The sequence below is a fragment of the Hakea prostrata genome, chromosome 4, assembly GCF_041222555.1.
Source record: "Hakea prostrata isolate BN-2017 chromosome 4, UWA_Hpros_2, whole genome shotgun sequence".
In the NCBI taxonomy this organism is placed as follows: Eukaryota; Viridiplantae; Streptophyta; class Magnoliopsida; order Proteales; family Proteaceae; genus Hakea; species Hakea prostrata.
The window spans coordinates 34130480-34202568 of record NC_142603.1 but is presented as its reverse complement, the minus strand read 5'-3'; the positions used below and the strand labels follow the sequence as shown (position 1 = coordinate 34202568).

The following is a 72089-nucleotide window of genomic DNA, read 5'->3' as shown; positions in this document are numbered from 1 at the left end:
AAGCCCTAGCAGATCTACCCAATCAGTTCGTAACGATCAGTTAATTTAACGAGTTGCAGAAACAAATCTTATACCTGAACGAACTAATTAGGGCAAACATCTGTCAACAAGTAACTACGCTAGGAACTGGCCAATAGGTTAATCCCATTAACCTTGAAGGAAATAGGGATGGTCGGACATCAAAGCAAAAAGATGCACAAGCACATCTACCCAACCAATCTTAATGACCATCATAGAGAAACCAAGAGAAAGGAAAAGAGAGGGTTGGTGAGAAACCTCGACCATCACGCGAGGTAGCTTCCAAGGACCCTCCTCTAGATGACAGTTATGAAGATCGAGAAAGTAGTTCTCATCCAACTGAGTACCTCCAAGGAGGGGATATTAATGAAGTTCCAGACAAAGACATTGATTACATAAACAAACGGTTTGAGGGACTTGATGAGAAACTGAAAAAGCTGAAAGATTCGGGCAAGGATGCCCTATATTATGTTTTGAAAGAAGACCCTTTTCTTAGAGCTATTTCTAAAGCCGAGATGCCTAAGCATTTCAAGTGTCTGACCTTCAATATGTTTGACGAAACAAAGTGCCCAAGACACCACATCATGCACTGTAAGTCAATTATGTCCTCATATAGACATAGTGAAGTAGCCATGTGTAGAATCTTTCCAGCCTCATTAACTGGATCCACATCTGAATGGTTTTTAGGACTAAAAAATGGATCAATTGAGAATTTCTTTCAGTTGGGTCGAGTTTTCTTGTTACACTTCCAAAGCGATGTAAGTACAAAGAAAAGAGAGGTCCCCCTATTCTCAATCAAACAGGGTCATACGGAGTCAGTCTGGGACTCTCTTTGGAAATTTAACAATTTAACAATTTAACCATTTAGTTTTAGAATTTATATGAGAGGATAGCCTTTCATGCACTTTATCAAGGACTTAGCCATGAAGGACTACTTGAATGTCTCTTGCTAGATATGCCTGAGACATACGCGAACTTGCTCTAACGATGCCATAAACAAGGCTAAGATATCGAAACCATTGAATCCATGAAGAAGGACCCGACCATAGAAACAAAAGCAAATAAAGATAAACTCCAATCAAAATAGGAACTTGAGTATAGTTCTGAGCAAGGGTGGATGGCCAGAGCCCAAAACACAACTGGAGGGAATGTACAATCCCCTGAATACTAGCCAATTAGAGATTCTGATGCAAATTAAGGCTTAAGGCTTACTCAAATGGCCAAGCAAGCTTCAACCTCGACCAGAGGACCATGACAAAAGTAAGTACTGTGAATTTCATAAAGATTATGGTCATTGGATTAATGATTGTAGGCAGTTAAAAACGGAGATTGAAAAATTAATCTCCCAAGGACAATTGAAGAAATATCTTCGAATAAAGCAAAAAGCTCCTTAACCAGTAGATGGAGATAGAAATAAGAGCTAGGTCGACCAGCAGAGAAAGGCATCGAAGCCCTAGTAGAGGTCAACCAAGGAATAGAGGTGACACTCAAAGAAAATGATCACCAATTTATACTATGCTCGGTGGTCCAACTGAAGAGTCAGACAGACAGGCGAAGAGGAAGGCACGATACATAGGCAATGCTGAATTGGAGAAGCCAAATACTAGGGTTACTTCAAAACCCATTACTTTCTCTTCAAAGGACATGCAAAATGTCAAAACTCCTCACGACGATGCTCTAGTGATTAAAGTAATCCTGGCTGGCACAGGATTACAAAGAGTTTTGGTCGACGCTAGATCATCAATAGATATACTATCTTTGGATGCTTTCAGAAAGCTCAAGTTAGACAAAAGATGCTCATCCCATGTAATGCTTAGCTATATGGTTTCAAGGGATCCTTAACTCAAGTAGAGGTTGCAAACAGGCTAGACCTCAGGGTAGGAGAACACCCATCGGATAAGGTCATCCAATCAACCTTCATGGTTGTTAGGGACCTGTCAGCTTACAATGTGTTATTCTAGGTAGACCAACCCTCCGTGCCCAAGAAGTTGTAGTCTCAACATTACATATGAAAATGAAATTCCTGACCATGAATGGAGTCGAAAAATGCAGTGTCGATCAGAAATCAAGTCGGCAATGCTATGCCAACTATATGAAGAAAAGAGCTAAAACAAGTAGCTCAACCATGGCCGCAAAAGTAAGAGATGATCAAGACAAATGGCAATACAAAGAATAGAACTAGTTGAAAAATTGGAAAGGATACAACTTAGTTCCAAAAAACTAGATCGAGGAACAATGATTAGTGTTGAGCGAGAGGCAGATTTCAAAGTCAGATTAACTGTAATCTCAGAGGTTCTCTTATATATGATGAGATATGATCTATGACGAACTATATGCTTAATTGTATGCATAATTATTCTTTTAATTTGCTGTAATAGTATGATGTATTGATTCATAATTGAATATATATATTGTGGATCATGTTTAGATGTATTTCAATTATTGTATGATGTTGAATGACTGATTATGTAATGATGAGTTATGATACGTTACAACTATGGTGGAGGGTCTCCATACCGGGTATCCATTGCTTGGGATATCAGGGGCTATGGTATGGGATGCTGCCTACTATGCCACCAACACTATCATGGTTGCTGGATGACATACCTAGGAATCTAGATTGCATGGCTAGGAACCCGTACATGCTACTACCCTTTCGGTAGGGGAATTGAAGTCAAATGACTTGTGATAACGGTGATGTGACTCTATCTCATCCTACAACGGTAGCTAGTCCGTGCGGAGATTCAGCAATCCACTGTTGATCATGCATTGGTAGGGTTGCATGTGTTGGGGTTTAGGCTCATGGACATCCAAGGAGCGGCCGGGAGTCATGAGGGGTCATGAGAGCATCCACCCCAACAATATGTGGATGAAAATAGGGTTAGGGAATGGTCCAATAGTGGTAGCCAGTCCGTGAGGGTTCTCATTCAGGTAGAGAAGGATATTGAACCGAGTTGGTTGGTGTCATAGGGGAAGTATTTGGACTACATGTAGTATGTCATTGTATGACCTTGCATTAGATTAGAAACCTAGACATGCGCTAGTACTCATGCCCATGGTCGTGGTGAGAGAGTGTGGACCTAAACCCCAGCCATGATTGATTAACAAGGACTAAACCCCTTGCTCGGGATCCCAACAAAGGTAACCAGTCCGTGAGGGATCAGAGTGATTAGACCTACACAAAGGAGGGCTGGCGTTATATCTTAAAGCATGTCTGCCATATAGAGACTTGCATACTTAGATTCTAGCTGCATCCATATATTTGCATATCATTCTTTATATATATGCTTACCTTGATACACTGCCGATATGTATGTGAGATGTGTTTCCTTATTGAGTTCGTTAGAACTCATTCCTCTTTGTATGTTACATTTTATTATACAAATGGGTATATTGGATCAGGAGAAGTTCCGTATGACTGGAGCGACTCCTGTGAAGAAGTCTTGGAGGTGCTAGTGGGAGATCAAGATGTATGTCATGAAGCCACCTACAGATGCATGGAGTGCGCTTATAGCACCCATTGATGGCTGGAGGAGGCAGATAGCTCGGCATTTTGAGAAGTCTTTGGAGCAAAGCTGGATAGCTCCCTACATTGCTATATTCGAAGAAAAGACCATTGCCCTTGAGAGATCTAAAAGAATCAAACTGAATTAGTTTAACTTTTTCTTCCGTTGAACTCAATCAATTTTGGAACTTAACACTTTATTTCATTTCTTTGATTTATCCTTTGGAGTATTTGGACTCCTGTAATACCTTTCATTTGAATTATTTTAATTTACTCTTGCTCTTGGTTATTATTGCTTGTATTTATTATTATTGATGGTAAACCGTGGATCTTGTGACATATCACACCCACGGGTTGTCGGGCGGGACCGATACCGACAGGTGGGGTATGACAGAGGTGGTATCAAAGCCACAGGTTTATGAAGTCGATGATAGTTAAATATAAGTAATGGATGAACAATCTGAGTCATAGATCCAGAAGTGAATCACAATACTAGAAGTGAATAATAGGTACAACCTTTTGCTAGAAAGTGAAACAGTAAAGTAAATGAATTTTTATTTTTGCATAAGTTACCTTAAATAAAGTGAAATATATTCATATTTAATAACCATCAAGAAGTGCATAAGAAACAATAAGTGAAAATGCAACAAGCATAGCTGAATATTTCATTACTAAGATAATTTCTACATAAGTTGAAGTGTGACTCATGCTTTACAAGTCAAAATGAATAGGAAATGAACAAGTGGTATCCAGATATAGGCGCTCCAGCTCCAAAATGAGATTAATCTAGGTACACACCATCATCATACTGGAAATCTTTACTGTTATGTTCGTAACAGCCAATATCTTGCATGCAATACGAGTCACTAACCGTGGCCTTGTAGTCCTGGCTCTCGCCGTCATCAATACCTGCAACAAGGTCTAAGAAACATTGTCCCCAAAGGGTGAGCTCAACAGAACTCAACAAGTAGTTCAATCACAATAAACAACTACAAACAATTCAGAACAATCATAATGCAAATGATATGAGACAATGATGCAAATATGCTTCTAACTCTATATATGCTAGTCTCTAGTGGCAGACACACATTAAGATATAACACCATACTCCTCTGGGCGATCTGTGAAATCCAGCCCAAACCTAGCTAGGACACCCTATCTGTTTTGGGTAAAGAAATGTTAGTTTAATGTTACACCTTGAAGTTAGACCTTGATTTCAGTGTTCTATCTCCTTCTTCTCTCTTTTCTTCTTCTTACTGTTCTATCTTGATGTTTTGATTGTGGAGAAGGTGTTACACTACTATAACTACCTATTCTCTAATCTCCTTATGTCTTAGAGTGAACCCCCAATCACTCTATGCATTCCTTGAAACCACATGGTGAATCTTATCAATTCTTCATTTGTTTTGATTGAGTTTTGGACAGCATGACCATTCTACTGTAGCTTATTTTCTAATTAATGTTTAACATGTTTGATCTTAGCCTTTACTGCCGTTCTAATGAATTTTATCTCTTTGAATCAATTTCCTTTTCTTTCTAGCCATTATAGCCTTCTAAGTTGATCATCGATATAAGTATTTTAGTAACTTTCTATTTTTGATTCCTCTCATTCTAGGATTAGTATTCTTTTTATTTTCTATTTAATTATTATTGCCTCTGATATGTTTTTGATATTCCATTAGAGTGAAGCCTTGTGCTCTCTAATTCTTCCCTTGAATCCATGGTGAGTTTGCTATAAAAACCATGTTGTTCCCAATTTAGAAACTCATGTTCCCAAATTATAAAGTATTGATTTTTGACCATAGATGATGTCCATTCATGCTAGATAGTCTTGGTATGTTTGTGTGAGGTTCCCTTTCAAATTTCGGATCAATCGGACTTCAAACGAGAAGTTATGACCAAAACAATGCCTTTTGGCCTTGCTGTCCCCATTGGTCGACTGATTGGTCGATTGGGGTCAATAGACCAATCAATTGACCAATGAGATCTATTTTTCTGAATTAGGTCTTGGCTGCCCTATTTAAGTGCATGCTCGAGTTCTTTTTGCCTCCTCTGCCTCCTAAACCTCTGGAACGAACCAAAGCTCTCCCCAAGTCATCTCCTTTACACCTTTGGTGGTTTTCTTGTTGGATCTTCATCATTTCTGTTGCTCTTGCATCACAAGGTATGTGATCACCCTCCTCTCTTCTCCATCTTTAGTTTTCTTTAGTTTTTCTTTTCTTTTCTGACTGAGAACAGTGGGGTTGATGTTGCATTTCTGTTGCAACCATCACTCCACTCATTTCTCTGTTTTTCCTAAGGATTTAAGGCTTGATGGATGATGTTAATCAAGATCATCACTTGCTTTTGAAGGAAACCATGTTTTTATCTTCTTTTACATTTTTGATTCAAAGTTCTTCAATCTTAGATCTGTTTTTCTAGAAGTTCTGTACATGTTTTCCATGATTTCTCTATTAGATTAGTAATCTATCATTCTTTAGTTTCCCCTCCATGAATTTGCCATGATTTCTCCAAAAACCCTGATTGATACATTTATGGTAAGTTTTGTTTCCTTATTTGTATCTTTAGGTTTTGATCTACGATAGTGTTAGACTTGCTCTTTAGCACTAGAATACTATCATTGTATTTTTCCTTCTTGTTTGGTGGCGATTCGAATCACAAAATTCGGATTTCGAATAAGAAATCTCTGCTTTTTCTGTCACTGACTCTGTTGGTCGACTGATTGGTCGACTGGGTCAGTAGACCAATCAATCGACGAATGAGGACAATAGCTTCATATTTGGTCTGTTTTGGATGATTTGATCTTCTACCTTCTAGACTACTTTCCTAATAAGGTATGTATACTTGTTTAGGATCTTCTTGCCAAGTTTAGAAAGATTCTCCTTGATTCTTGGGATTCCCTTCAAGTTATATAAGGTAAGGATGGTTACTTCTATAATTACATAGATTGTGTGATCTTGGTTCCATATTAGAATCTTTCGGATTTGTTACCATAATTAGATTCTGTTATGGATATTCTACTGATGCACTTACTTCAATTATAGTAGCATTACTTGTATTCTTTAGTTTATGAATGTCTTTTATTGTCAATTGTATATGAGATGGATCATGTTATTGTATACTTTCTATATGAGGAATTATTAGAATTGTGTATGATATGATTGATTGGTGATTGTGACTAATTAGGTATGGTTTGGGATTGAAAGGTGACATTTCTGTCCTTGGACATCGGAGGGAATAGTATGGGATATTCTCCGAAGATGCCCATCGACACTTTCCTGAATTATTGATTTCATACCTAGGACTGTCTAGTGTTTGGCTAGGATGTCCCAGTTATATCAGACCCTAGTCGGAAGGGTATTGAGACCAAATGACCCGTGGTAGCAATGGGGATTCATGGGTGCTCAAGACCGATAACCAATCAGTGAGAGGCTGTCACATCCACCCAGCCGGTACCCCATTTGGAATACCGGGAATGTGATCCACAGTCCAAGGATCAAGATTCGTAGGTCCATGCCTCCCACATACACAATGACATAATCATGAACAAAGATAATCAAAGTAAAAACAATTAATATTAAGTATCATGAATAAGATAAGATTAAATAAATCAGAGTGCGGAAGACAGATAATAGTAAAGTGTGAACATAATCATAAAGGTGAGAGAAGGTATGATAACCACTCTCTCAGAGCAGTGGAAAAGAAGTGTGATAACGTTAATTACATGTCCAAGTATTTGAAAGATAAATCCAACAAGTTAATTACAGGCCCAAATACTCCAAAAATACACCAGGGGAATGGGGCACTAAGCTAGGGTTTCCTCTACTCTAATAATAGTCTCATCAATGGTACGAATGAAGTAAACCCAGTTTTGCCGCTCCCTCACAACCGTGGGGCTAACCCTGGTGTGGATAGTAACCCTCCTCGGCACCAACACTCGGATCTTCACAGATGCCACTACCCGAAGGGTAGTATGTGGAATCATAGTCCGTCTCGAAGGGGGTGCCATCATAGTCTTCGGTACCTGTAGGATAATCTAAAAACATTTGTACAAAAGGAATGAGTACGAAGAACTCAGCAAGGTAGTTATTCCATAATTAGAAATCATACACATACAGAACATACATAATGCAATGTGATATGGAACATATGATGCAGTATGATTCTAACTCTATGAATGCTAGTCTCTAGGGTAGACATGCTTTAAGTCATAGCACCATACTTCTTTGGAGTGGTCAGTCACTCCCCCTCAATCATACAAGATATCTTGGGTTTGCCAGGGAAGTTCGATAAAGTCATCTAAAAAACCGTGGTAAAGGAATAGGTCACCACTCTCTCACATCACCATTTGGTATAAGTACTGGCGCATGTCGCAGTAAAGCCTAGCCCAATGCAAGTCATCTACTCAGTCGGTCAAGTCAGATCTAGATATGTCCATTCCTCGCCCCCGGCGATCCTTTTCGGTATCCTTCACACTAGAGTCAGCGAAATCCCGGATTTCGGACTCATCAACCCTATTGGTCATCCACAAATAGTAAACGGGAAGCTCTCATGTCCTCTCACGGATTGGTTACCGGTCTTGAGCACCCGTGAGCCCAAGTCTAGCCATTTGCAACCCTACCAATAAATGGCCCCTTTCGGGTATCCGTAGCATGGTTTATGTCCCCTACCGGATGGTTACCGGCCTAGAGTGCCCATCCAACCATACACTACCACTGGTTGTTCGGTCTCAATGCCCTTCCGATTCGGGTCTGACACGACAATGATAAACCTAGCAAGCCAACTAGACAGTCCTATGTATGTCATCCAATAACCCGGGAAAGTGTCTATAGGCACCATCGGAGAACATCATATACTATTCCCTCCGATGCCTAAGGATAGAAGCGTCAATAGAACACTCCCCAATCCCAAGTCATACGTAAGCAATCACATATTCAAGTTCATCATCTTTCATGCATCCAATGCATCTTATCATAAAATTTAAATCATGATATTGAAATGAATCATCATAAACATAAGTAAACAAGAATAGTAAGGTAACATGACAAGAGTATAAAGATGTCATTACTACTGTTCTAACACATATATAACAATCTTATAAATATTTAAAAGTAATCAAAAGGTTCTATTCATAAACAAGAACATAAATCATAAGTTGGTGATCTATATGTTTATGGAGATAACCATCCTAACCTTGGGTTGAATTGATGATGAATTGAGAGTACCAAGAAATAGTCCAAAATAATTGTTAAAGCCCTAAACAAACATCAATAATAAGTTAGAGAAGAAATTAGGAAGATTGGATATTAATTGGATCAAAACTGGCCAAGATTGCTGTCAGCAACAACTTTGGTCGATGGTATTGACCAAAAGGATTGAACAAAATTTCCTTCGGGACAGAATGATGGATTTTGGGTGTTTTCATCCGAAATTGGTTTTTCGGTGTTCGGATCAATCTGAAACTTGGAGGAATACTTAACAACAGTAGTAGGACACTATAAGTCAAGAAATTTACCCAATCCAATGGTCCAAACAAAAAGCCCCAAATTGAGCTAACAAGTTCAAGTGACAAACATCATGGCATGAGTTGGGATTGATTGCATTGTCATGGAAATGGCATGTAATAGCTAGGGGAACTAATAGAATTTCGATTGGAATCATATAGAAGTGATAAACATGAACATAGCATGCCCTACAACTCAGTTTGGTATAAAATGACATGATGTTAATAGAAAAATTAAGGAATACATATGCTAAGAATGAGGTGGAGGCATAGCATCAATGGATGGCTAAGAAGATCATAGGTTAATCATGTGTAGACACTTGGAGTGGTGGTTGCAAGGTTGCAGCACCATTTCCAATGTTTCAGCAGCAAGAAAGGAATAGAAAAGAATAGAAAATGGTAGGATAGAGAGTGGAATGGTGATTCATACCTTAGTGTGGAAGATGTAGACAAGAATCAATAGTAAACAATGAGTTTTTGATGAAGTGCCCTTCACATTAGCCAAGGAGATGCCTTGGGAAGCTCTCCCCACGATTTCAGGTGAGAAAATGATTGCACAAGGGCTCAAGGCTCGAGGTCATAATAAATAGAATAAGAATATTCCATGGAATCATTAACTTGGCAGACTGGGAAACTTTGGTCGATGGTTTTGGTCGATGGCATCGACCAAAAGGATCGACCAAAATGTTTCTCAGCAGAAAAAACAGGTTTAGTTCAACAACTTCAAGTAGGGATTTGAAAGGCTATACAAGGTCAATTTGAGTGATATTTTCTTCCACAATTAAATCAAGAAGTCTAGTTTCGGGGAATACTTTCGGATTGTGCACAGGAGGTCATTAGGTACATCAACTAGATTAATCTTCTCCGATGCGCAGACTTTTCTTAAACACTGATAATGCATTTAAGCAAGAGGTATCATCATCAATGTCCATAGGCTCGGTCTCCGAATCATGATCATCAATTAGAATGGTCCATAGGTCTCTTCTACCACCGCTTCGGGTCTTCGGACCTGAATACAACAGTAGATCCGGGTTAGGGTCAGGGTTAGAATAGGGCTGGATATTACATTCTTCCCCCCTTAAAAGAAATTTCGTCCTCGAAATTGAAAGCGTACCTGTGCTTCTAAAAAGATTAGGAAACTTCTCCTTCATGTCATCTTCTTTCTCCCATGAAGCTTCTTCGGGGGTATGGTTCTTCCATCGAATCTTCACCAAAGGGATAGTGCGATTCCGCAACTGCTTGTCCTTTCTATCTAGGATCTCGGCTGGTCCTTCATCGTAAGAAAGATCAGCACTAAGTCCTTCGGGTGCTTGCTGTAGTATGTGCTCCGGGTTCTCTATGTACTTTCGAAGCATTGAAACATGGAACACATTGTGAACTCCAGCAAGAGATAGAGGTAAGGCCAAGCGGTATGCTACAGGTCCAACCTTCTCCAAAATCTCAAAAGGTCCAATGAAGCGGGGGCTAAGCTTTCTTTTCACATTGAATCTCGTCACCCCTTTCATAAGTGATACTTTAAGGAAAACTTTCTCTCCGATTGGAAATTCTAAGTCGGTTATTCTCTTGTCGGCATAAGATTTCTGTCTAGATTGAACAAACATGATCCTTTCCCGAATCATATCAACCATATCACTTGTAGCTTCTATCATTTCTGGACCTAAGACTTTTCTTTCACTAGTCTCAGTCCAATACAAAGGCGTTCTACAAGTGTTACCATACAAAGCCTTAAACGGAGCCATGCCTATTGTTGTTTGATAACTGTTGTTATAGGCAAACTCAACTAAGGCTAAGTGTTCATCCCAAATTTCACCCCTGGTTGTTGAGATGATGATTATATGAGAGAGTGGGCCTACTCAAAGGATGTTGGTATGCATTTTAAAGTGTGTTTACCTAAATAAGACTAGCATGGTTAGCATCTTAGTCGGCATATTAGGACATCTTATCATTCTGCATTTATTCTCCCCTCACGAGTTCACTGGATTGGGATTCACTCCTTTATCAGGAGCTTTCTTCAGATGATATTGCAAGTTGTGATGGACCTATTGAGTTTGAAGCTCATCCTCAGAAGGAGGCATAGGATATGGGACCACAAAGTCTTTGAGAAAGGTTTGCTGGGATTCTGGGAATCCCCTAACTGGTTTTTGTCTATTATATTCCCCTCTTCTTTTTTGTGATGATTTTAGTGAGGTCCTTTCTAAGGGTGATGAGTTTGGTGGTTAGTTCAGACCCTCCCCATCACTAAGTCATTTTTCGTCCAGTGTGATGTGGCTTCTCTTTGTTTAACTCTTTGTTCTTGGTGCTTAGCTTACACGGTCAAACAGGCAAAAACCCCAAACCCTATTATCGAAGAGTTCCATTGGCAGCTAGTGAACTAATTCAAATTCTAAGCTAACTGCTCAAAATGGGATATGCTGGTCGTCAGATTAGCTCATAGTGGATGAAACATGCAATGACTTTCCCATTGCTTAGCAAATGAGAAGCTTTAACCATTCTCATTACCCTTTTAATTCGTCTATGACTACTGAAATCAAAGAGTAAATTCTTCTGCTGTTACAATCACTAACAATAGTTCATTCGCAACAGACCGTCTACAGCACTCAAAACTAACCCTAGAGTTTCAATTCACATTGTATGTTAGGGAACCACTAGACTAAGTCCAACAAGTCAAAGAGGTTTCATTGACCACGCTTTGACAAATATCCTCTTCACTTGGTATAAAGTCTAGATTTCTGCAACCATTCTAGCAAAACCCATATTGCGAAGGGTGCCAACTATCATGCCTCCGCAGTTGCAAAGACGGACAGGAAATTAAGCAACTTCTTGCTCTTATCTACCTTTTGCATGTCCATGGACACATCCTACTCTTAATTCTCCATAGATCTTCAGATGGCTTCATTTGATATTGATCAACATTTAGTTTGTTCTACAACCATGGCTTTTTTGGAAAGATGCTGCTTTTTAGCAGGAAAATTCACTCGTTCAGAGGCACTTGGATGCTTCATTGGTATTTTGATCCTCATCTCATCTATACTTCAGATACTCTTGAAACAAAGTGCTACAGGCCAACCCAATATGAACGGCCATTGCTGTTGTGTATAGGCAATGTGGAGGGTGATGTTATGCACCATTCATACCAGACCTGCATGCATGGAGCCACCAGATGTCTATCAGTGATCTATCAAACATTCTTTTCCCCGCGTGCATTTTGTTTCAAGACTGAACATAGAAACATATTACAAGAACAAAGATGCAATCAAGATCTGAAAACCCAGTGAACAAATAGTGAATAGGCATTACCTTGGTGGAGCCGCAGCATCGCCAGAAGTGAGTTTCTAAAGGAGAACCAGAGCTTACACAGACAGGTGTCCTCAAAGGAAAAAATATAGCAAACCTAACCAAAGAACCAAAAAAAATAAAGAGTGAACAAACATACCATCCTATCAACATCTAACATGAAATATGGAGTCAAGGAGCGCATCATTATGTGCATCCTGCTGTCATAACATAAATGTAGCTCAAATTCAATTGTTCAATTAGTGGACCACCTCTTTAATGGAAGGAACAAAGTGAGACTGGCCACCCCTAACCTTCCAATCTATATTTCAAAAAATGAGAACCTTGAAAAGAAATGCTCCATTGAGGGAAAAGCTTCCTTGAGGAGCTTAGAAGTGACATAATCACATTTGTCAATCTCAATAAATTTTGGCTTGCTATGTTTCACCAACTAGTGGAGGTTGTTTTGTGCAATCTCAACCAGACAATTAGGGATGGGAATACAAAAAACAAACATGCATCTGAATTTATCCTCCAGAAGGAAAAAAAAGAAGGGGGGGGGGGGGGGGAGGATACATACCAACTAAACATGTTTGGTGTTGCCGTTGATGGTTCAATACCAAGATGTACATCCTTGTAAAGTGTTGCATCAAAATAGCCAGCGAATCCTATGACAAAAGGCATGACAAAAATGTGAAGTTAGATTTGATGAAAGCAGACCAAAAGATATCCATCTTCAGACAGTATAACATCATATAGGTAAACAAATCATGAAGAATGAGCAACAAGAAGACCAAGTGAGATTATCTTTATGTTTATGGATATCATTGTTCACTATACTTGGTAGTTGGTTGGTACTTCATAGTTAAAGTTTGGTAATATGCAAGGGTAGGTTCAATAGAATTGACTACAAATTCATCAGCCACCGATTTGTTATGGTCAGAACCAAGAGCCAGGTGCTCCACAGATGTGCCGTTGGATGGGTAGAGAGACCCTCCGAATTGATAGCACTACTGCATGAGTGAGGCCACATCAAACAATTCTTTCCATTAAGGTTAACAGACTTAATTTGAAAACAAAAAAAATTTGTGGTCACAAGAGGATAAATGCGGAAGATGCTAATGACATGGCAACTGATACTCTGAAAATAATTAAAAAAAAAAAAAAAAAAAAGTAAAACCATGACACAAACAGTGTGAAGAGTAAAAATATCACTGCATAAGCTTCAACAAAAAAGGAATAAATTCATAAATGGGTAGGAAAGTTGTGGGAGGAAAAGTACTGACCACCAAGGGACAGAAAAAATCAGAAGAACCTGCTAGGTGGTGAAAGGTCTAAGGAGAGCCCAAAAAGAAGGGACTGGAAGCGGGGACAATGGGCGGTGGACAGCTGGTACGAAGAGAGAGGGAGACTGTGGGGTGGTCAGCGAAAAAAATGAAGGGACAGAAGGCAGAAAAGAAAGGGTGGTGGTGGCTGGGTTAGCATAAGAAGGGAAAGGGAAGCAGAGGGAATTGTCAGAGGCTGGGTCAATGGCTTCAGACATTCCTCGAGAATAAATTAAATAAACCAAAAAAAAAAAAAATCCTTCTTGGGCGTGGCTACAACTCTTGTATGAATGAATGCACTTGAAGCCTCCAAGCTCCAAGCACTCCTTGAGTTTTACAGTTCAACCTTCTTGGTCAAAGGCGTTCTGGTTTTTTGGGAGACAGAATGCTATAACTAAGCACATTAATGTAGCCCAATAAAGCTTTAAAATGTGCTCAAAAGAGTTTTGAAGACATTATTTATAGCCAAAAGATTGGGTTTGAATTGGGTCCCAATGGATAGAAAACAATAATATTTTTCTCACAATCAACCAGTACACCTCGATGGTTGACCTGCTAAATCTGCCATTTGGAAAAAGCAGTTTGGAAACCAACATAGACTAACTGTCGTCCAGTACATCAATCGTTGGCCTGGCAATCAACCAGACGGCTTTCACTACGGCTTCTATAACAGTGCAGTCGTGCTTGAGCACTTGACTTGTACTTGCATGCGAATTGGTCCAATATTGTCTTCCATATTGTGAGTGCTTTGATTTGGATCTTGGTATACCTTCCAGTCTGCTTTAGTGCAACATACGCCCACAGATTTTGCATTTCCTCTTGTACTGTCTATGCTTATCTTAATCATAAGCGTATACGTTAGATCCTTTTTATGTGTTTGTGATAATCAAAACCTTATGAGAGTAGTTGGGTCATTTCCCTAACAAGAAGTCTATAAATTGTTTTTGTTCAGTTTCCTTAGTTAAGCAGTTTGGAAACCACCGAAAGTTTCTATCTTGCGAGTTGCATTTAAAAAAAAAATTATAGGTAGTTTACACTAGAATTTAGCTGTCTAATGAAGACGGTTCAGCTTCCTTCACCTTTAGGTTTCATGGTGATTGTAGGTAGGTCCCCTAGTGCTGATTCTAGCCCTGCAGGTCAGGTCGGGAGCCCTAATCATGTCCTTCTTTTCCATTATGTGTATTGTTTCTTTTATTTCCCACGGTTATAAATTAGTTTCAGTTCATTTGGTTGACTGGTTTCTTTCAATTTGGCTTATCCCTATATTTGAGATCCTATCATAAGCAATTTTCCAGGTAGCACATACTAATTCGAGGTTAACTTTTACCCTGAAAGGAAAAAAGAAATCAAGGTTAACACAGCATTACCTATCTCCTGCATACCCTGTTTCTCTTCAGCATCCAGATCTGCTATCCCTACCGCAGACACTGAAGAAGGCTCTCTGGCTCTCTACTATCTGACTCTAGAGATCAATCAAATAACTTCTATATTCTGTCAACAGGAAAATAACTTAAGATCTGTTTAACCATGGTTCACTAGATTTTTGTTCACGCCTGCACGGATATCGTCTGCACAGGCCCAGAATGGTGACATGTGTCATTAGAGAGACCTTATGGTTGGGAGGTATGGTTTACTTGGTAAATCGATTTCTTAGGTTTAGAAACTTCTCTAACTTGCAAAAACTCACCCCGTCTGAATTAAAATTTACAGAAAAGGTCTCCTTAACTGTATTGCTGAAAAACAAGTTGAGAAAAACCCCAAAACATCTTCTTCAATTTAGATAGAGCACAATTGAAAAAATGAACTAACCTTAGATCGTAAAGTTTGCCAGGAATGAGAAGTTCGGATTGAGTATTTTATACAGCAAATTACACAGCACCCACTATATTTGGGGTGAAACTAATGACCACCCTTCTATTGTCTCATAAATTACATGGCACCTAATGCATAATTACAAGTTAACCACAGTTAAATTTGTTGTTAAATGATGAGTAAATTATTTAAATACCCTTTGGGCAGTATACCTTTCAGTATCTAACCCTTAGATGGGTGAAGGGATCCTCCCTTTACCCATCTTCCACTTCTCTCTTTCTCTCCAACCCAAAGAGGGAAACCACACTCTCCCTGCCAGCGACGACCCCCCACCTAACCCCTTCCCCCAGCTAACTGATCTAAAATGCTTAGCTTGTCACCAAAGAAAAAGGAGAATTAAAGATCAGAAAGATCTGATAAATAAAATGAATCCTATAGAGATGAAAATTTCAGATTGTAACCTTTGAAGGTGGCATCGATCTAAGAAAATCTGCAGCAGTCTTCGGATGCCTACAATCTAAAAGAAAAAAATTTGTCACGAGCAAGAAAAAGCAAGACTTCAGCTTTTCAAATCTGCGAACTGCTCAATGATCTTAGGATTAGAAGCTCGATACTCCTCAATCTCCTGCTTCAACCCAGCTTCTCTCCTGTCCTTCCTTCTAGAATCCATTCTTTTATCAATACTCTCCCACACAGAATCAGAATCTGAAGATCGGACCAAGAAAACAATCTGAATTTGACTACACGAAACCCTAATCTCGGAAATGAGTGAACAAACCTGAAATGGCAGATCAGATGACTTCGTTCTCCGAGTCGGCTCTCTGAGTGTTTCTTTGCATTCGCTCGAAATGAAAGATCAAAGTATATAGAGCAAGCTCTGAGATTAGGGTAGAGATTTGCAGAGAGTTCATTCAAGAGCAGAAATCGTCGAAAGAGTGAAGAAGACGAGGTGATGTGTGCAAGCATATTCTGAAAATGAGAATCCTGATATTGGTGATTACACATTGAGGAATAAGAAGAGGCAATTTGAGAGCAAGGGGTGGGCTGGTGTTGCTGGCGGGGAGGGAGTCTGGTCGTTGGCAGTTGTAGGCAGTTTCTGATGGTGGAGAGCAGTTTCCAGCATAGGAAGAAGATGGGTGAAGGGAACCTAGGGGTTGGGTCTGGCATCAAAGGGCATTTAGGTAATTTCATAACTCATTTTAACAGCAAACTTAAAGGTGGGTAACTTGTAATTTGCATGTGGGTGCCATGTAATTTATGAGACAATAGTGGTGCTCACTAGTTTCACCCCAAATATAGTGGGTGCCGTGTAATTTGCTCAATTTTATATGATTTTACTTGTATTTTTCAGTTCAGATGAAGTGAACATGAAAACTGAGGCTAATCATAAATCGTAATGTTTGCCTAGAGAATATCTGATTGAGCATTTATTTTTCTCGTTTCAATTCACTACTTACAAACCAATTTTAGTTCTTCTGTTTTGAACTTTGTTTAGGATTTTATGGCCAACAAGATGAACACAATCATCCATTGGTCCCGTATAAGTCAATATTGGAATGAAAGATAAGAGTTTCTTCTTTACCTTGTGCTTTCCTTAAGACATAGGAGGTAATGAAGGTAGACTTCATAGAAATTAGATTCACTTGCCATCGCCAGAGAAGATGTAGATGAATGACAGCTAGGGTTTGCTCAATTCTTTTTTCATCAATACAGTGAAATAGACCTTTTCAAACATTCTAATTAGACGGGGAGGGATTTTGTAATTCAAAAAGTTTCTAAATATAAGTAACTGAGTTACCCAGTTACCCATACCTCTCAACTGTATGATCTCTCTAATGACATGTATTGCCGTTCTAGGTCTGTGCAGACAATATCAGCAGCCATAAAAATCCATGGTTCACCTTATGTTTCTTTATTTTGTTACCTTAATCAAGGTTTAAAGTATCGATATTGAGAATCATATCAGTTAGGTAATTTTAAAAGACGCATCGAGTATTGTATCGCATTGGCTAATGTATTTTAGTGCAATTCAATAGAGAGACATAATGAGATGTATTGTATCGATTGTGCTAAAAATGGATACGTATCGGCTAGTATCGGATGGCATGTAGGATACTTTAAACCTTGACTTTTAAGTGACAATATAACTTCCAGTACAGCATTATCTCCTATGCTGATCCAGTGGTATATTCTTTGTTCCAGAGTAACTCATCCACCTAACATCTGAATTTCTGATTCCATAGCGGATGTTGATACTCTGCTTGTAAGTATTGAGTGACAGATAGCTGGAACTATTTTCTGGTTTACCCTGCTAAGTTCCTGCATATTACTGGGCCTCAACTTGTGTCTGCTCATCCTGACAGCTAATTAAACAGACCCAAGTTCTTTAATCATGCACAGTTTAACCAAGGATGGCCTTACACTCCAATTTTCAAAGTTCAAGAACGGCCTGGAGCTGAATACCTAAAAACAGCCTCAGGTGTAGGCGCGCTTCCCTACACCATCACCGTTAGGTGTACAACAGTGAAACAATCCCCTCCTCTCTGCACCATAAGTTTGGTCAGGTTTAGGATTTTTTTAGATTTTAATTAGTGAAGCAGTTTGGCTCTTAGAACCAGCCTAAGGTGCAACATGCAGTATTATATAGGAATTAAGACAAGATGCAGTTATATGTAGGAATTAAGATAAGATTCATTTACTTTAAAGTTAAAAAACTGTAATTTTCCTTTTCATTATTATTTTAGTTATGTTAAGAGTTGTACATAGACTTCAGGAGTAGCATTTTAGTCCCCTTTTTCCTATTCATTTTGGTCAAGTGCATTTAGTCATTGCGTCCCACCGAGGATTCTCAACTCGTTCTAGCAAATACTAATAAATAGGGATGTATAGCTCGTACATAAGTTACTGATAAGCACATTTATGTGCAAAATATTAGAGCATAATCATACATTTTTACACAAACTACCTTTAAGTATTTTCTTGTTTTTGTATTTGCAGGGTAAATATATCAAACGGGCAAATGTGAAGCTAAAAGGCACAAAAAAGAACATTATGGAGGATATCTAAATGCTAGAATCAATCTCTTCTTGTGGGTCGAACCATTTTGGAGCATGGATTAAGAGATACAAAGCCATTTTCAAAAGGACAAAAATGGGTATATTGTTTTTAGTTTACTGTATTTTAGTTTAGTTATAGAGCATGCTTTACTAGACTTGGGAGCTAGGGTTAATTTATTCCCATGCACCGTTTATAAACAATTGAGTCTAGGGGAACGCAAACCAACCTCGGTTACTCTCCAGTTGGTTGATAGATTTGTTAAAATGCCCCATGGCATAATTGAAGGTTTTAATTCGAGTAAGAGAAATTGTTTTTCCTATTGACTTCTTTGTCTTGATTTGTTAAAATGCCCCATGGCATAATTGAAGGTGTTAATTCGAGTAAGAGAATTTGTTTTTCCTATTGATTTCATTGTTTTATACTCACATCCAATTACAAATATTATGGACCAAATTCCTATGATATTAGGGAGACCTTTTTTAGCTACAAGTAATGTCCTCACTAACTGTCAAAATGGTCTTTTGAGGTTATCATTTGGGAATACATCCAAGGAGTAAAATGTTTTTAGGCTGGGGGAACAACCAAAATTTTCTGAGAATGTTAGTATGTCGCAAAGCATTTATGAAGATATTGATTTCTCCTTTGAGAAAGGTCTTAATGATGACTTCTACAATTGTTTGGAAGAATTAGAGGACTTAGGGAGTGATTTCTTTTCTGATATGATGAGCATGAGCCACTTCATAATTTGGCTAGAACTCTTCATGTCCCATATGTGGTTGAGAACCCCCAACTTGAATTGAAAACTTTTGCCTTCTACTCTTCACTATGTTTTTCTAGGCCCTAATGAAACTCTTCCTCTAATAATTGCCTATAATCTTACCAAAGACCAAAAGGATAGCTTTTTAGTTTGCTTAGAGACAATAAAGAGGCAATAGGTTGGCAAATGGCCGACATTAAAGGAATTAGTCCCTCAATAGTTCAATGTTATATAAATTTGATTGATGCATCCAAACCCTCTTAAGGACCCCAAAGGAGAGCTAATCTTGTGATGAAAGAAGCCATTCGCAAAGAAGTGTTGAAATGCATTATGCATGGATAATGGGATTATCTATCCCATATCCGATAATCAATGGGTTAGTACAGTCCAAGTTGTTCCTAAGAAGTCTGGAGTCACAGTAGTTACATCCACTAACAACAAGCTCAACCCTACTCGTATCCGAACTAGTTGGTGCGTTTGTATAGATTACCGGAAGCTTAATGCAGCCACTCATAAAGATCATTTTCCTTTGCCCTTCATTGATCAAATGTTGGAGTGTGGCCATGCTTATTATTGTTTCCTTGATGGTTATTCTAGCTATAACTAAATCCCTATAGCACCAGAAGACCAAGACAAAACCACATTCACATGCCCATATGGAATATATGCCCATTGACGCATGCCTTTTGGGTTATGCAATGCTCCTGCCTCATTCCAACAATGCATAATGAGCATATGAGCATAATAAATATGGTAGCAGATTATTTGGAAGTATTTATAGATGATTTTTATGTTCATGGATCTTCCTCTTCTGATTGCCTTCACCATCTCCGCTTGATTCTTGAACATAGTAGAGCCAAAAATTTGGTTCTTAATTGGGAAAAATGTCACTTCATGGTGAAGAGTGGAATAGTCTTAGGTCATGTTGTTTCTAAGGAGGGAATTCTAGTTGATAAGGTTGTTTCTAATTTACCCCCACCTAAGAGTGCAAAGGATATTAGATCATTTCTAGGCCATGCTGGTTTTATAAAGGACTTTAGCAAGATTGTCAAACCGTTAAATTGCTCGCTAAGGATGTCTCCTTTAATATCAAGGACTTTAACAAGATAGCCAAACCGTTAACTTCATTGTTTGCTAAAGATGTCTCCTTTAATATCACCTATGTGCTTATTGAGTTTTGAATAGTTGAAAGAGAAGCTCTCCACCGCTCCTATAATACAAGCACCAAATTAATTAGAACCCTTTGAGTTAATGTGTGATGCTTCTGACTATGCCTTAGGGGTAGTTTTAAGTCAAAGGCTAAATCAGATGCACATTGTGATTTCTTATGCAAGTCCAACCCTCAATGATGTAGAACTCAACTATACAACAACTAAAAAAGAATTTTTTGCTGTTATGATTGCATTAGAGAAGTTCCACTCATATTTGATAGGTAGTCACATCATTGTTTACACTGATCATTCAACTATCAAATATTTGTTAGATAAGAAGGATGTGAAATCCTTACTCATTCGTTATGTCTAGCTACTACAAGAGTTTTGACTTAGAAATTAGGGACAAGGGAAGTGAAAATTTGGTTTTAGACCATCTGTCCCGCCTTCATAATTTTAAAGGAAGAGAGTCCAATTTTATAAACATTTCCAGATGAGCAATTGATGTCTGTGAACACGAAACTTTGGTATGCAGATATTGTCAATTATCTTGCAACTGATGAAACGCCATCCCAATGGTCCACCCAAGATAAAAATAGGTTCCATTCACAAGTGAAATATTTTTTCTGGGCTGATCCATACTTATTCAAAATGGGTCCAGATCAAATCATTAGGCATTTCGTACCTGAGCATGAACAATTGTTAGTTTTGTCGTTTTGCCATGATCATGCCTGTCAAGATCATTTTGGGCTTAGGAAAATTGCAGAAAAAGTACTACAATGCGGGTTCTATTGGCCTACATTGTTCAAGGATTCCTTCTCTTTTTGTCGAGCTTGCAAGGCTTGTCAATCCCTTGGTCGAGTAACCAAAAGAAACATGATGCCCCTGAATCTGATTTTAATTGTTGAAATATTTGATGTCTAGGGTATTGATTTATGGGACCATTCCCTAATTCTTGCAGGAATCTATACATTCTATTGGTTGTAGATTATATGAGCAAATGGATAGAGGCTATAGCTGGTAAATCAAATGACCACATAGTGGTGGTCAAGTTCTTGAGGGAAAATATATTCTCATGTTTTGGCGTTCCTCGTGATTTGATTAGTGATCAGGTCAAGCATTTTTATAATCGGCCTTTTGATGAAAATGAGTGGTAAAGTAGAGGTTTCCAATAGTCAAATTAAGCAGATTTTAGAAAATACAGTTTTAACCCAACTCATAAGGATTGGTCAAACCGTTTGACTGATGCTTTATGGGCCCACATAATAGAATATAAGACAGATTTAGGTCAATCTCCATACCATTTAGTGTATAAGGCTTGTCACCTACCGGTTGAATTAGAGTATCAAGCTTTCTAGGCAATCAACAAGTTGAATTTTGATCTTACCAATGTAGGTATCCACTATTGCCTCCAACTATCTGAGTTAGAGGAACTTAGAAATGAAGCCTTTGAAAACTCTAAAATTTACAAGGCTAAAACTAAAACCTTTCACGATAAAATATTGTTAAGAAATCATTTTTTGTTGGCGATAAGGTTTTGTTGTACAACACTCGGCTGCATTTGTTCCTAGAAAAATTGTGTATTAGATGGGAAGGTTTGTTCATTGTTCACCATGTTTTTACTCATGGTGCTGTGGGAATAATTGATCATCATTCTAACCAAGTTTTCAAAGTGAATGACGACCGTTTAAAGCTTTTCCTTGAAATTCCAAAGGTTGATAGTGTAGAGGTCATTAATCTCTATGAACTTTTTTAAACTGATGATTGAGATACTCAAAGGTATGCCCTCCTTTGCCTTGTCCTTCTTTTAATGCATACATTGAGGACATTTGCATTTAAGTGTGGGGGGAAACTCAAGTTTCTTTATTAATGTTGATTTTAGCCTTTGATGAGTATATATACACTTTCTATTGCTATGATATGTGAAAAGAAAAATGAGAGTGATTTTGGTACACATAAAAACCGTATTAAGAGGAAAATAACTTGTATGTATCTTGAAATGGGACTTCCCTTAGAAAAATAAGAGACCTTTAACTTAAGGTGTCGGACCATCTATGGGTCTTGTGGGTCTTTGTTCTTTGGTTAGGAGTTGAAACCAATTTTTGTATGGCATGACACAAAAAGGAGAAGAGGGGAAAAAAAGAAAGAAAAAAAAGGGAGGGAGGGAAGAAAGAAAAGTAAAAATCAATTTCCTTAGAACTGGATAGAGCACTCCGACTAAGGAATCGAGGTGACTTGATCGAAACTCTTAGGAAGGAAATTGAAAGAAAAGAACTCTAGCATCACTGTTTACGTGGGCATATGCACAAAAATGAAGCTACTATGGTATTCAAGCCAACCCTAGTGGAGTAGATAGAGTTCTAGGACATTGAAATATATATATATATATATATATATATATATATATATATATATATATATATATATATATATATATATATATATATATAAATAAAATAAGAAGAGAAAAAAGAAAAGAATTGTATGAAAAAAATAAATAAATGTGAGTGTCATTAATGCCTTAGAGGCAATGCTTAGTCAAAAATTCTCCAAGGCCTTAGTCACTGGTCCCCTTACTTTTTAAGTGGTTTTGCCTAAAGGAGAGGCATATTTGATGAGTCTTTTATTAAGATATGTGCTTGGACTCAAGGGTCAGCATGGGGTAATAAAGTTCAAGTGTGAGGGTTCCTAAATCAAATGTGAGGATAATTGTCATAGTTATAGATTGTGTATGTGTGTTTATTTATTGTCATAATTAGAACTTACACTATTTACTTTGAGCTGAACTAGAATTTTGGGTATATATTCATTGCAAACACCCACGAGACAAAACTCGTCCTCTAGGGGTAACCTAGTGGTCTAAAAGCTTGTTGCACATGATAAGTGCAGCCGTGATTCCTACAAAAGAGAGTTAGGATTTCATGTTTTTTGCATTAGTTTCTTTCTTGCATTTGTCTGTTTTTGTATTTTCGCTTGAGGACAAGCATAGTTTTAGTGTGGGGGAATCTGATGAGCTCATTTGTGTGTGAAATCTTAAGAGTATAAATCATACATTTTTACACATTTTCAATAAGTTACCTTGAAGTATTTTCTTGTTTTTGAATTTTCAAGGTAAATCTATCAAAAGGGCAAATGTAGAGCTAAAAGGCACGAAAATGAACATTTTGGGAAAATATTCTCTTGTATTGTTTCCCTTCCTCACGTATATCCCCTTCTCACTTAGGAATATTCTCATTTATTGTTTAGTCCCATATTGAAGATGTCAAGCATTTCCCTCGATCTTCACCTTATAAAAAGCCAAGCCCCACTCCCCTCTGAGATACTAAAAATGACTCAAGCTCTTCTTCTTTGGTAGAAACCCCTCAGTTGGCTCTTTAAGGGAGCCGGCTACCTTTATTAAAATTTTATTCTTCAAGTAAACCTCTTTCTTTTCCTTTCAATTTTTTATTCAGTTTTTTTTTCTTTTTTCCTTATTTCAAGTAAATACACTTTATTTTATGCATCGTAATTTTCCTTTCCATTGAATAAATTAGAGTTATTATTTTCAATTCTCTCCATTCTTCTCTCTATCTTGCTAAACTTCCCTCTTTAAATATTCTAATCCTAGTGACAAGGGTTGGAATAATTAGGTAAGGCTAAGTGTAGAAAATTTTGTCTATTCAAGAGCAATTCCCATCTCGCATCAATTTAAGAAATAAGATCGTAAACTCCCTTCTTGTGATCAACCCATTTGCTACATGATCCATGCGCTTGCAATATTTATGTTTATTTAACAACAGTTACCACTCATGAATCCTTCCACATTTAAATAACTAATCATATTCAAGGACAACCATAGTTGCTAAGGCACTAAGTGTTCCAAAGTATTCGAGCTCCACCTAAGCAGTATAAATTGCATTCATAAAAAAACTATTGTTATGTTATTGTTGGGGTTTGAACCCAAATCTCCACTGCCACATCTTATAACTCTTACCACTATATTACTTTATTAATAATAGTTCATAGGTAACAAATGACAGCATAATCACAAAAAATAAATTTATGAATATAAGGGGGAAAAAGGCTGTTGAAGACTTAAATTACAGATTCACAATTCATAATATGATGACATATAAAATAGAATTACAAATAGAACAGCAAAAAAGGCTACTAAAGTTTAGAACCAAAATATGATCAAAATCTTGAGACTTGAACCAAAATATGATCAGATCTTGTTTGCGTGATTGATTCAATTTGACTCAAATTAATTCACTGAGGTTTAAGTGTATAACAAATTAAAAAAAAAAACTGATTCACATGCTTCAAAGTACAAAGTTGAAATACATTTGAAAAGTTAGTAAAACAGAATCCATGGAAACAAAAGAAAACCAGATTGTCTATAATAAGAAACCAATTTTTCAGGAAAAAGAAAAAGGAGGGGGGGAGGGGGGGCTGCATTCATTTAAGGCATGCTAATGCATTGCTTCCAACAACAAAGCAATGATTTACAGAGAAAGTAGATGCCTTCTGGCTTAAAACAGCATACGATTGCTTTGCCGTCAAAAAACTGCTTTGCTGTCCAAGCATCACTCAGGTGACACTTTGATGACAAATAGGCGCATAACACAACATAATACCTACTAAATATTAAATAACCATTAAATACGATAAAGGTGATATGCTCCACCTCTACTAATTTATACAATTAGTCATTCAAAAATGCACCAAGAAAGTATGATCAAAATTAGAACACAGAGGAGTAGCATCTTCAGCAGCACATACCGTGAACAATAGCAGATCCGGTATCACTGGGTATCTCAAATTGCAACTTTTTATAACGTTGATTGCTTTTCTTAGCTGAGTAGTTTGGATGATTGAAAGTAAAGACCTATCAAGTTGCAGTAAACAGAACATACAGAACTCTCAGCCAACTAAATATCAGTCTTTAAGTGAAGATCTCAGCATAGGAGCCACCAGCGTATATATAAAATGCTATAAGAAAGTAGAGTTAATTTGGAAAACCCACAGGTTGGGATGGAGCAAGCCTTGCCACATTGTGTAATTTGACAACATAAGCAGTTTCAAAGTGCACGAGATCCTTATGTGATTTCACCTGCAACACAAACTCAAAATGTTTAAGGAATATTGGTTGGAAGATTAGCAGGGTCTCAACTAAAAAGGCAGCAGTGACAGGGTATATACATCATTATACAACTTGGAAGCTGTCACTGGTTGTATAAAACTCGTGTACCTGAGATTACAATGTCAGTAAGAAATCATTAGGCATGAAACTGTACCAGAAAAACAAATACAGTAACCAGCTAGACACTGGTGATCACCCAATCCAATCAATGCCAAAAGCGAATAACATGATGCCCAGAACTTGTATGCATGGTTGTCACAGATACAAGGCAGCGTCAAGCTGCTAAAGAACCAGTAATTGCAAAGAGGCTTCTTGTGAAAATAAACGAATTTAATCCTTTTTCCCCCTTAACAATGTATAATTACCGACTGAAAACAATAAAACTACAATATTAAATGACACTGAAGAACCATCCCATTCCTTCTAATCATCACGACGCTGGAAAACCCATTGGAATTGATGCTTGGAAAAGATAATTTCAAAGATCCAACGCCAGAAAGAAATGGATGACAGAGACAAATTGGCTGCAGTGACACCAGGGAGTTTCTTTTATCTGCTTCTCCTCCTTCCAATAGTAGTGGCAGCATGTAGCACTATTTTCTTCATTTTTCGTACTTCGTTTTCTAGACACATGAATTATTCTTTTCTCCTAGAGCTGGTCCAGGAGTACCTCCGATAAATCATAAGCTACAAGGAGTAGAGTGGGCACGTTCAAGGAAGGCCTTTGAGTGCCCCTGTACGAAGAATTGATCTAATCCACATCGAAGGATTTAGAAGAACTAGGGTAGACCTAAGATAACCTTAAGAGATGTGGAGGAAAGATATGCACAGCCTATGCCTTGTATGTAGTATGGCCTCAAATAGAGAGGATCGGAAGGTGAGAATCCATGTAGCCACCCCATTTAGTTGGGAAAAGGTCTTTTGTTGTTGTTCAAACCTCTTTTTCTTCGACTACCTCTAATATGATGGTGCTGGCTGCCCATTTAACTTTTCTGGTGTTGCTGCCAACTGCTATAGTTTCTTTCTAGCCATTTTTTTTCTTCTTATCCTTCTATCACTTGCCCTTTCCTCCTTCCCTGTGGCCCACAAACCGAAACCCCCCCCCCGGGGCCCTGCCCCCATGCCCCCACTCCTTCCAGAAAAAAAGATGGAGAAAAAGAACCATGCATTCCCCCATTCCCCTCCCCTATTCCATGGTTTCTGGGACCTGCGCTCTAGACAACTCGGCAGCCAGTTGCCAAAGACCTTAAAAAATGCCTTGGTGCCCAGGCACATTGAGACTTACGTGCATATGCATGGGAAAGATCCCTCCGTAGATGGAAATTTTTTCTGCCTATGCAATAAGGGGAACAGAACAATGGAGTCCATCACCTGCTTGGAAAATGCGAACAGTATTTTAAGCAGGTTCCCCATGAAATTAATAAAGTATACAACTTTCACCTTGGAAGGAAATAGCTCAAGTGCATCATGTGTAAGATCCAGGCATCCTAGTCTACGCATTTGGGGGCAGTCTAAAAAATGTCAACACATATATCAAAAAACTACTATGTTGCAGTGGTACCCTAGTGGTTGCATTTTGATTGTTGGCCTCTAGAGGTACCACTGCTTCTATCATTTATAAGCAGTGTGTATTAGTTTGGTAAAGAAAAACATACGATGATGGAATTGAAATCCCGTCCTGTTTCAAAAATCTTTGGGCCCCATCCAAACACTCGGGAGACAGCTCATTGTCACCAAAAGACCCCAGCAACTCACTGACCTAAAGTATGAAAAAAGACAATCAATTGGGACAAGTAACTGGAAATACCAAAAGACTGTCACTGAGATAAACTACGACAATTGATAAAAGCCAAGCATCAATTGAGATGAGCAACTGAAAGAAAAGAGAAATACACTCACCAAAATATCAGCTTTCTCAGGGGCATCCCAGCAGCGCATATCACTGGAAACTATGGTTACAAGGTTCTCCCAGCCCTCTAGTTTAACCAAGCTCTGTTTTAATGAAGAAATTCAAGTCATACTTCTAAAAACAATAATTCTGTCATATCTGGAAGAAAAGATATATAGTGCTCAAAGAACTTCAATAAAAGAAAAGAATAAAATATTGAGTTCTACTAAGCTAGACAGTAAAGGAAGAAAATTTCAATTCAAAAGGAAGACAGGAGGGATGCCTTTAGCATGTTTATGTTCTATACTATATCCAACCTAATGTAGCACAAGAAATATACAACCAAGCAAGGATTTGAAGTATTGCTATCTGGTATCATATTGGAAGGGTGATATTAAGAGATGTACTGTACTGTGTTGTACAATTTGAGGGATTTGTAATGACATACATTGTACCAGTTCCTATTCTATCCATCGATTCTTTAAATGAGGGTGCCAATTGGTCAGCTCAATCCAGTTTAAGTTTGGCTCCCTGAATCTCGGGGTGTGCTTTAGGGAAACAAAAAAGACCATATGAAGATTTTCAGTTTGTGTTAACAGGTTTGTAACAGTGTGGATTTGGTTTGGTATTGGTTTCTTGTTTATAGATTGAATTAGGGTTTGTGTATGTTTTCACTCATTTAATTTTAAACCAACATGAAGAACTACATAAAACAGAGACTATGTGATCAAAGTTCAACTACAATAAAAATAACTAAACAAGATTGAGAACATCCAGGAGAGCTTCTTATCGGGAAAAAAAAAAGAAACATGGTTCTTAACGGGTTTCTGGTTGTCATTTTCTTCTTATCGGCTTTGATTGTTTTGGTTTCAGTCTCACTTAGGTTTTTATGTCGGCTTTGGTTTCGGGGTCTTTCAGTTTGTTTTTGGGAATATAAAATTAATGACTGAAATTTTCGTTCTTGTTAGAAAATAAACTTTAATCAACCAAAACAGGTGCAATAACAAAAAGAACTGAGAAAAAGGGGGAACAAAAGAAAAAAAAAAAAAAAAGAAGAGGAGAGAAGAAGAATAATTGAGATGAATCACATAAGCTTGCCCTCTACAAAACGAAATAAGGACTACAACTTAAAGACACAATTTTCTTGTTTTCCAACTCCTAAAATATGTCCAAAATAGAAAGTACTGAAAAATTAACGTTCTGAAATTAGTAACTAACAGAAAATAAAAACTATGCTTTCTAGACACTCCCAAAACTTGTGTAGCAAGATTCATACATTATAAATAGAAAGTAGAGTAGCATCAATGGCATAACATTGTTCACGTTACTGTTCATGTGAACAATAAAACAACCCATAATTTGCATATACTTCAACACTCCCCCTCAAGAATCAAGATAGAGTATACCCAAAGCAAATTGCAACTTGCACAATAAGAAAAAACTTGAACAGTATACTTCAATAAACACCAATCTTGAATGTGTAGCAATAGCAGACATCGATAAACATTGAGAGAACTTCATCCAGGAGATAGTTAACACCAAAAAAAAAATTCCCTTTATGTCAAAAAACCACCAATAATGAGAACAATCTACAGCATTGAAGATGAATAAAATTCATAAGTATAGCAACATCAAAGGCCCTATCCAATAATGCCAATAGGGGGAGGAAACTCCACACTGATTCTTCAAAAGTGCAACTTCAATGTTCATATAAACACTTTGCAAGAAGACAAGTAGTTGGTAAAGTATGGATAGGTAAAAAGGAGGTAGTAGATAAAGTATGGGTAGGTAAAAGACAGTATTGGTTATTGTGGACCAAGTAAGTAGGTAAAAGACAACATTGGTTATTGTAAACCAAGTAGATAAGTAATAAAGTATAGGTTACTGCGGACCAAGTAGATATGTAAAAGACAGTATATGTTACTGCGGACCAAATAGATAGGTAAAAGAGAATATAGGTTACTGTGGACCAGATAGGTAAAAGGTAGTATAAGTTACTACGGACCACAATTAGGTAGGTAGAAGTAGTATAGGTTACTACAAACCAAGTGATAGGTAATGGTAGGTAGGCAAACGTAAGTAATGGTAATGTAGAAAGCCATAAGTTGGAGACAAAGATCTTCACAAATAATATCATTCGGCACACCTTAAGTAGATATAGAATAAGGCATCATTCTCCCCCTCACGTGTAGCATTACACGTGGACAATTAATGACAACTAATATCCAATATAAAAATATCCCAAACAACAATTTCCAATGAGACCTTTATGGTAGACATAATCTTCATTCATCTAGCAATTCTGAATCCAAGAAAACATCTTCCAAACTCTCCCCATGGTGGATTAAGAAAATGGAAACATTGTAATAAACCAGAATTTTTCAAGAAGAAAGAAGAAGAATTGATAGGAATCACATAAGCTTGCGATTTTAGCTTAGAACTCCTAAAATTGCAGCCTCTTATTTATAGATATCAATAATCTAGATTATAACTTGAGAAGCAAGCCATCTTGCCCTCTATAAAAGGAAATAAAGATTATAACTTATGGACAGAATTTTCTAATCTTCCAACTCCTAAGATCTGTCCAAAATAGAAAGTACTTAAAAAGAAAAGTTGTAAAATTAGTAACTAACAGAAGATAGAAATTGTGTTTTCTAGAAACTCCCAAACCTTGTGTAGCAAGATTCCAAAATTAGAAATAGAAAGTAGAGTAGCATCACTGGCATAATACTATTCATGTGAACAATAAAACAGCCCATAACTTGCGTATAGTCGTATACTTCAACAGTACTCAACTCATGCACCTAAACTATAGGTCCATTAAGTTGGCCAATTACAAGTAACCCATGGAACGAAGACCCAATACCTATATAATTCAAACCTTGGTCTATTCTTTGAAAAAGAATCATACAAAGTGCTAGATCTGCACAATCCCTTCCCCTCCATATCTCCTTCTTACTGTTTATGTTTCTTCTTTTGTGGTAAAAGAGAAATAGCACAATAGAAACTTCAGTTTAACAATTTGTTTGTCCTAGTGGAAATTAATCTCTCACTGGTTTTTCCATGGTTCAAGGTCAACATTTGCAATAGGAATAATCCAGAAAGACTAACTAGATATTAAATCTACAAATAAACCAAAAAAGAATAAAATATTCCCACAACATAAAAATGGCTCCTTCGTTAAATAACTTTAAAACAATGAATCTAAAATTTGGTTAATGAGACACAAGTTCAGCTGTACCCCAACCAAAACAGAATCCTTCTAACCACATTATAAACTGGCCATAGACATAAATGAAAACACCGCATCAAATAGGTGGATCTTAGAGCTGGAAGGAAGAAAACAGAAACCAAAACCAGAACACAATACAACACACCTGATTTATTAATACAACTCTTTATCACTCACTCAACCAACATAACATATTTCTACGACCAAAATATCGCTATCGCTGAAAATGCTAAAACTGAAAAAATTTAAGCAGACAGACATCTATTACTTACATGAAGTGTAACAACTGCATTGGGATTTTTCTCCACAGCGTAAACCTTCATCTTGCGCCCTGTTTCTTCAGCTGCCTACATAATTTGAGAAAGTGCAAGAAGGTCAAATGTTTTTAACAGCACACATACAATTAAATAGCTCTATGACCACTGTGCAGCTGATACAGGAGCAATGAGTACCTGCAATGATGCTCTAACAAGTGGTCCCCTCCCTGCTCCCACAACCATCAGTACCTTGGAAAGCAAATTGCATTCGGTATTTTAACAGCTAGATTTGACAATTGAAGCATTAAAATAAATAACATTTGTGGAGCTGATAGAATGAAAAAACCATCTCCACAAAAAACATAATGTTAGAAGAGGCAGAAGATAATGTCTTACAACAGTGCAGGTTGAAACTTGCTCATCTGTGACCCGGTCAAGCAAGCATTTGGATATAGCCCTTTGGTACTGTATTCATGTAAACTGAAGATTATATATGCTGAGAAAAAATTTAAATCAAAAAATAATATAAACATTGAATACTTTTAATTATAGATGGCATATCAGGTAGCACTACAGGCACAGCAATAAGATGGGGAACAGCAGAACCTCATCCAAGGTGCACTAATGGGTCGGCTGATGGGTTACCAACCAGGTTGATTCAGCAAGTTCACAGAAGCCTCTTAGTTCTTTTAATTAGGAGTCTGATTTTAAGTACTTTACTCATTATACGAGTATGATTTCCATTTTGAATGGGACTTCAAATTTAGTTCAAGTAAGGCTGCTCGGTTAGATATGATTTGACATATTGATTTTTTGTGTGGCCACTGGCTTTAAGAAACCATTTGATACAGTGGATAAGAGAACCAACATGAGAAAGGTCAAGATTTCTTTACATGTGAGTTTGAAGTCTAATCGAGAACCATTGTTTCTGTCGACCTTTAGCATCAGTTGTTCTTCCGTCATATACTCAATTTTACCTATCATCATATATATTAGAGTTAAAATTCATATCTAAAGCTCCTGCAGAAACAATTTTGTTCTACTTGATTCTGGTGTACATTATTCAGTCAAAGGCCCATCCTAGAGCTAAACTTGACTTGGTTCTTGGTTTTGGAGGCTATCTGGTTTGCAATTTGTCTGCTACTTGAAAAGCTCGAACACTTCCACAGAATTCAAAATTCAAGGTTAGTCTAATTACTTATACTAAATTGAGAAAATCCAGCAGGGCAACAAATTGTGCAATGTTGAAATGACATGATAAAAAATATCTCAGCTGTTAAGAGACTGCAGTCCTGCATTCATATTTTCAGGAGAAGCAAACAGGCAGGTAACTCAATGGGAGCTTCAACCTGGGGGACTTTTGAATTGATCTGGGTAGATGCTCAAGAGAAAAATTGGGTCATTTTGGCATCAAAGGCAAAATAAAATGCATAGTTGTCACCGCATATAGGTGATCCAAGACGTTGAGGGGGAGGCAACCATACAAAAAAATTTGAGGGAATCTCAAGTTTCGACCAAGTGAAAATGGAAAACCTAGGTGGGAAACCAGGAAAGAACACATTTAAGCTAATTAGAGTATAAATAACACATTGGCTGGATTTTGATAAAAAAATCAATGTAGTATGTACATAACATCAATGTAAAGTTGTTCGAGAAGTACACTATAAACTTAACTACTTAAGTACATAACATTCAATATATAATTTCTAATTTCAAAACATTAAATACAAAGTAATTAACAATAAAAGGAAAGTACAACTCAGTGCCAACAAGGGTGCCTTGATGGATTCATCTTGTGAGCTGAGTAGTATTATGCCTGTAACATCCTCCTCCAACCAACAAACATAGACATCCCATGACATTTTATGCCTATGGTTGTCAAGGTAATCGACAACTGTAACTTTATTAGTTTAGTCATCAAAGATAACCAATCTGAGGGAATACGCAATTTGGATAGGGAAGTCCTAATTGAGGGGGTATTTGTCGTGGTATTTGGGGAAACATGAAAGAAACAAAAAAAATTGAAAATATGGGAAAACTACGAAACTTGTAGGAAAGTCCCAGGTTTCCACGAAATTTGGGAAATTTTTTTTCCCATGAACCAGCTAGTCTAGCTAAGTTGAACTAGGTTTCGAGATTTCGACAAGTTTCGATGGTTTCAATCAAAACTTGGGATTTTTTTTCGATCCCTTAGTTTTTCGTTTTGAGGTTCCGAAAATGGGAAATTTTGTAAGTTACGACCAAATTTTGTTCTACGAAGGCAACAATAACGCCCACTTAGGCTACAAAGGCAACACTAGCTGTCAAGATGCTTGGATGCCAAGGCAACCACCTCAATGATGCCTGGACAACCTATGATAAGAGGAGAGGTTGAATTATATTTTCTGGTATGGGATTGCATAAAAATAAGAGGTACCAACAGATCAATAGTCGGAGCTTACATAGCATCAATAAGAGAAGGGAAGTGATTGGACCATGCAATAGAAATTGAAATGCAACACTGATGAAGAAAGTATATTTATCGTGCAATTGGAAAGCACAAGCCGAACAATGTTATTCGGTGGATGCAAAACATAGATATCAAGCCATGGCATTTAGGGTGCATTTGGTAACTTTCTTAAAGAACAATCCTTGTGTTCTTTTGTTCTTTGAGAACAGAAGAACAAGGTAAAGGCGCTTGTTAAAACGGTTCGTTCTTTTGTTCTTTAAGAAAGAACCATTGAAGAAAATGGTCCTTAGAACGATTTGCAGAACATTTAAAACTTGTTTTTACAAAAGAACATAAACAACTCACGAAATTGGTCCCAAAAAACTCACGTCCGCAAAAGTCAAGAGCCGAAAGGTCTCAAGCTCTGCAACTGTCTCTCCTCTGCTGCTAAGGATTTGGTTATAGGTAACATCTCTCAAGATTATCTATTTGTAGTTGGCGGCTTGTTTCTCTCGCCACCTCTCTGAGCTTCAAAATCGGGTCCTCTCTCTCTCTAAGCTCGAAGCAAGAATGTCTTTGTTTGAAGTTCATTGACACTCTTCTAATCAAGTATTTGGTTTGTATTTGGGCTTTTTGCTGAAGTCTCTCTTCAAATCAGGTATCTAGTTTGCATTTTGAAGGATGAACGGTTTGCGATGAAGAAATTGAGTGGGATAAGCAAGCTTTGAAAGTGCGGGATTTCTGCTCTGGTTTTTCAGGCGCGGCCACGTTGGGAAGGAGACGTCTGCTTCCAGAGGTTTTGATTTCGGATTAGCAGGCTTTGAAGGTTTAAGTATGCCCACACCTCCTCGCAATGGCTGGGCTTTGTACTCTAGTTATACGCACAGCTTGTCTTTGTTAGAAGTCCTGACTTAAATGGTTATTGTATTCAACTTTCCTTCTAGCTGCATCTCCCTCTTTCCCTCTTGATTTCAAGCTCCCAACCCGTGAAAATGGAAGTAGTAGTAAGCAATGGTTAGAAAAGAGAGCAGAAGATGAAATGCACTTCAGTTTCTACAGCTCGACAGCAAAACGACGGTGAACCACTGATGGTTACATTTAGTTGCCTCTGGGTTTTAATGTTTTATTACCTTCCCACAAATCTTCAAATGCTATTTTTCTTCTACTTTTTCCTAATTCCTTGAATGTTGAAGTAAATTGTATTACACACCACCACCAGCCTGTCAAAGCCCGACCAGTACACATTAAAAAGGCTACCTATCTCTTCATGCTTCTCAAAGGTAAGACTTTAGATTCATTCTGTTCTTACCATTTCTTCGGTTTAAAAAATGCACCCCTATTATTCTGCTTGCAATTGCTCTTGATTGGTGAGGACTTTGGGAATACGCAAGATGATTATCTTTCTTTTCTCTCTAAAACCTCTTGGGATTTCTGTTTTTGATATTTATTTTTGTAAATGGAAAGATTTTGCTGGGCTCCAAAGACTGAATTATTGATCAAAATTTTTTTATTGGTCAAATATATATATCGATATATGGTGAGAACTATGAGTTGAGTCTTGTTAGAATCTGATAACCATCCTTCTAATTATGTCAATATATGGTGAGAACTATGAGTTGAGCTTTTAACTGGATAGGTGCTCTCCAAAAACATTGAGAAACTGCAGTTCCGACACCTTTACAGCAGGACAAGGTGAAGCCAGCAAATGGTGAAAGTTGCAGTTGTACCACTTTGTCCAGATGCAGCTCCGTTGTCTAAAAACCAGCCACAGGTATAGGAAAGAATCCCTAAACCAGCACTAGTATGATAAGTGCAACGATTCCCCCTATACCAGCACCAAAATCATGGGCAAAATTCAGGAAAATTTAAATTTCCATCATAGTCCATTCAAATTGCTGGAAATTATTCGCAAGATCAAGGTCTTTTCAACTAATCAACCTGATCTTCAAGAAACTTTTGATGTAGCATCAACTGAATGAGGGCTAATGCCAAGATATTTTATTTATAACTAACTCAAATGGTGTGGAAAAATTGAATTATTAGCAACAAGAGAAGTTGGTTTTCCATCTCTGCCGAATCTTATGAGAAACTTAACCAAAAAGCTGGGACTTTTAAGTTATGGTCAACACATGCCAATACATATCACTAAATTCATACAGAGATACATACATGCATACCATACGTGTATATATACACACAAAAAAATGCCTATACACTTGATACAAGTTGGTACATATCATGTCTTGGGAAAATTTTAAACCTGAACATATCGACATGCATTGGCCGATACATGTCTGCGATATAACATGGTCTAAATTTGTAAATACAATTTTTTATTAAAAAACGCTTGTCACAATGTATCAACTGTATTTTGCAACGTATCGAATTGAATTGCAACATCGGTCAATACAATGGGATGCATTAATAAACTATGGAATTTTAAAATTATAGACGTAATAGCATGCATCATCTCAATGGCTTGAGATACCGACATGTATCAGCATGTATCATCTCGTCTTGGCTGATACTCTAAACCATGCTTGGAATTGCCAGGTCTACGAGTATTCAGAGAGTATAACTATGTAAGGATTCAAATGGAACCAATATCAATCTAAAAAGGTCTATTTTAAACTTTAAATAAAGCACAAGAGAAAGCGACCGGAACTACAAATTTGCAGTGATTTCCCAACCACAAAAAGAAATCTTCTCTAGGATGATCATCAATGAAATCAAGATAAGCCCTGCAACTGATTCAAGGACAACTATAATAGTTGATACTTCTGTCGCAACAGTCCTTGGTTGTATTTAATATTTTCACATTCCATGGGTATTATTTTGATGCATTTGTAAACATGAACCTTGCCAAATTGAACAAAAATTACCCATTTAGATGCACTAACATGAAGAAAAATTTGCTATCTTTTGAAAACTAAAACTTAATGGAATATATTTTACATTCCATGGGAATATTTTGATGTGTTTCCACACTGCAATGCAAAAATTGATATTGTTTGAAATCAAAAACTTATATATCATGGCAGAAAAACCTAGAAAGAAAAGAAAATAACAGATCACTAGCAATACGAATCCATACCTGCAAGTATTTTACTGTATCTTTCTCGAATGTCTCATAAGTTTGTGCCTCCAAATTATCCATGAGTGGCTGTATCAAGATTGGGAGAAAAAGAAGTTCTGTCATGATTCATTTTTAATATGGAAAAAAGAAAGAAAAGAAACCAAGTTAGACGTACTGACATAAGAGGGGGGGAGGGGACTTAACAGGCGGAAATTTACAAATATTTGAGAGTGAATAGAATGAGAAATAAAAGCTATTACCTGCAAGGGAGATTGCAAGAAATCCCGATAGCCAAGCTGCCATAAGAATTTAGAGTCAGAAAATGAATAACAGTAGAGAATCTGTTATAAAACCTGTCCATGTTGTCTGAAGAGGAAAGGGTTATGTAGATGAGGGAAATGGAGGGTGAAGGGGGAGACACCTCAAAACGTTCTTGCTCAGGTAGTGGTTCCATTCTTTGGTAGAGGTATCCAACATAGTCCAAGTACGACCTCAATGGATGTCTTGGTATATCTAAGTACATGATAATCCATAAAACTGTTACATTACCATCCCTGAAAGGCTGAAACTATCCATTATGCATACTGAAAGGAAGAAGCATCAAAGTGAAACAACAAGATTGCTTACCTACTCAAGATTAAGAAGACACAAAATCATCATGAGGGCATGTTTGTGAAATGATGAGTTAGAGAAAATTTATGAGTAATGCAAAGAAAGAGCAAGGAAAAACTTAATGCAGACGAAAATGTAACCAAGCCAACAGACGCTTTGGCTCTTCTGATCTTTAAATTGGGACCCTTACACTTGTCAATAAGACATGGTTCACTGAGATTCATTGGCAACTCTGGTCCTTTTTATGTCTTCATGATAACTGATTCTAGTAAATTTGGATTCAGAAATTCAGCAAGTATTTTTGATTGATTAGCAAGAAATCTTCTATCTTTAATTACGAGTGCAACAAGAACAAAAGCAGTAAGAAGGATTTATGGGTGCACACCAGTGCAAGAGCTTGCCGTGTACAGTAAGCAGGATTTATACCCATCCAAATGCCAGTACAAGATGGCTTGCCACACGAAATTTTTTTGGCCAACAGTGTAATACCTCAACCTAGATCTCTAACCCATTTATACGTTATAGCACCCGATCCAAGAACTCAAACACCAACATGTTGTGGTCCATCTAGAAGGACAAATTTGGACCAGAATCCGGATCATCAAAGATGGCTGCAGAGGACCCTATCAATATAGTCATGGTTGAGACAAAGAGGCAAGGTTTTGATACGATGGGCACAAGAATATTCAATAATAGATTGCATATTTTCAAGAGATGCACATCACTGAACCCAATGATCAGGTAAAATAAATACCCAATTACCCTGCTGGCTGCACAACAACTGAGTTCAACCCAAATTAGGGGAGGTTATAGTTAGAATTGAACCTTGAGTTGTTCATATGAAATAAAGCCCTTAAAGTGTAGAGAACAATGCAAAAAGAATCACAGCATATTGTTATCGGATGAGTTAAGGCCCCAACAGTGGACAAAGATCAATTCCTTCTGCTAACAAAAATCACCAGGTTGATAGAGGTTGATTGATAGGTCTATCAACCAGCCCACCCAGCCAGCTGATACGGGTTAAGTGTGTGGAAAGAACGTGGAATGCCTCTTTTACCCCCTCCAAAGGCTGTCCTAAATAAACCCCCAATTCTAATTAGACATTTTAAAAGGACGAAGTGGGGGAGTAAAGGAACCAAGAGAGCAAAATCTTACTGGAAAACCACCAAGGGCTGCTAGATTCATCAAAGAACATCAGATTCAGGTGCTTCTTGCTGCCCTATACAACCCTATTCCATTTTGTGACATTTGGTGGATTCTAACAATTGAATCCAATGGCCCAGCTTAGAAATAAGGGCAACTCATAGGACTTTTGCAAATAGAGATTAGGCTTGTGGTCTCCTCATCAAAAGGAGTGTAATGAGCCCCAAACACTGTAAGTTGTTAGGCTTGAGTGTCAATTCACTCATAGACTATGGATGGCCAGAAATGATTTCCTAATCATTTAAATCTAACGATTTTTCTCCAATTGTGGTTAAGGATCAAGGTTTCGGTTTCGACCTGGCCAAAAACCAAAATCTTGAGGTTTCGACCAAAATTGGTACTTTTCCAGCAAATGTTTTGACCCTAGGTTTCGGGGCTTATATGGCCTCCATTTCATCTCATTTATTGTCTCCTACCTATTTAAAGCATAATAAACACATTGGAACTAGTAATTTGCCAGGAAAACCACTAAAAATTTACAAATGACTAGTTTTGAAAAGTACAAACTAAGTTTGCATATAAGCATAGAATCATCAACATACATGAATTGTTTGATAGAATGCTTACATATACAAACAAATCAACAAAATACAATGACCAACTAGATCAAGTAATGGCTCATTTAAGGCATGGATAAAAACTAAAAATAAAAATGGAAAGTTTGGAACTATTGGGTATGGCTCATGCTTCACATTATATGCCTGGAGAGGCCTTATATCTTGTTTTAACCAGCTTCAGTGGAAATTTAGGACCATTTCGTGCAGATAATTGTAATGAAACAAAATCTCGCAAGTTTCATTTTGATTTTGAAAAATGCAAATAATTTGGTTGAAATTTCCAAGGGGCTTTCCAAACTCCAAATTGAAAGCCAAATATGTTAAGAGTCCTAAGGCAATTTTAATACGGTTGTCAAGGGTGCTGGCACAAAGCAAAGGCCACACCCGTGCAGGGTAGTGTGCCATAACTCAAGTAGCATGATGAGTAGATGACCATTGCAAGGCTAGGATTTTCCCATGTCATAGCCCTACCAACCGGAGCAAGGAGTTAAATAACCCATAGTGATTGAGTGGTGGACTTCTAGAGAGGACATCTATTGTTTGTGGATTTCCACAAGGACCACCAAATCCATGAAGACAACAAAGCACTATTAACTGAATTGTGACGTTGTATACTCCAAAGCAAAGGCCAAACCCGTGCAGGACATCTTGACAATTCAGTAGAGTAACCGAAGGGGGCACCAAAATCTGAGGCATTGCTTTGCAACAAGACAAGCGTGGCAAATATTTAGTGGACTTGCATTGTGATATGTTTATTTGCTTATATGTGGCATGTAGATTATGTTCATTCATTTATTATACTTGCTTGTGTGCTTCCCCTCATGAGTTCCGTGGAGCTCAACCCATGGAAATCTCTCTTTTTACATGATCACACAAGTTTAGATGCCTCCGTGGAGCAAGAGGCATATGTGTATGATGGGGATGGTGAAGAGGAGGCCACCAGTCCAGGGGATGCAGAACACAATGCACTATGTTAGTGTTATTCATGTGCCTATGGCCAATAGCGGGGAGCGCAGAATGCATACAATCGGATATGTAATAAACCATTGAAAGAACAGAATTACTTTTATTAGCATTAGCATTCCTTTTCTTACATTTAATAACATATGTATTCTTTCATTGTTTAACATGCTTCTGAGTATGTACTATCGTTTGAATGTATGGTTATGGTACTGCATCCATGGTCTGAAGGAAAGACCTGTGCCACGTACTGGGTGACATATATGAATCTGGTCCGTTTAGGGTGGGGTGTGACATACAAACTCCAATATTCCCTACTCACACATCAAGTTTTAGCCTAGACTACCACAAAGTTGGCACACAATGAAACAAATTAGTAAAGAATCCAAAGCTGAGGATGCATCAACGTATAAGGGAAAATGACTGAATTTGACACATGGCCCTCCCGATGATTCCATAAAGATCCAACACCTGAATTTCCACACAAGTGCACCATAAGGACATAACTAGGGTAGAAGTGTATAACCACCAGCGCAGTTCATAGAGGTGTGCCTATAGAACCATTTCCCTATATCAAACATAGAGAACAACCAACACGAGCAGAAATCTCAACCAAGATGGGGTCCATTGAAACAAAAGAAGCAACGAATGACCCAAAAGAAAATTGGGTTATTTAAACAATATTCTTTTGCGCTTTGTTTTCAGATGTGAAAAGCTCATCTGTTCAGCCTGAATTTCAGCTCATGTAAAAGCTTATTCAGTCACACTCCACCAAGAGGCCAAAGACTTTGGCTCTGATACCAATTGATGTGGTTGTCCAATTAAAATTAAGAGACCGGGATATGATGTGAGGAAATATAGTTCCATAAAAATGGGACAAGTATGACACTATGGAAAGGACAACCAGAACGGAAAAAACAAGGCGAAGGGCGCGAACACACAAGCCAAGAAAGGCGCCACCAGGCGAACGAAGCAGAGACAAAACAGGGAACACAGAAAAAAAGCAAAAGAACAGGAAAACAGGAACAGCAAAAAAGAAACGACAAGACCAAGACAGCAAGAAAGGCGCACCAGGCCGAAGCAGAAACAAAACAGGAAAACAGAAAAAAGCAAAAGAACAGGAAAACAGCAACAGAAAAAAACAAACGACAAGACGAGACGGCAGACTGAAACGGCCAGAAGAACACACAAGGGCGAAGCAGCCAGAGGCAAGCAGCGAAACAGACGAAACAAACCGACAGCACGCCACAAACCCACCAAAGAGAAAAAGCAGAAAGGAGCCAGGAGGAGAGAAACGAGGGGGGGACGAAAGGAAACCAGCAGCAAAGCACCCGAAGGAAAGGAAAACAGAGCACGGGGAGAAGGGGAGGGGGGGGGGAGAGAGGGAAAAACAGGGGAACCCACACCAGACAGTCTCCCGCCCCAAAGCCTGGGCGCCAGTGGCAGCACCAAAAAAAGACACAAGATAACAACAAAGAAAAGTAGCGCAACAAGAGGAGACAAGGGGGATCCGCAACCAATTGAATTTCCTCACTAATAACCACATTTCTTGCCAAAACAAGTAATCGTTAAACTCACAAATTAATAAAAAAATAAAAAAAACCAAAGCCAAACAGGACCAATAAAAACTCCCCAAACCAAGGACTAGACTGACGATACCTTTAAAAAAAAACCCATCGCATCATGGCAATGTGGTTCATGAATGCCTAGGTGATTGGTAGCCACATTATTCAACACACTGACAGAAAATAAGGGGCAACAAAAAGGAAGGAACAAGATGGAAAGCAAGAAACATAGAATCATAGAATAAAAGATGAGAAGTACATGAAGATAGAAGGATAATTTGTATTGAGCCTCTACTCTCCCTTGGATCTCTAACCAATGGCCTAACATAATTACTACATCCTACAGCTACATGGCTATAGAAACAACTCTCTTTCTTTCATCCAGATCATGAGGAATCCTCCAAGGTCCACATTATATACAAGCTCAAGGGTGGAGTCAAAAGAGAAAGAGTGCACTATCAACTATCAAGTAGCTTACAAGTATAATAAAACCTTCCTAAACTCTAGTCATCATAGATCAAAATAGAAACTCCTATCTCAGAAAACAAATTAAAAAAAGTCACAAACTGAGATTAGAAATTAACAAGACTTCATAGAAATCCAGCCACCAAAATAAAAGTGGGTAGTAAAAAAAAAAAGTAGAAAGTACTAATTCATCCAAAAAGAGATTAGAAACTACTAAATAGCTAGACTCAATAATAATGAAACTATTACATAAATAGAAAATAAATTAGAATAGCAGTTTCTCAAAGAAATTTCTACCAACATCCAGCTTCTAATCTTCAACCAGATTATTATATGAACCTATAACACTGCAGTGTGATGTGAATAGTAACTCCTGGGTTCACATGAATAGCGACTTCTTTATTTCATCCCCTGCCTTCGTATTCTGTCTTGGTCCCTTCTCTTTTTCGTGCTTCAATCTGGACAAAGCTGCCTTGTGTGATGCTCCATCAAACAAAGAAAAACCTGCCAAATCATCATTCCAGGCTACCTCTTACAGCAATTGAATCCCAAAACATCACTGAGCTGGTTTTGGGGCCTCCTCCTGTGAATACCCATGGACATAACGGACAAAAATCTGCCAGATCATCAATCCAGGCTGCCCCTCACAGCAGTTTAATCTTAAAACTACACTGGACTAGCATTGGAGTTTGCTCCTGTGGCTACACATGGACCTCTGATCTGGCATCATTTGCTGTTGTTCCATGTTGGCAACATGCTCAGTCAGTTGTGTCATCATCTCTATGAGTTGATTAAACTTGTCATCAATACTAAGGGGCAAGAAGAGCTCTGAATCATTGCTGGCGACACCTCTGAGACCAATTAATGTGGCCCAAGGTGATAATATAAGGTTAATAGAACACAAAACCCACAGGACAAATAAGGCATTCCAAATGTTACAATATGGAAGAATTTTAATTAGTAATACCATTAGAAATCACACTCCGAGAAAAAAAGATCGACAGCTAGATGGGGCTGATGAGCTTAAGTGACAACTCACACAGGTCCAAACAAAATGAGAATTGAACAATTAAGGACCCATCATGGAGCTGTTAAACCAGCTACTTGAGACCTGGCTCCTTTTTTAGTGAGGCTGGCCTTGCACTGCATCACAATAGCTTGGAAATTTCACAACTATCATCAGTTAATCCCACCAAAAAAATCATAATCCTTTTACACCACCTATTCCTATTAGTGAACTGACAGGTCATCGTACAACAATGAAGCAATGTGTCATCAAATAGATTTTGTTTTGTTTCCCAAGGAAATGCATCATACATTATGTATTTAATAATCAAAAGGCTAATCTGTATACATGCAGAGCACTTAGGCTAGTGATAAAGTTGACTGTGTAAGTATGTTTTTTGACAGTTTTGTAGAGTCTTGGTGCCATAACTTATAAAATAATATATATCATGTACCATGTTTGTCATATTCATTTCACTGGCAATTCCACAAATATTTATGATCCAGACACATTTTGTTAAAAATGATGAATGCCTTTCAACAAAAAATAATTAATAATATCATCAGGACTTACCTTCAACAAGAGTATCAGTATGATTAGCTGTTGCTTCTGAGCTATCGGTGTAAATATTATGCACTGGTTTTCCAGAAATAACTACCTGGGAATATTTTGTCAAGCACAATGATTATCAATCTCAACAGAGCATAAGAAGGGCAGAACCCCCCCGGGGGGGGAAAAATAATTTTAGAGAATCCGATGACACATGCAATACTAGTAAAGCAAGTAAGCTGACAAGGATCCCACAAAAACATGTGCAAACAGAAACAGTACAGTCGATAAGGATGCAACAGATTCTACCAAAAAAGGGAAGTACAAGCCTGCTTTTATGATACAAGAAAATATCGAACAGTACTTAGCCCCAAACAAGCTGAAGAAATAGATCTCAATAAACCACAAATCATAGCCACATATAACCAATGAAACAAGGCTGAATGAGCTGAGTGGATCAACACTTGAACCAACAAAACAAATACAAGTCACATATTCTTAACTTAGTAAAATACATAACAGGTTTTTATATCACGGTACAAAATCAGCAGGAGTAAGCCTATTAATGCCAGAAACAGTAAGCAACTTGTGAATAAATAAATGATGACAAACTAGCTTCATACTTCAAATAATGCTCAGTATTCGGTATGGTGGATTCAATAGTCCATACCACTAAGAATGATCAGACGTGGCAACATTCATGGACAGCATCATCTCTCCCAACACCCATAGCCCTATCAGATTAATGAGCAACAATACTGGAGGCATGCTTGCATCATCTTCCCGACCAGATGACCAAAATAATTTGGACTGAGACATTTACTTGTGAATTTTAAGCATTTCCGCCGAGGCGCCGACATACTATGACATGACCATCTTTTGTAATTTCAGTTGAAGAACCAGTTTAATTGGTGGCAACAATCTTCCTCAAATTTTGAACCTGCCTGGAACTCTATGCAGTATTGACAGAGAGTAAGAGACAAGAAGGAAGGGAAAAGGGCTTTTTCTTGCTAAGTTGCGACCTTGATGTACAGTTAATATTGTGCACTTACATCATATGTAATACTTTAAACTTAATAATTGTAAACAATCCCAGAATCTATAACCAATACGAAATAAAGAGAAAAAGAGAAGAGAGATGGAGGGAGAAGAGAAATCAATGGGAGAATTGGGTTGTTCAATCACATGCATGTTTTACCTACAAGCCAAGACAGCTACTTATTATAAACCAAAAGAGAATCATGAAAGAAATATTAATTCCTAACCCTTATCTAATTAGCCCTGCTTAATAGGAAACTCACTTAGACCAGGACACTAATAAGTAAAGACCTAAAGCAACATAAAAACCAATCTCCCTATCATGTTGCATCATAATATCTCATTTTTCTAACGCTCCCCTTCAAATCAAAAGAAGCCCCAGCTGGGATAAATAAAAACAAACTTGCAATGCAAAACCAGTCTTGAAACATCCCCTAGACTATACACAAATCAAAACAAAGCTCCAGCGGAGACAACTAAGAATGAATTTGCAAGGCAACACCAATCTTGAACCGTCTAGCAACCAGACACTAACAACCTCAAAGCAACACTCCAATCAATTGTAATTAATCTATATGTTCCCCAGAAAGACAATCACCTAACGGCAACATAAAACAACCTTCCATAAAAGGTCACAAAATGCAGCACCGATAGCAACATAAAAGTGCATCAAATGTAACAACACAAATACATAAAAAAAATCAAAAAATTGCAGCACAACACCTGCACAAACACCTAATAGAAGTGCACCTCCAAGGGCCACACAAAAACCTATCTCAAGGACGGCATTCCAACAAAAACCAGATTCACCCAGTGAGTCAATACAATCCAGGCAAAATTGCTTCCAGTGGACACTACACATGATCAAAAGCGACAAATAATCATCTCAAACAACAAATGTCTCAACAAATTTCATAAGCAAATGCACAGGCCAACAAGAACCCTAATAAATGTATCTTCAATCAATGCCACATGGTAACACAGGAGATCCCCCTATTAAGTCCAATCTCCTACTCATGGAAAAATCCTAGAAAAGCACAATTATCCTACCAAGCAGAAAAACCAATTGGGGCGGATCCTGATCAGGTATGTATTGCTTATTGGCCAACCCAAATTTAGATAACTCAAGTATAAATGGCAAAACCATAAATATCTGTTGGTAAATAAGCCCAGTGACAAAATTGTACATAAATAGAATTTTATATGAAGTGTCATGTGATAAATTAATAGGATGTAAAATATCAGAGGGAAGGATAAAGTAGGAAGAGGAGGTAAAGCAGGAATATAAAAGATTAATAATGGAATGTGGGGGTCATCTTGGAACAAAAATACATACAAGGGGACTGGAAACACAACCATGAGTTATCTTCAACCTCTGCCTACCAGAACCAGCAGGAAAGCAGGGCTGCAGTCTTGCGCTCTCGTCTGAAGGTATTCTTCAACAGAAATTAAGAGGTTTGCAACCACACTATACAATCTCTCAAATACAAAAAGTGGCTGCAAAAACCAGCAGAACAAGAAAGATCTGAAAATTTTTGCAGTTACAGGTTTATGCCACAGTTCAAATCTCTGAAAGCAAGGCAACGTAGAACGACATAGGCAGAACAGTTTGGCTAGCATGACTGTTTCTTCTTCTTGATGGTGATGCAGTAAAGGAGGCAGTGACTTTCGATATAGATTACCAAGAACCAGGGAAGGAGGCAGGGGTCTGATTTGGATCAAAATACTCAATAGACCCTAAAACTCAGAATCAGGCAGTAGAACAACCTCAGACTCAGACCCAAGGATTAAAGGGGTCAATGCCTTCTTCAATCTCTCTTCCAACTCAAAATAGTCAAACAAATTCCATAGATTGGAAAAACCTTTGAACCACAAGACATCAGAAACTAAAGCAGCCACAAAAAATTGAGAACTGATGTGAACCAGAATCAGGGCCGAAATGGGGCCTCGGGTAATAGCCTCATCAACAACAGCCCTCATTTACAACCAGGGGTGTTTTGGTAATTTTGCAATATTTACGTTGAGTAAACTTAGGGTTTCTTGGAAGTCCAATATGTTGTAGGATCCTAAATCTACTTTTATTTTTGAGTTCGGGAGCCCATTTGTCCAGTTATAGAAGAGTCCTAGTCAGGTTGGGATTCCCCTAGTTGCAGTTTACTTCCTAAATGGATCCCATATCTTCTTTTATTATTCAATTTGGATCCTTCTAGAAATTTTACCTAACCAAAAACCCTACACATCACTTAACCAATACCTACCCCTAATAGAATCTAGACTCTCTCCTAACCCACCCTCCCCCTATACCCTAATATTTCCCATTCTTCATCTTCTTCATTAGAAACCCTATAACCCCAAAAATTTCAAATTCCTAATTCTCTTCAATGAATCATCCAAACCTAAGCCCTTTTAGGATCATCTTCCCTCAACCCCACTTAATACTCGACCCTAACTCAAAACCTTAGCCCAACCCCAAGAAGCCCTAATTTTCTAAATCCTAGACCTGAAATCCAATTTCTGAATTTAAATTACAGCAAAGTTTTAGGCTTGGATTTCATAACCCTAGCTTCCAAACTTCCAGCCAAATCTAACCCAACCTCATTCTCAACAAAAACATTCAAACAGCCCAATTCCCTTAACCGTAGGGTGTTGCAAACCCTAGTTCACTGCTGATTCACTTGAAGACAATCCTGAGGGTTTGCATCAATCAATTAAACCCTAAATTCCTGGTTCACATTAAGAACCCAATATCACATTTCAGCAGATGTTCGAACTTCACAGCGTGAGATTGGATTGCTAGAAATCAATACATCTTCCTCAATGCATCAATAAGTTTCAATTTTGCAATGGCAACAACAGATTGCGATTAGTTTGGTCAGCAAATAAAATCAATTCAGTAACCAATGGCAGCAAGTGTTTCAATATTTGAAAACCAATGAAGAAACTAAACAGAAAAACCAAGCATGATTCTGCAATCGATTACACTAATTATCAGTTTTTGTAACCAACGGATACCATCAAGCAATAGGATACAAAAGGTCCGCAAAAAAACCGAAAAACCTAATAATATACTTCAATCTTCGGCATGTGAAACCCCAATTCTTTTTTTCTATGGATTAGGGGTTTCCTCTTCAAACGGAAATCTAAGATTACTCTCAAAGCAGCAATCATGAATAAAAACGGGTGCTGGTTACTAGAGTCCTTAAAGACTTATAACTACTTATAACCGAAACAAAATATGAGGCCTAACTGTGTTGCCCTTACAATTTAAGATGTCCGAAACAGCCAACTAGTTAAAACCATTTTCTTACGTAGGATAGGACTCCCATGACAGGCCCATTAAGAGGTTTATTTCACTTTGTAACAAAAGTATCAAGGGCCAATGGATTAAGGGTCCTGATTGAGAAACTAGTAGTCCTATCTATCTACCTCAGGCAGTTAGTTCAGGGCTCTGGGATCACTGTCTTAGTGTGATACCTGAAAACTTTCTGTGCTCACATGGAATAGTTTTAAAGTGCTGTTTAGTGACTTTCATCAGTTTCACGTCTTCTGCTACATAAGGAACAGACAGACAGTTATTTATGCCTTTTATAGGAAGCAAAAGCACTCTTCCCCCAATTCTAGGATACATACTACCTCTAGTAAGTCCATAGTTGGATCTGGATCAGGATGCAGAGTTTGAGCTGCAGGGTGAGGAGAGATGGCTATGTCTATCCCATCCCTTGTTTGGTTCAGTCTTTGGTAGAGGTGCGATATTAAAGGGAGTGTTGGGCTAAGGAATGGAGCTTTATTCCCACTCCCTGTAGTATGTCTTCAGTAGTTCACTTGGAAAGTAGTCTATCATGATAAGGAGTGTAGCGCTTCGCAGGTGAAGGTGCAGACTGTGCTTCTTCCCTTTATAGCGGTTTCTGTCATTTTCACATAAATGTTGTATGTAAAAAATCCTGTCACCCCCGGGCCTGTCTCTACTTCTATTAACGAACTCTAGAATTGGGATATCAAGAAAGAGGATAGACCGTAGAGGGTTCAACAGAGAAAAGCAAGAAAACAGATGCGCTACCGCGCAACGACTTTCACGCAGCCTTGTAGTAGGGCTGTTGCGCAATGGCTTTCACACAGCCTTGTAGTAGGGCTGTTGCTTTGTTGCAATGGCTTTTGCGTTGGGTGCTCGGCCGTTGCTTGTTCGCTAGCACGCAAATCCCTTGCTTGTGTAGGAGCGATATCTAGAATTTGTGTACGGGAATATATGCAATAGATATCTCTTGAAGGAGGAGGAAATGGATTTGTTGAGGGAGAATCCCATATGTAAGGATCTCACCTTGCCTATTGTCCAATTCCAAAACTCTCTAACTCTCCCTTCTTTTGTTGTTAAGCCAAATTAAATAGGCACATCCATAACAGAAAAGATGGAGATAGGTGCGCATACGGGGCTGAGGCCACATAGGACACCCTTGTTGCTTGCTTTGCCCGAGCAAGGTTCATCCCTTCTGATTGGAATGGAATCTCCCGCCTATCACTATTAGTATTGCTGTCTCAACTCTCCATTCTTCAAGGGTCCATAACAAGGGGCTTTTTTTTTGTTTAAAAAAGCATTTGGAGGGCACTGATTGGATTATTACCAAAGGCAGGATCAAGGAAAGATCGAAAACATGAATTATTTGAACGTGTAGGACTAGCGATTGCAAATGAAATAGAATCAGTAGCTATTCCCATTGTTGTTGCGCTTTAATGGGGAGAGTACACGTGTGCTCGTATAGAGCCCTCTTTCAATCGGTCGGTTTCAAAGGATCGAAAGAGGTCTGCTAATCAATTGGTCGAGAACAAGGTTCCACTATACAACCAGGAATCTTTCCCTTCCCCTTCCTTCTCCACTTCTTGTACACCTGGAAAGAAGGGAAATCGACCCCTAGCAATTGGTAGTGAGTGATGTCTACTTCTTTGTTAGCTAGCTTTCATCTAATACTCTAAAATAGAGAACCTAACTCTCCTAAATTGGAGGAGCCTTACCTGTTTATTACATGATGAAAGCTTTCCCTGGAGAGAAGGCAATGAAGTGTTGTAGATTTGCGTTGTAGATGTGGCAGCGATGGGTAGGAATTGACCATTCTACCCTTGGGATGGATTCGGCCTCACTTACTCAAAATTGGGCTTGGGCACTTTCTTTCTTCTTCTTCCTTTTTTTTTTTTTTTTTTTTGGGGGGGGGGGGGGGGTGTTCCATCCCAGGATACATCAACTCTCCCCATCTTGAATGTGTTGTGCTTGCCCTAGTTCAATGTGTCTTTAGTCCTTGCATGGCCCTTCTAGTACTATCTTTTGGGAAGTCACTAAAAGAGGATGGTTGCGGCTTCTCTGATTGGTGCGGGCAGACTACTTATGTGCTTCTTCACTGAGGCTCAGTGGCAAGAGTGCCATCTTCCTACCCTTGTGGTTGAAAGTGCAAGTGTTCTCTCTGCTGGAGATGACCACATCGTTATCATAGAGCCAAGGTCTGCCAAAGAAAATGTCTGACAACTTCATAGGGACAATATCACACCATATTTCTTCAACATGGGACTGAAGGTTTATTGGCACTAGGCATCTGTTGTGAATCTTGACTTTGGCACTATTCAGAAGGGCTACTTAAATATGGTTTTGGCTGCTTCTTGGTCTTCAATCCAGCTTTCTTAACAAATTCTTCTAAGATAGCATTGACACTGCTTCCACTATCAACAATAGCTCGTACTATGATAGTACCAATAGTTACCTAGGTGTATAAGATACTACTCCTTCTCCAATCTTCTGGTTCAATCCCAGCCACTAAGATCTTGGTTAATACATTAAGGTGATGTTGCTCTTATCTCCTCTTCAGTGCCGCCTTCTTCTATGGGAGCATACACCACTTTCTCTTCATGTTCCTATGGTTAAGAATCAAATACAGCAATTCCTCTTTTTTGTGGGCAGTCTCTAGCATAATGTCCCTTCTCACGGCAATAGAAATATCCTCCAGGATTGATAGTATTGGGAACACTTCTTATAGCATCCATCCTAGGTGGTGGTGCATTAGAGCTGTATATGGGTGTTGAGGAGGGTTAAGGTAGGGTCTTTTCTGACATATTGACTTGCTAGTTTCTTTTGGGGCTGCAAAGCTTCAGCCCTAAGGGCTTTATCAAATAGGTCCCCCAGGTCAATTACATCAGTAGCACCCAATGCTAACTGAATTTCAGGTTTGAGTGCCAATTTAAACCTAGTCATGGACAGTAATGGGCTCTCTATGGTACCAGTTATGGAAACCAAAGTTTTAAATTGCTGAATATATTTAGAGACTGTTAGGTTACCTTGCTTTAGAGTGTGGAATTGTTCCTGGAGCTTGGCCTTGTAATGTGCTGGAAGGTATCTATCAGTCAATTCTCCTCAACTGGTCCCAAGTATAGGGTTATCTGCCGTCTAGGTATAAATCTCTTGATCTGATATGCCACCATTCCTGGCTGCACCAATTAATTTAGTTTTGCCAGCTGCATCGGTCATACCAATCAAAGTAGTCATAAAGTGTTGCCCTTCAATCATTGAATACCAATGGATCCAGGGTCCCATTGAAATCCTTCAATTCGAGCTTCACCTTGTGATGATTTGCTCCCCTTCTTGACTCTTGTCCTTTATTAAAGTATGCCCTCATATGATCTACAAAGGATTGGCAGGTGGGTACTGGCTGCATCCTTGGTGGAACTCACTCTGTCTTGTTCCTCTCATGGTCTTGCTCATACCTATCATAAAGTGGATTCTCATACCTAGAGGCTCTAGTGTACCCATTCCTCACTCTGGATCTCCTGGGATGGTCATGCTCTGGATCACCTTCTATATATCTTCTTGATCTACTAACTACTCCTCGATGGGGTACATAAACTTGGGAATTGATTACGGGAGGGGGTGGGAGAATTTAGTTCTCTGTCAGCTGCCTGGGGCTGCTTGAGGTTCGTAATTCTGTTGTTCATCTCAGTTAATTGTGCAAGGATCTGTTGTAGTTTTTGGCTTATATCAGGGTTGTCCATGGTGATGTGAACTCTTAGAAGCCACTGGAACTTATAGCTCTGATACCAATGATGTAAATCTAAGTTTAGGTTTCACTTTCAGGACCATGTACACTAGTTGCAGCAGCCAATTAAAAGGTTTTAGTGTTTCGCCTAGGGCTGTAGTTGGTCTAGGGTTGCTGATTTGGTAGTTTGAGGATGCTAATAAGGGTTTCTTAAGGATTAGAACAGAACTGGGAAGTTGGGACAGAAATAGTAAGTCTTAAAAAGAACATTCTGAAAGTTCAATTTTACTGCAACTACTCTTTAAGGTTTGAAAGGGGCTAAGGCTTGAGGAATGCAGTCCCAGGCTAGGCGCAATCCTAGGAGAGGGATTTAGGAGTCTAGAGGGGCTGGGGAAGCAGGGTTTTTAATGGGCTACTGCTGCTGCCTACGCAGAAAAAAGGGAACAAAAGGGAGGACTTCTGGACTCTTGGAAGTGACCTAGGATGTAGGGAAAAGTGAGGGGGAGGGGTGGGGGTGATGTGCAATTGGGAGGAGAGTGATTTTAAGGTCTGAACCAATGGGGAGTGACTGGGATGGTTGTGGACAGAAGGGGAAGAAGGCTCGGGTTGGAGATGGGGTTTAACTTACTTGTATATTGAAGGGACTGCAGAAAACTCTTTTTTAGAATGCTTGAATTGGTGATTGAAGATCTTGAGGTTGAAGAACAATGCACAAACCCAACCGCAAGGTGCCCTCTAAGGACCCCACAACTTTCACAAGCCAATGTTTTCAAACTCTATTTTCATTCAATCAATCAAATCTAAAAATAACTTACACCAGAAAGACTATTTATAGCCTGAAACAAAGGACCCTGATCCTGACTGTTAGGGTCCTAACACAACTTAACTACTTAAGATTACAAACAAAGTAAACCCAAAAAGGAAATAACCCTTCCTAATTTAAGTCATCCTTAAAAGTAGGACTTCTTAAAAAGGAAACAATGTATTCCTAAATTAACACAACTCAATGACTCTTTCCCATTGAAACTTCAAAAGAAATGACTTTGACACTCAAGACTTCTAAATAAATTAATGTACTAGATTTTGGTCTTCCTTATAGCTTGATCCAGGGGTAGGAATTGGCCATTTTAACTCATAGTTGGGCTTGAGCACCCTTTTTTTTTTGGTTGGGTGGGTGGGGGGGGGGGGGGGGTGTTCCAATCCTAGGATACATCACAAGGAATAGCTTTCTCCTAACTAATACTAGTCTCCTTATAGAACCACACTAAACAAACTATCTATAAAATCAAGGGCTATAATAGGAGTAGCTAGTTTGCTTGTTCTCAAGAAGGAGCAACTAATCTTACAGTTGCCAGCTCTTCTTTCCTATCTTGATTGCTTTCGAGTCCATTGTTCGATTCTATAGCTGATGTAGCAACACTCCATCTGTCGTATCGGCTAATCAATGAGTGGGGACATAAGAGTAGGGTTAGCTGCCGCCAGAACACTTTGAGGCCTCATAAAGTAAGTATTAAAAGAAAAGATAAGGCCATACGCACACAAGCTAACTTCAGGTATGCAGTTAGTTCTCAAGCGATTCCCTTGTTGACTTCAGATATGACTCCGGATCTTAGGTGCGACCTGAGGGAGCTTGTTTTGGCAGCTCTTTCTTACAGTTATGTGTCATGGTTTCCGAGTTCTAGTTCAAGGAAGGGCAGGCTTAGAGAAAGATATGGTGGGAGGGGGAAGGGATGAGGTTGTTTACAAGGCAAGCAGCATGCCTTTTTTATTTGAGGTGTGTGGCTTCATTTCCCCCGAGAAGTCCATTTTCAGCGTGAGTGTGAGTGGGATTCGAAAGAGCCAATGCAAAGCATATCCCTTTTTGGTTCCTCAATTCATTGGGCGCTTCAGGCCCTGGCTTGCCAATCAACTAACCCACTTTTCCCATGCCAATAAAGGAGAGATCCTTATTCCCCTCCAGGCCTTCTCTCTCTCTCTACTACTAAATTGTTTTAGTATGGATGGCACTTCACATTTCGGGTGAATGCTCCTATGCTTATGCCTTTCGCCTATCATGTTGTTCAGTTACCTCATGCGAGAACTTGTATACAAAAAGAAGGATTTCCTGCGGTATAGCAATTCTTCGATACTAACTTGGTGTTGCCCAAACAAAGAAGTCGAATCCGACCAATGAAAGCGCTATCTCACCTCTCGAATTAGGGTTGGCTCTTCGCAATTCTCCCTTTAACACCTAAAAAGTCAAACTAGGAACCAATAGACATGTCAATCCAATAAACTATTTTGAAAACGAAAGAAAAAACAAAAACTGGAAGCACCATTGGAAAGATGCAAACAGGAAGATCTGTCTAAGACAAAGCTGACGAGGAAAGAGATATTGAATGAAAGGATAGATGTTTTTATAACATGAAAACCAAAAGCAGTGAGCCGACCTACCAATGTGTGAATGTTTTATCCATTCTTTATTGCAGTCACATTCGAAAAGAGATTACACAAGCTGATAGGGAACATTGCAGTCTTTTAAGTGATAGCGGAGATCTACTGTGGGGAAACACCTAACCATATAGGATACTCACACCTTAGCTATTCTATGTGATCTTCCTTCAGCCCCCAGCTACAGATGCTTGCTATGTGCTATGTGCTATGGCAAGCGCCACCTCACCTGATCCTGCATATGATACGGATTGCTCCGACACTTCAGTCTCACCCCCCTATTGCTTACTGCTACTGTTGTTCCCGTTGATGCTATGCCAGAGAGAACTAGCACAGATTAATTCCTTCTAAGATCCATTCATTATTGCCTATGGATTGCAAGCCTTGCAAATGGACCAAAACATTGTCTGAATCGCAAGCTTCCATTCTCTGACGACAACCCCGCAACAACATTGTCTGAATCGCGAGTAACCTTTGACAACCTTTCACTTGCAGATACTTTCTTGCGAATTAGAATAGACTAAAGTGCTACTGCATCAGGGAAACTAACTCTGCTAGGATGGCTTGCTACTTCGAGTAGTTCACATAAAAAAGGCCAGTGTTGCAACGTTAATGGACCATATGGTAAGCGCCTCTTCTCCTATTACAGATGGCTTTCACAAGGCTTCTTCTTAGATTGGAAAAAGAAAATAGGCATTCATTCATAACAGAAGCTAGAGCATGGTCTTTGTAGGACGGTCTTCGTGGACAGCCATCGGTCATCTGCCCCTTCCTAGATATAGGCACATGAGCCTTCAATGTTGATCCCTTAGGATGGAGGGTCAAAGAGTAGGTGTAGTAGGATGCGGGTTCGGGGGTACAGAATTATGAAAAGGAGTTCCGAGAGAGCTAGGCTACCGCTTCATCTTATCGCATCCCGACATCGTTTTTCCCTCCACAGACTACAAACCCAATCTCATATGATGGACCTCGTGCTGAATTAGCCTCATCTCACTGAATTAACAAGGAATTCGATCAGTTTGGGAACATGTGGGGGGAGGCTGAGGAAAGGAAACTTAACATGCCGGGGAAAGTGCTTACTTCGTTCTTTCTCATACTTTTTTTAATCAACTCAAGCGCACTCGTCCTTAAGCAATTACATTTGCATTGCTTTTTCATTCTCCGTAAATGGAGGATCCGAGTAAGATTTTGGCTTGCTACGATGTAATATACCTATCTTTCACCCAAATTGAAGCTGAACTAAGCGCAAAGACTGAATGGCTCGGTGGGTAGTTCTGCTCTGGTAGTAAAAGGACGAAAGGTAAGTTCAACATTGAAGACAGCAGAAGAGCAGAAAAATAAACAATACTATATATCTTTCAGATGTTGTAGCCATTCACTAGGGCCTTCCTAGAGGCGGCTTGTCTGGGCTAAAAAATTTCCCTCCTACACGAAAGACTGCTGCTTTGTTCAGTCGGTATTGTCGTATATCCCTTGCCTGAGCAGTGAACTACGTTCATGATGGGTGCTGGGGCCCCTACCATTGGTCATCTATAGGGATCTGGGATTCGGTATTGAATCAATCACCTAGGCATCCGAACCTAGGCTTGTTTTAAGAAAAATAGCCCACACAAATGCTAATCATGCATGAAACCTTTACCCAGAGCTGGCTTCAAGTAATGAAGAAACCGAATACAAGTAGGGGCATGCACATACTAGTTCAGACTTCAGATGTATCTGTTTTAGACAAATACTGACAACCAACACTAGAGCTCAAGACCAAAAAATTTTGGGGGAGGAGGGGGGGGGTGCACACAGCAAAAGGCTTACCTGTACTGAATGATTAAAGAACAAAGTCATCAACTTCTGGTGGCGCTTTGATAAACATGGGTATCCTCGTGCATTTGTTAGGAAAGTCTGTCACATTGAGAGCAGATTATTCAGACACTGAAACAATCATATCTACCACATGGTTTGTCTAAATGTTAGATCACCATATCAATCAACCTTAGGAAATATTTACATTGGTGTGTACAATAGCTGCTCTAACAGGCTCTCCGAACCAACGCCCAAGTGAATTCCAAGAGGGTAGTGAACTCCTGGTGAACATTATTTATAAATTTAGTATAATTACTAAAACATCATCACAAGCTCCCTAGATACCAAAGTTCAGAAGAATTCTGTTGTCTGACTAACAATATATCAAGGGCTACTGATAGCTGACTGTGATGTTCACAAAGTAGACGAAACTCATTCCACCATTCCCAAGAGTCAACATTCTGCTTAAAAAAAAAGTATAAAGGGAGAATATAGTTATATCTCAATGATCAAGTTGCTAAACTGCTAGTTGTATAGCTAGAGTATCACAAAGAGAAATATTTTTACAAGGCTGAAAATTTATCAATTACCATATAATCGGAGCTCCCATCCATAGAGTCATCCTCAGACTTTTGCAATGGAATCCTAAGCCACAACTGTTACAACAAAATATTAAAAGTAAAGCACCCATAACAAAAGGAAAAGTACTCCAATAAAAGCCCTCGTAATAAGAAGCTATTGTTGAAGGTTTTACCTGCATGTTGTTAAGAGACTGCAATATTTCATTCACACATTTTGCGTAGTTACTACAGGATGTTCCCCTTGGAGGAGGAAGTAGGCAAGCCTGCAGTGAGCCAATAACATGAAAATGAGTACACTGGAACAAAGAAAAAATAATGCATCAAAAAATCCAAGAAACATAAACGAAAACAGATCATTCTGATATCTACGAGAACCGTTGTTAAACAAGATGATAGGCTGGAACTCGACTAAATCAACAAATGAAAAACCACCACCAACTCAACTATTACTCAGGTTAAGCAATTTCAAGCTGTGTCATGAGGGAAGTATAGCAACCGGGTGATGCTCACGCACTGGAACAAAGAGGATTATATTATTAAACCCATAGTGCACCAAAATCTGTTTTAGCGGGAACAAACTACTGGAACTCAAGTGAGGCAATATCCTTTTCCTTTTCCCAAGTAATGGAAAAAAGAAGAAAATGTTGAAAAAATGGTTAAGTTGTCAAGCAGTGACTTGATGACGAAAAAAAACACAGTGAATTAAATGCATGGTATATTGTATGCACACCTGTAAGGAGAGATGAGAAGCCCAAGCTATTTCTTGTCTTAAAACTGTTTCAGAATCCATGCGAAACCCTTCATCTTCTGAATCCAAGTCTATCCAAGAGCTGATCTTGCCTGGATAAAAATTTGTACGCCCACTGTTAACAGAATGCGAAGCATCATATCAAGATTCAAGAAAACCACAATTAAAATCCAAACGTCCACCAAAACATGGTACTCAAGGCAGCAAAGCAACCATGGTAATGGAAAGGGTCTAAAAGGCAACATGACACCAAGGAGGAGGAAAGGTGCCTGCCTAGGCAACCCAGTTGAACACCTAGTGAGGCTTGAAAAATATGCAGCAAATTATCTTTGTTTCAACATAAGATGAAACAAAATCTCATGCAAACAGAGGAAGATCAGAATTCAGCAAATTTTCAGGATCATTTTTCTGGAATTCCAGTTGCATATTGACTCATTTTCACTCAAATTCTTCAGGGAGCTCTAAAACTCTTAGAAAATCTAGTCCTTTCTTGGCAGAATCATTCAATTTTCTCAAGGTTCAAGAACTCGATCTCAATGGCCATCTCGGTGGACCAAAAAACAGAGATTTCGGAAGATCTTGGCAAGATTGAGGAAAAACTTTCTCCCATTTTGACCTAAATCAGTGGCTCATCTAAGTGTCTTTTTTAGGGCTCTATTGGGGCTGGAAATTGGTATCAACCCTATTCAGGCCTTCTGAACACAATGGTAGCCTTGGAATTATGAGAAAACAACAGCAAATCTGAGTTCCAATTCAACCCTAAGTTTAAAACCGCTGCACTAAAGAAGTGAAAGATGTTGACTTATAAAACATAGGGTAATTTTCATCTGGACCCCCGAGGTTGGTCAGTCATTTAGTCCAAAAAACCGAGACTTGCACCCCCCCGACTATAAAAAGCAATAAGGACAAATTATCACCTATGACGAATGCCCTTTTTTATAAATGTTTAGTACATGAAGGGTCAACTTATTAATTACAAAATCAGACCCTCCTTCAACCCGACCCAAACCCAACTACCCACTAAACTGAACCCTAGTTGGAGATGTATAAAACCAACAGGATTGGAAAATAACCTAGTGAGCCAGCCAAGCACCCAAAACCACCGAAGAAGGCGAGAGGAAGGCGAGGAGCAGCCAAACGGGGAGGAGGATGCAACGCAAGTAACAAAAGAAAAAAGCATAGCAACAAAAGATTGGATGGAAACCAGGCAGCACACGAAAAGGGGGAAAGCAAGCTACCCGATGAAGAGGAAAACCGGGAAAACGAAAGGCGGGATAAACCAAGTAACAAAGCCGGGAAGAAAAAACAGGACGGACTAGCGGGGCGGAACCCAGAAGAACAAAGCAAAAGCAAGCAACCCAAAAGGCAAAAACCGCAGCCCAACGAAGAGCGGAAACACAAAGACAACCACAAACCCCCAACAAGGCATTCGATTCCAGCGGAGAAAAGACAAGCAAGAGAGAAAAAGACGAAATACAACTAGGGTTCAAGATTTAGAATTGGTGGAAACAAGGATTTGGGAATCGGATAAGGAAGGAGGGCGATTTTGAAATTAAAAGTCAACCCTTAAAAGAAAACTAAAAAATAAATAAAAAATATATATATAGGGCAAATTTGCATATAAGGATAATGTCCTTAAAGACTTCATAGACGGGGAGGTAGATGCAAGTCTCGTTTTTGGACTAAAATGCATGACCAAACCTTAGGGGGTCCAGATGAAAATTACCCTAAAACATAAAGTACTCATGCTTTACTTAATATATGTGTCTACCTAATACACAAACACCTTAAGGTTTAAACTCAAATCACTACGGTATAATTTGTACTTGTGTCTTTCAAACAGGGATCCGGACCAAGATTTCGGTCAAACCAAGATCTCCAACTTAACCAAGAACTCAGCCAAGACATTGGATTTTCCATGTTTTGCTTCCCATCTCATCTTGGCATCTGGAGAAGACGAGATATCGTTGAGATCTCGCGAGTTCTCCATCCATGTGATGCAAGCAAGCCCACCCCCTGGCCAAGCCAGCAAACGGTCTGAATTAGAAACAATACCCATAGGCATTCGAAAAAGAAACAGATAAATATCTCTCTCATACTGGAGCCTAGAGTGATAGGTTAATATATTTCTAGTACAACTGCAACTCTATATTCTAAATCTCACTCCAACTCCAACACTTGTCCTTCTCCTGCCATCAATGGAAGAGCTCTATCAAAGTATTGAGAGGATTTTTTAGCAGGGTTGTTATGTTTAGTCTGTCAAACTCCATAATACCACTTCTAAAATTGTTTCACTCAAATTCAAACCACCCAATTTTTGCCTCCAAAAACACTTTCGACGCAACTAAATTTTTATAAAAAATTTGAGTTTTATGTTGCAAAAATCCTGCAAAACCAATAGGTTTTATCATACGGTTTTCAGCCGATTTTTCAGCTTCTTGAAGCAAGAAACACTAGAAACTGGTGGTTATCAAACGAGTTCTAATTCTTTTCCCTCCAAGTGTAGGGTTATTTAAAGTCCCCACCTCTTTGTAAACAAAGAAGTTGAAATTGATGAGTAAAATTCTGAGTTTGGAGGCAAATAAGGTCACAGTCTCCTCGAGAGGTCCACAATGGATTAGAGTGATCTTCTTCTTCAAGTTCGACCCTTTTTTTTTCAATTTCCAATTTCCAGCATTTATTCAGCAAGTCCAGCAGCAACCTATCATCTAGAAGTAAGTTAAAGCAACCCCAACCCTCTCCTCTCTCTTCCCTAGCCCATGGTCACCTCCCCCAACCTTCCTCCTTTAATCGCAGCCACCCAGCCCCCTTCCATACCCTTGGGCATCACCAAGAACCCTCCCCCACCCCTCCCAAACCCTGTGGCAACCCTTCCAATCCTATTTCCCCCCTTTCTTGATCTTGAAGCAGATTTTAGGACTTTTCAAGATTTAAGCAAATATTTGGAGTTTTGGGTATGAAACATGCAATTTAACACATCAAGAAGTCCATTCAAATTCTCAAGTGCAAAAATGGGCCTGACTGGAGCATGATGGGCTAGAGATGTGATTATGGGCCAGCTCCAAAGTATTTTAGAGATAAAGAAGCAAATTTTTATCTTCAGCTGAGATTAGAAATTATCAATCAAACCTACAGAGATATTATTGAGAGAGTCCTAATGGAGAAAAAGAGTCCTTGCATACTTCAATATCTTATTTCCTATTTGGGACTTGGTCAAAGAAAAAAAAAGAGGAAAAAGAATTATATTCAGAGAAGGAAGAGGGCAAAAATCCCGTTTTTGAATGTCTCTGTCCAGTTTCGATCAAGCCCTTCATCGAACGGTCATCCGTCCGATCGAGCTGATTTATGGAGGAGAGCTTCACGACTTCTTAAACCTCAAATCCAACGGTGGAATTGTGTATTTGATATCTCTAAGTCAGTCCAATTAGTACGCCAAAACCCTAATTGGTTGAGTCAGATAGGAACTCTGAGTTTAATTCAAACTCTGTCAAGATTCATATCCCATGTAAACTCTATAAAATGAGAGCATACTCCATCAAGAGAGAAGTGTTTTAGAGCTTAGGAAGAGCACATTTTCTTTTCTCTTCAGTATATTTTAGGCTTTCTTTTGATTGCTTTCGTGAGATTTTAATTTCTAGAATGAATGTTTAGGTTTAATTTTTCTATGTAATGCAATTTCAAGTTCAAGTTCAAGTTTCAAGTTTGAAGATTCATTTTTCTCTGGGTATTCTAGATCTAGATTTGGTTGTTACGGTTGGTTGAGATTCGAATTGTTTGTTCAATTCTTTTTTATTATTTGAAGTTCAAAGATGCAAGTAAGTAAAATTCTTCAATAATCTTCTCTCCCCCTTCCATTCCCGCTTCTCCTCCATATTCTTAATTTAGGATTTACTTTCAGCATTTACTTATTGTTCTCCCTTCCCCTGGGTCCTTGATCAAAGATGCCCACAGTCGTGTGCTCTCTTTGGTTAAGGTTTCCATTTTCCTTTTATTACTCTGTTATTTACTTTCTACAATTTACTTTCAGCATTTATTTATTGTTCTCCCTTCCCCTGGATCCTTGATCAAAGATGCCTACAGTCGTACCTCTCTTTGGTTAAGGTTTCCCTCTTCATTTTATTGCTTTGATTATTTCCTTTCTGCAATTTTTTTTCTTATATACATTCCCCCGATCGGTGGACTATAAGCTACGGAAAAGGGTCCACGGTCAAAGTCATTATAATTATACTCCCCTTCCCTAGATCCAGAGCTGACACTCTAATCACTTCCCTTTTATTTTTTTTGTCTTTTATTAATTATGTGTTGGTTATGTTTGCTTCATTTTTCGTCTCAATTCGATTGCATTAGATGTATGGATTAGGACCGCTCGTTTAATTTAATTAATTAGTTAAAATCTTTGAATCATTGCACTTTCGCATTACCATTAAGAGATTAAATTCTAAGTGGCATATCTCCTTGTGATCGACCCGTTAGCTACACGATACCATGCGCTTGCGGTTATTTTTATTTCACAAACACTTGTTGAGAAATAGCAACTAGTCAACAATTAAAAATAACCAAGGAAATAATATAATTAGGAACTGCTAAAAGGTCTTCAGCCCTTTGTCTTTGTAAGAGATCTCGAAGAAATCTGGTCTTCACTCCAAAGAATCTTCAAATAATATTTCACCAAAACCAAAAAAGGACTGTGATACTGCTCAAACAAACAGCATTTTCACCTCTCTTGGCCCATCTAGAAGACCTCCTGGGCAGGCTTGATCTGAAGCCGGTTAGGCTGTGCCTAGGTTCTACATCACAAATGACATCCTTGGATTGGTCTTGAGCCTGAGTAAAACCACAGGTGTTTTCCCACCAGGGTAAGCAGGTTCATAACTGTTTGGTTAGCACTCAGAAAAAGGCACGCCTTAGTGAACTTAGAACAGTCAGGAAGCAGATATAAACATTTGTCAGGACCCAAAACTTTGGTGTATACTCTTGTTTGTTTTCTTGCCCTTCGCTTGCACTTAATCCTATCCTATCCTATCAGTCTTATCTGAGAATTTCCAATTCACCCTCTTGGGCTACATGTCATCAATCCACAAAAAAGCCTACAGATAGCTACCCAAGATAATTATTAAAGCATCAAAAAGAACTTTTGAATGCTTGAGATCGTTTTTATGATATGTCTACCCACAACTACCAATTGACTTGTTTAACCTGATGCTTACCTGTCCATAAAAATCTAGAAAAACCAAGTATGCAGCTTGTGTTGGACACACAAATTCAATTCCTGGATTTCATCCATAGGCAATTCCATGCTTACTTGGACCTTAATACAACTGAAATGTAAAGTGATATCGGAGACGGATCGGTTTGTACACTTGTTATAAATACCAACAAACTCCAACCTTCAGCTACAATAAATTCCTAACTGCAGCTATAATAAACTCTCCTAACATGCCATTCAGAAAGTTATATTTTATGCATAGATCTCAACTTAGTCAATAAGTAGACATCCAAATAGGGATGGATAACAGTTAAATAAAGGATCAACCTTCATGTAACCCCCTTTTAAAATAGCCTAATATAATGTGCCCCCTCATTTTGAGAAAATATCAACCACAAAACCCTAAGACCACACAGTTAACCAAATATTTTATTAAAAAAGATAAAAGGCTATTTTAACCTTGTTAAACCCTTTAATATTCCATCTTTTGACATTTCTGTCCTCATATCCTTGTTCTACTCCAGAGGGTACTTCAAAAAGTTGAGATTAATTGAAGAATTTTGCAGTAAAAAAAAATTAGCTTGGGTGAATAAAATTTAGCACCATTACCAACTCAAAGCTGCTCTCTATTGCCTTAACTCACCATTTAAATTACAACTGTCCATATCCTGAGGCTGGAAAGAGGAAACAGTTACCATGCTTCAGCATTCTTCTTGCACGGATTTGCGTTTCTAGTTTCTAATAGTCTGGTAAGTACTAACAAGTTAAGCAATTTCGAAACCTTAAAGTATTCCATATCCAAACTGTAACTTAACAATATCAAAGATGGAACAAGAGATTCTGCATTACCAACCAGGGCATACATCAGAAACCACCAGTCTCTACCAATAAGTTGGTTTTATGCAAATCTCTAATTCAGATGACAAACTGTCCCATTTTACAACATCAGAATAAAATGAGCACTAGCAGAATTTAAACTAATGAAAGACCAAAATAACTTCAGAAGGGGGAAAACAGTATTAGGAAAGAAAACCAAAATTATTTTGGGGTACCATTGATGATTATATTATCCCATCCGAAGGAGTTCACGTGAGCAGAATGGATGATTGAAACTTTCTCGCTCAAATTGTAGAGATGAGAATGACTTCTCTTGATTATCTACGTTTCTTCCGAAGATTGGCAATTGTTCCTCAAAAACACAGATGAAGGTCACAAGTATTTCCATGCTCCTCATCTCTTAGACATTATCTCTCTTCCTCTCCAGTTCTCTCTCCTCAAATCAGTCCTTGTCTAGGGGTAGTTGGGTCATTTAGTAAAATCTAACTAAATGACTTCATCACTTAACAGGAACCAACTGATGGAGTGGACTAATCTGAAGCTAGAGCAAAGAATGATACAGTATCGTAGATAGGTTCATTTGGCTCCAGTCCAACCCCAAAAAGAACTGGCCAAATGGGGTTTGGTCAAACAAGAGTTGGATGTAATTAAATATAGTAGTTCAGGTGTAATCATTCTAGTATTCCTATGTAAAAGTGAGTTAGACTTTTACTTGAACTTTGTTCTTGAAATTTCATATTTTCAACAGCTTGTAACCCAGTATCGTGTTCTTTTATTTTGAACAGCTTGTAATAGGATGCAATTTCATATTGAATAGATTGACTAGAGATAAACTGAGTATTATTTTGAGCCTATCTCTACTTCCCCTTTCTTCCTCTTCCTATTCCTCTAATACCCCTACCGTGAAAATCCACCCTAGCAGCCCTGTCCCAGGCCGGCATCAAAGGAATGCAGGTAATATATGATATTTTCTCAAAACAAGGAGGGTACATCAAATTAGGCTATCTAGAAAGGGGGTTACATGAAATTAACCTTAAATAAATGATGTTAATCCAAACAGTCATCCTGTCATCAATTACTTGAAAAGCATAAATAAAATTGGAAAGAAAAAAAAAGTTTGAAACGTGCGAGCGTATAGGACTGATACATTCATGAATACCAGATCAAACTAGTTTGAAATGGATAACACTACATACCCACAACATGACAACTCCACTGTGAAGGACTTAAAACTAAATCTGAGCCTGCAAATGGCGGGACACTAGCTCCGCTTCCGGCACTTGCTTTTAAACTAGGCCGATAAGTGGGATCCGTCTGTCAATAAGTTATAAAACACAATTAGAAAAACAAGGAAATCATTATCTTCAATATAAACTCATTTTTGCCATGTATTGAGCTGGAAAAAACATTTGGCAGGATTCAAAAATGAAATTTGTCAGATACATATAAAAGGACTTGAATGCATCCATAACTCAGACTCAGATTCTTTCTTTTTACTGAAGTCAGAATCCGACAGCTCTTTTCATAAGTGGAATGGTAGTTTACACAATTGACATATTTATTCGCCATTTTCTGCAAGCGATCAGCATTAAAACTAACCAACTCAGGTTTTGAACTCAATCAGATCCTTAAGTGGAATGGACTTGGAGTTGCTGCACAAATACTCTGTCTAATGGAATGGATTTTACATTACATTATAAACCCCGTTAAGACAAACCAGAACATGTTCTACTATAATTACTACATTAAAAATGCCACTTTTTGATACCAAAATGTAGCCATATCATCCTTCAACCCAGCAGAACCCTAACCAAAGCAAGCATAAAAACCCTATTTCACAATGCCTAGTAGCTCTGTAACTTGTACACTAACAGCACATATTATATAGATCACATTACCCAAGACAACCGCCATGGTAGGAGAATTCACGAGATCTCATCAAGATCATGCGGGAAATCTCATTTTTCCTTTAGCGAGACAAGAGGATGTGCTTTGTACATAGGGTCTCAACTTTCAAGTTGTAACGATGATGATTGGATTATCATTTGAACTTTGTGATTTTGAACTATGAACATGTTCAATGTACTAGAATTCTTTGACTTTTGAACTATGAACATTAAGGCATAAATGCATGACGTGCAGAACAGGCCATTTTATGGCTGCACTTCAGCACAGTGGTTGCCACTTAGGGTTAAAAGTGGAACTCACGTTTATACTATTTTTCCATAAATCTGAGGTCACTAGTATGTTCAGAAGGGCTGAAATAGATCAGACACCAAGTTTCAGCCCAAATGACCCTAATATTCCTCGAGTTGGAGCCTTGAGCTGGGGGGGAAATTCCACCAACTCACTGACATCTCGAGCCAACTTCTTTCATGAGTTGAAAGAGTGAGATCTTGAACCGATATCTAGTAGACTAGTATTGGCGCGTTGCCACTTGCATAGAAACTGTTGGACTTTCCTACCTGATGAATTAACACTAGCATACTCAAGGCAAATCAACTGACCGCTCACATAAAATGCAGGGATTAAAAATGCTATGTGATTGGCTAATCATCCAACAAAAGAAACCCCATCAAGACCCATTTTCACCAAATATAAACCTTTGATGGTTAATGCGAAACCATCAGCAGTTTGTGTTACCAGAAAGCTAATCCAGAAATCTCAGAGCTGAGTAAGAAAATCATTTAAAATTATGACAATGAGATTAATGACTGAAAAAGGGTGAAGCCGGTGCCAAAAGCTTCCACACAAGGAAAGTCCAGGGGAGGAATTCACCCAAAAAAAGGGGAAAAGAAAGATTGATGACTGACACTAGTTACTAACCCAACTGACAAAAGTACAGAAAGAAAAAGAGAAGCATCTTCTCCATCTGATATAACCAACTCAGTGAAACTTGACAACATGTCAAATTGTCAACTGATATCACTTGGCTTTTCTAAAAGAGAGTGCAAAGAGCAAATGCACTGATGTGATCAAAAAAAAAAATTTCTGAAAAATAAAGCTGCTTCACCACAAAGAAAAAAAGCAAAAGTACACTGGTCGACTCTAATGTAGAATATGAGCAGAATTCAACCAGCCTCACTTGGACCAACCATACCAAGTCAAACTAGATAAACAGGTCTTCTAGAATTGCCAAAAAGGGCAAAACACTGTTCCTGTGAATAGTAATGTGAACAGCCTTATTTTGCCTGTGTGAAGGATACTACAAGATCTTGTGAGGCCCAAGACCAGATCATGTGAAGATCTTATTAGTTTCTATTTTTAAATGATTCATAGCTTCTAATAGTTATTTTTTTAGCAAAAAAAAGCTTCTAATAGTTATTTTCTATTTTAGTGATTCATGCATGTGATTGGATTATGAAGCCATTCAGTTTCTAATTTCAATTTAGTTACTTTCTATTTTGTTATTCCTGAGATTAGCTTAACAACTCAGCAAAGTGTAGTTTCTATATTATTATTATTTAAGAGCTTCTAATTTTTTTAGCAAAACCTTTTTCTATAAATAAACAAGTAAAAAGCTGCTCTCAGCCCCCCAAATTTTAATGAACTATTGATTAATGAAGGTTTGATTTGAATTTATTCTCTTCTCTCTTATTCAAGCCATAAGAAGGGCAAGAGCCTTGCTGTTGAGAGATAACCACCTAGCTGAGAGAACTGAACCACTTCTATCCCTATATTTACTATCTTCCTACTCTTGTTGTTCTTTTTCTTGTTTGAACTAAACTTGAACTAAAGACCACCATTTGCCACTTGAAGGCTGTTGTGTATCTGCAACCATTCAACGACTGAGTGTTCGCAGCTGGTGATCCTCCCAATCGATACAGGCCTTGCTGCTGTAGAGTGACTACCTGCTGGAGCTTGCCATTTGAACCAGTCCACCTTCAGAACAGTGAATGATCTTAAGTTACTAATTTCTGTCTTTGATTTTAATTCTCTGATTTGTGGGACAAATGGGGCTAAGTCATCCTCAACCTTTGCTTTAGTCAAACATATTCTACATGAATGAATTTAATTGTCGGTGCATTGCCACTTGCAGAGAAAACTGAGAAAGATCCCACTGCACAGTGAACAACACCAGTATTGTTTTGGTGAGCTTACTGACCAGTCACACAAAGAACAGCTATAAAGCTGCTATGTGACTAGCTAATTAGCCACCAAGGGGGGACCAACAAGTCCTTTTGCTCAATAAACCAACATTCTCTGCATCATCTACAATATCCCAACCACCAAAATGTTATTTTATTTTAATTTTCACAACATTAAAGGTGATTCAGAAATCATTCTGCAGATGCACACATAAGATCAACAAGTTATCAATACCCACCAAAAGAGAAAGAAAGCACCATTTACTCTAGATTTCTAAACAACTGATCGGGGAAAGACCTTCATATGCTTGTTGTTGGGTCAGATTAAGCATGTGAGGGTATCCAGACCAACTATTTGTGGAATTCTGGAAATGCACTACCTTTTGATGGATGGAATTCTATCTATTTAAGTTATTTGATGTATTATTGCTTGCTTTTTATTTATATATCCTAATAATTCTTTTATGTTTTATAACCTTGCATGTTCATTTGTGCAGCATTTCAATTTCAAACTTAGGGTCAAATTAGAACTCATACTTAGCTTGTTTTTCTCACAAATCTAAAGCCATCAGTGTGTTCAAAAGGCCTAAAATAGGCTAAATACCAACTTTGAGCCCAACTCGACCCTTAAAACCCCCCAGATGGGCCTCAAGTTCACTCAAGTTAGCCATGAAAAAATACTAGATATCGAGGGATATCTCGCCAACTAGAGCGAAATCTGGTACCTGCTTTGAATTATAGCCATTTTATCTACAATAACCCTTCCTAATTACAATACAAACAAGGAGTGAATAAACATCAACTTTCACAGCAACGTATGACTATAATAAGCTTCTTGACTCTTCATCATCTCATTATTCGACCCTACATGAAATTATTCTTCAACAGATAGAAGGAATTATAGATGAGGCTCACAATCAAGAAGGGGGACATTAGGGTTTATAGCTCTAGGCCCTGCCCAGTATTCAGTTTCACTCTATTTGTTGGAACAAAAATCATTGGACTGGCTCTCCCTAGGGATAAGCTTTCAAAGTTTAGTATGTTGGTCCAACCAATTAAGTGACTCTGCATCAACTGTATTCTTTCAATATCAATTATTGCTTGGCTAAGGTTGTCCGTTGGTACTATATTGAGTCTACAAATTGAGCAACACATTAAAAGGAGGGCAGCTTCATAGAATATAATACCACGCAGCCAGGGATCAAATCTTATTCCACAACAGGTCAATTTTCCATGGTTAATCATATAATGTTCAAGTTACTGGTACAAAGAATGACAGGAACCAGTAGAGTTTAGGAAAACCATGAAAGGTATTTGGACTAAGCACATTGTATATGCATCATTGATCATTCGTAAGGAGAAAAATAAACAACAACATACTTTTTTAAGCAACAAATTCAGAAACAACCACATGGTGATACATGGTTAAGTTTACGTGATGGGAGACTTTGTGCTAGTGCCATTATCAATTTTCCCACCAAATGAACATAGGAGATTGCTCAAAATTATGACTATAGCACATCCGATTGTCAAGGATTCATGTTCATCTCCTTCTTGTGATATTTTCATGATTTAATAAAACTTCAAATTGAACTTTCTAGCAACTTTATTTAATTCATTTTAAGCTGAACTTTTTACAAGCAGATACTTGTGGGATTCTCCTACATATGGATCCAGCCTCATGACAACTCATCAAGTGGCACACTTTAACAGGCATAATGAATAAGAGACCCGTTCTCAAAAATATCAGGGTTCTTCTATTCCAGATAAATCTGAGGAAATGTCTGTAGAAGTACTTGAGGAAAACCTGGAATTGACTTCACCACAAGATACTGTAACTATGGTACTATTGGTGACCTTACTGACCATTCACACTACAGGACAGCCAATAAGGCTGATGTGTGATTGGCTAATTGGTCACCCTTAAACACATGAAAAACTTCCATCTACATATACAATAGAAAAAGGGGTAAGAAAGAGAAATAACAACACCAGGAAGAGAAGAGTCTAGATACAAAGCTAGGATCACACCTGGGTCACTCACATTAGAAGAATCATTGCTTCTGAAAGCAACTGTAACTCAAAGTATCAAAACAAACTCATCTTTGGCTGAAATTTTATCAGGTAAGTAGCAAGAGGGCCATCCTCGTATGGACCACTATGAACAGCAATGTGGCAGCTCATCAAGTGGCACACTTCAATAAGCAAGGACTGGCTGTTCCACATAAATTTGAGGAAATGTATGTAAAAGCACTTGAGGAAAACCTAAAACTGAGCTCACCACAAAATACAATTACTATGGTGCTGTGGGTGAGCTTACTGACCATCCATACAAAAGTACAGCCCAATAAGGTTGATGTATGGTTGGCTAATTGGCCACCTTTAAACACAAGAGAACTTATGTGTGCATACACAATGGAAACAATCAAGAAACATAAATAAGAACAAAGACTCATCCCTTGAAGATACCAAGGACTGGCTGTTCCACATAAATTCAAGGAAATGTAAGTAAAAGTACTTGAGGAAAACCTGAAACTGAGCTCACCACAAAATACAATTACTATGGTGATGTGGGTGAGCTTACTGACCATCCATACAAAAGTACAGCCCAATAAGGTTGATGTATGGTTGGCTAATTGACCACCTTTAAACACAAGAGAACTTGTGTGCATACACAATGGAAACAATCAAGAAACATAAATAAGAACACTGAGAAAGTCAAGGCCTTAAAACAAAGCAAGAACACAGACTAGGATCAGAGAAGAGTCACACCAGAAGAACCTTTGCTTCTGAAATGAAACAGTTGTAACTCAACATACCAAACAAACAGCCATGACTCAACGTACCAAACTGAAATCATGTTTGGCTGAAATTTTAGCACAGAGATAGACATGGGGTCCTAGACCATCCATGAACAGCCATGTGGCAGTTCATCAAGTGGCACACTTCAACAGACACGCTGAATTTTATAAGGATCTATTCCACATAAATATGAGGAAATGTCTGTAAAAGTACTTGAGGAAAACGTGGAACTGAGTTCACCACAAGATACTATAATCATGGTACTGTAGGTGAGCTTACTGACCATTCACACAAAAGGAGCCCAACAAGGCTGATGCGTGATTGGCTAATTGGCCACCTATAAACATAATAACACGTACATTTACTTATACAATAAAAACAATCAAGTAAATGGCGAGAAGGCTCTCCGCACAAGCAGACTCCGATGGAGCAATTTTCCTAAGTAGCCCAAGCCAACCATGTGAGACCAGAGGGGAAAGGCAAAAATAGAGTACCAAACACTCCGTTTTGGCGCAATGATAACTGCAGGAAACATACCTGGAATATTCACCCCATGGGCATATGCAGGAGATGATTTCTGGAAGTCATATTCATTACATTGCAAAATTAATCAACAGAAAGAACTCAAAATTATAGTTGTATTCAACATGACATTGATCATAAGAAAACACAAAGAACATTTCTTATAGACGATACCATGAGCATCTTTAAGTGATAATCACGACAATTATAAAAGTAACAGTGGCAAGAAGTAGGAAAAATCAGAACCACACTTTAGGTAATATTCAGCATTTAATCAATGTGGTAGTAATGTAAGATATTCCAACCCATTGCTCCAAATCATTCCAGCTCCTGCTACACATATAGAAACTTCCACAAATTGAACACACATCTCAAGGAAATGAAACAAGAAAGGCGGGAAAACTAACCAGAGAAGCCACTATAAAATCGAAACCTCCAGAAACATTAAAAGCTAAAACATGAGGCATGTCATCATCGAATTCGGTGACGACTCCACAGTAACGTGAGTCGCTTTTATCTCCAACCCTCTGTCCAAGAGGCATCTTCTCCTCCAGATAGAGAGGGGGGCGCGGGAAATGTTTCAAGAAAACAATAAAATCGAAAACCCTTTCGGCAGAGCTGCAGACGAAACCAGCTAACGGCGACTGATAACAATTAGTGAAAGTAACCTGAAATGAAACAGTGGCAGACGAGAATCACCACTATTTTGTCTAAAACGCACCGATAATGGTGGAACTTAGAACTTCAGACTGATTTTGTAATGGTGAAACGCAACCGAGCGACTGGTTTTCTGGCATGATCACTCCCAAGAGAGTCAAAAGAAGTTGAAATGCAGACAAGAGAAAAGAAAGAAAATGTGGGCAACTATGGGGGTTTAGTAGGGTTTCTGGTATCCAGCAGCCGACGCTGGGATTGTTAAATAGTGCTCTCCACACGTGCGAAGATAGCTAGGGTTATCTCAAACGAGATTTGGGACCTGCTTGTTGGACATCCCCAGACAAAATGGGAATGTTATCAGGGTGTCCGATCATCCATTTTTCTCAAGGGGAAGGACACATGTCCCCGATCACATTCAAAGTATCAGATTAAATTTATTAAATTTTTGGGTAATTTTCATCTGGACCCCCTGAGATTTGGTTTATGTCATTTTTAGTCCAAAAAAAACTAAAACTTTGCATCTGCCTCCCCTGTACTATAGAAAAAGTCAATTTAAGGACAAATTATCACTTTCATGACAAATTTACCATTTTTTAAATTTAAACAAAAACATAGGAAATAAAAATGAAAAAAAATAAAATTTATGTTAATATTCATTTGTGATTCTTGAAATCCAGTTCTTCAGAACTTTAGCGAAACACCACAAAGCAACCATCTAAGAACATCAAACACTTGAATGTTTCTTCATTCAACTCATTTAACTTTGAATCCCTAGCTTAAAGCTCTCTTGCTTCACCGGACTACTTTGGAAAACTCAGGTAAGTGGAAACAAGATTCAAGGATTTGAAAAAGGTAAATTTTCATTAAGTGATGAAGAAATCCGAAGAGAAATACAAAGGGAAAAAACCCTAGTTTTGAAAAAAAAAAATTATCTACGAATTGCAGAAAGGTTGATGGAGCGTCAGATATGAGAAACCATGGCTAAAGTCGAAGATGTTTTGAAGCAATCATTGGGGATTTGGGAGAAGCTATTGTTGGCATGTGCCATTAACCGA

General features: G+C 38.3%; 1 protein-coding gene across 2 annotated transcripts; it reads right to left on the bottom strand.

Moving 5' to 3' along the window:
* Positions 1-11487: 11487 nt before the first annotated feature.
* On the bottom strand, positions 11488-71342 carry SKB1 (SHK1 binding protein 1). 2 transcript variants are annotated; one of them, XM_089152870.1, is made up of 23 exons: positions 70785-71342; positions 64162-64279; positions 56905-57014; positions 56348-56437; positions 56184-56249; positions 55972-56054; positions 55799-55874; positions 55606-55692; positions 43346-43430; positions 36826-36917; positions 36665-36700; positions 36423-36491; positions 31297-31365; positions 31096-31149; positions 30916-30990; positions 27423-27515; positions 27179-27282; positions 25583-25631; positions 25407-25493; positions 25163-25268; positions 12880-12967; positions 12324-12417; positions 11488-12165 (listed from the first exon to the last, which is right to left on the bottom strand). In XM_089152870.1, the coding sequence occupies exons 1-23, from the start codon at positions 70917-70919 to the stop codon at positions 12082-12084; spliced, it is 1950 nt and encodes a 649-aa protein (XP_089008996.1). In that variant the 5' UTR covers positions 70920-71342; the 3' UTR covers positions 11488-12081. The 2 variants fall into 2 exon arrangements, with proteins under 2 accessions (XP_089008996.1, XP_089008998.1); XM_089152872.1 differs by lacking the exon at positions 70785-71342 and having other exon boundaries at positions 56905-57037; positions 64162-64252.
* Between the last annotated feature and the right edge of the window lie 747 nt (positions 71343-72089).

Excerpts from the sequence above, each read along its gene's own strand:
- SKB1 (XM_089152870.1), bottom strand. The coding sequence starts at position 70,919 with ATGCCTCTTGGACAGAGGGTTGGAGATAAAAGCGACTCACGTTACTGT. Across the intron at positions 57,015-64,161 it reads GTGGAGTTGTCATGTTGTGG|GCAAGATCAGCTCTTGGATA; the intron begins GTATGTAGTGTT and ends ATTTTTATCCAG. Across the intron at positions 55,693-55,798 it reads CAGCTATTGTACACACCAAT|ACTTTCCTAACAAATGCACG; the intron begins GTAAATATTTCC and ends TCAATGTGACAG.